Source organism: Lynx canadensis, chromosome A1 (genome assembly GCF_007474595.2).
Source record: "Lynx canadensis isolate LIC74 chromosome A1, mLynCan4.pri.v2, whole genome shotgun sequence".
NCBI lineage: Eukaryota > Metazoa > Chordata > Mammalia > Carnivora > Felidae > Lynx > Lynx canadensis.
Genome location: NC_044303.2, coordinates 115,811,012 through 115,881,332, shown reverse-complemented (window position 1 = coordinate 115,881,332; position 70,321 = coordinate 115,811,012). Strand labels below are relative to the sequence as shown.

Here is a 70,321-nt window from a genome sequence, read left to right as displayed (position 1 = left end):
CCAATAGAACTGTGGGGCATAAGACATAAAGGGCAGCCTCCTTGTTTGTGAGAATAAACGCGTGACTTCACGGGGAAGGAATAAGCCAAACTAAACCATGGAGAACGGTTAGGGTTTCAACAAAAAGCTGGGGAAGGAAGGGACTGCAAATGGAGAGAACAGCACATGCAAAGGTTTTGAGGTGGGACCCTGGGTAGCATGGTTGGGGAGCAGCAAAGGAGCTCTGTGCTAGATTGGTGGAGCACAGGATAAGGAGAAAGCGGATCAAGAGTCCATAAGAGTGGGATGCACCTACAGGGGAGGCTGTGGCAATTAATGGCTCAGGCTGTGAGTGTGAATCCTGACTTTGTCACTGACCAGCTACAGGACCTTGGAAAAGTCTCTTCCCCTCTCCAAGGCTCACATTCCTTATCTGCAAAATGAAAATAATAAAAGTATCCACCTCATAGCATTGTTCTGAGAATTCAGACAAGCGCTCTGCCCAGCCTAAAGTAACTAGTCAAGAACTAACAACTGTTATTCTTGGTACTGGGCAACGGGGAGCCACTGAGGGCTCCTAACAGAGAGAGGGACTCAAGTAAAGCTGGGTGGAGAAAGGACTGACTCAGCTGCTCACACCTTACCACAAATCAGCCCCAGGGCTCAAGAATACTGAAACCAGATCGCTGGGCCAGGGCCAGCTGTCCCACCGGATGTTTCTTTGACATCTCCTCTTTCATCTTTAAAGAATCTTATGAATTTCCCTATAAGCAGTCCATTCTTGTTTCTAATAAAGATAATGTATTCAATTACCGAACTCTCCTCCTAGTAAGACAGACATTCCAGGAAGCAGAGCCATGTACCCAGCCTGCCCCCACCCCCACCCCACCACCGACACAACCAGGCCCCAGGCTGGGCACACAGTGGACTCAGTCGGCAGCCAGGGCTCACAAGGGGAGTGCTTGGCTGGGAGTTTCCTGCCTTTATATTCATTGGTTCCTTCTCCTAAAATGCACTCTCCTCCTATCCCAGCCCCAGCCCCAGCCCCAACAGGGCTAGATATTGAGTTGCCTAACAACTGGTAGGCTATCTTCTTCCCCAAACTCAAGTATCAGCTTACCTAACTCTTCAGAGGTCTTCCCTGACCACTGGATCAGCTAGGTAAGTTGGTCATATCCACCCTGTTTTAAGGCTGGCCTAGCACTCTTCCCTTACACTTTCTTACGTATCTATTACCAGTCTGTCTGTCTTACCTAACCAGAACGTATGCTCCATGAAAGCAGGACTCTGTCCCATGCACTATAGTGTTCTCACCATAGAACAGTGCCTGGCACATAGTAGGTGCTAAGAAATACTTACAGAAATAGAGAAGGGAGGAGGAGAGAAAGAACTAATAAAAAGAACAAAATCTGGGTTCTTGTTCCCAAGACTAAGAGGCTCCTTTGGAGACTCAGTCACCCCCTCTATAGCATGGGCAGGACCTCCATCTAGCCCAGGGACCACGATGGCCACACTGTAGGACTCCAGCCCCTCCCCACAGTGTTGTCACAGGCCTGACTCTGGAGCTGCCCTTGCCTTCCCCACACCCCATCTCAGAGAAACAGAAATTAATTTCCTTTTGGCATAAACTGATTTTGATGAGCCCAGTCCCTGGCGATTCATCACAGACCTCTCGGGGAGCACTGCGGGGAACCGCGGGTGGTGGCATGACTTATGGGCCTCGCAGCCCCAGACACCCAGCTGCTTCTGATGGCTCCGGACACCTCCAGCCCCCCTAAATCAACTGCGAGGGAGCGACCTGGAGAGCTGCCCAGCTTGTCCTCCGGCTCGGCTGGTGCCCCTGGCAGGCGCCTTCCAGGTCAGGGGGCGCAGGCTGCAAGGAAGTGGGTGACTTCATCCAGGCTGACTCACCCCCTGCAAGCCACTGGGGATGGACTGCAAGAGGGAGAAAGGGAGGCAGCAGCAGTCCTGTGCAGCCTGGAGCTTCAGGGGGAGGAATCCCCACCCTCCCCCTACAGTCCCAGGGCTTCCCTAAACCAGATTGTGCCTCTACCCCACCCTGTAACCATTGTCCCAGAATCCACACTGATTTCCTGCAAGTAGCCCAGACCCTTGGCTCAGCACCTGACTGAAGATGTCTGGGGCTGAGGCCCAGTGCCCCTCTTACCAGCCGTACCAGGTAAAATGGACCAAGCTTGTAACCTCTGCGATTCAGTTTCCTCATCTATAAAATGGGCACAGTGACCCATACCCCATCTACTTCTAAGAGTATTAGGTGGATCTGACTGATGTGAAAGGGTCTTGGAGATAGGAAAGTACCACGTGGAAACAGGGATGGAAGGTGGATCAGCAGATCCCATACCACAGGGTCGGAACCAGACCTCTTATCCTGGCCTGCAGTGCCCTGAGTCAATGCTCTGCCCTCCCCAACAGCCCTTCACATGCCATTCTCTGCCATAGTTAGCTTCCTTAAGTTCATCAGAGAGGCTATTCTCTTCCCACCTTCAGGCCTCCCTGGTTCTAGGCTGTTCTCTCAGCCTAGAACTCTTCCCCTCCCCCAACCCTTTCTTGCCTGGCTAAACCCCATTAACTCTCCGTTCTCAGCTTAAATATTACTTCGTCTGGGAAATCCTTCCTAGCCCTGGTGTCTGTGTCCCCACGGTCTAGCTGTTCCCCTATATTATCACAACGTCTTACATCTGCCTTCCACATGTTGCTCTTGTTGTCCCCTACATCCTGTGGGCCCAGCCCACTGCCTGCTTCAGCACAGGTGCTTACTAAAATTGGCTTATTTGAACGGAGTTCCTGTGCCTACTCGTCTTCGTTGGCCGCAGCTGCCTGAAGGATGCTGTTAAGGAAGATTCTGAGAGGGGGCGCCTCGGTGGCTCAGTCTGTTGTGTGATTGACTCTTGATTTTGGCTCAGGTCATGATTTTGCAGTGATTTTGCAATGGTGAATTTGAGCCCTGCATTGGTCTCCATGCTGAGCATGGAGCCTGCTTGGGATTTTCTCTCTCTCTCTCTCTCTCTCTCTCTCTCTCTCCCCCCCCCCCCCCCCGCCTCCGCTTTCATACACACACTCTCTCAGAATAAATAAACTGTGCTGACAGCTCAGAGCCTAGAGCCTGCTTCGGATTCTGTGTCTCCCTCTCTCTCTACCCCTCCCCCACTGTGATCTCTCTCTCCCTCTCTCAAAAATATATAAATATTCTTAAAAATCAAAAATAAATCTTTAAAAATTAAAAAAAAAAAAAACTTCTCTCTCTCTTCCTCTGTTTCTCTCCCCATCCGTGCTCTCTTGCTCTCTGTCTCTCTCCCCCTAAAAAAAAAAAAAAAAAAAGATTCTAAGGCTACAAAAACACACATATACATCACCCATGCCACAAAGTGAGTGTTCAATACATGTCAACTATTGACATTGGTGTTGCTATTGGGAACTGGTTCTTGTGAACCCACAAGCTCTCCTTACCTGTCCCTACATTCAGTCACAGTTCCAGCAACCCAGCACTGGGGAAAGGAACCAGAACTTTTGTTCTGAAATGACCCAAAGATACTTGCCTGCCTGTTGGGGTGCCTGGGTGGCTCAGTCGATTGAAGGTCTGACTCTTGATTTCAGCTCAGGTCATGATCTCACGGTTCCTGAGTTCAAGCCCCACATCAGGCTCTCTGCTGTCAGCATGGACCCTGCTTCAGATCCTCTGTCCCCGTCTCCCTTAAAAATAAATATATGTTAAAAAATCATAATTAATAAATAAATAAATAAACTTAAAAAAGCATCCAAAGACACTTGCCTGCCTCTAGCATAAAGACTATCCTCATGGACTCAGGAGACCTGAGTTTGAGACCTGTGCAGCCCTTCCAACTTGTTCTGGAGACTGACTCCAGCACTCTGTATCATCATCTGTAAAGCAGGAATAATTCCCACAGGGCTGCTGTGAGGACCAAATTCAAAGGTGTGGAGTCAGGTGCTTGATTCACCTTGGTGAAGGATACATATTGTCATCATTATGAACACACCTCAGACCCCAGCCCAAGGCAAGGGTAGGGCTCAGAGTGTGGGGACCCCAACACCAGAACCATTACTAGCCATGGGAGAGTCTCACTCCCAGGCCTTCCATCTGGGGACCCTCATCTTCATGCAAGTTCAGGGCCTGCTGTGAATGCATAGAGTAGGGTCAAACCTCTACTCTCTCACTGGGTGACTTTGGGCAAGTTCACCTCACTGAACCCATTTCTTCACCTAGAAAATGGCAGTGATGATGGTAGCTGCCTCCTGGACTTTTTGGAAGGATTAAATGATTAGGTAAATAATTAGGTAAAGAATGCAGTAAGCATTTAGTTTGAGACCCTATCGATGCTCAGTAAATATTACCCATCACCATATCATCATCATCCCCCTGAATGCTATAGCTATGCAGGGAGTAAGATGCCCATGTCAATCCTGGTCCCTCCCTACTATAGTAACTCCAGAACCTTCATAGCAAACTGGACTGTCATCCCCACTGCATGGATGGACAAACTGAGACTCAGAAAAACTAGGACTCTTCAAACTGAAAAACCTCTGACAGCAGAGGCCGTGAGGCCCAAGTCTGGGGTCCTTGTAGGATTGAGGCGGTGCCTCCCTCATCAGACTGGGGGCTTTTTCTCCCTCTTTGGCCCAAGGGTCGGGTTTCTTTTTTAGCATCTCTAGCCAAGCTCAGAGGAGCAGGAGGGGTAAGGTCCAGCCCCTCCGCCTTCTTGCAGCACAAGGAAAGGTTCGGGCTACCAGGACAAAGGTCGGCACAGGGCCTGCCTAGTCCTAGCTGCCCCAGCTGATGCAGGAAGGCCTCGTGACTGCCCCCTGCCCCCACACTGGCTCCAGCTTCCCGCCTGACTGGGCCGAGTGTTTCAAAGCCAGCAGCCTCTGAAATGAGGCCGCAGGATCCGAGATGGCAGCTGATGGAGGGAGTCAGGCAGCCCCGGCCCCTGTGTGCATCTCCAAGCATTCCTGTCATTGTTGACTTGTCGGGCAGCACCAGCCACCAGGGTCCTGGAGAACAGCTTTGGGTCCCCATATCATAGCCAAAGGAGCATTAAAGCTACCAGCGTGCCAGTGAGGCAGGGCCACTGGCCGCTCATGCACACAGGCACTAGATGCCCACGTGCTGGTGGGAGATGGGAGCTACAGACAGTGACCACTAGGACACACACACACACACACACACACACACACACACACACTACAACACAGAATAAGAGCTAAGTGTGGGCTCTGGCATTCCAGATCTCGGATCAAATCCTGCTTACCCTACTTTCTAGACATGTGACCTTGGGTAGTGTTATGGGTTGAATTGTGTCCTCCCCGAAGTTCATATGCTGATGTCTCTAACCCCCAGGACCTCAGAATGTGACCTTATTTGGAGACAGAGTCCTTACAGAGATAATCAAGTTAAAATGAGGTCATTGGGGTGGGCTCGCATCCAGTACAACTGGTATCTTTACAAGAAGGGGAAAATTTGGCCACAGGCACTCATACAAGGAAGACGATATAAAGACATACAGAGAAGACGGCCATCTACGAGTCAAGGACAGAGGACTGGAACAGTTCCTTCCCTCATAGCTTTTAAAAGGAGGTGGCCATGGGGCGCCTGGGTGGCGCAGTCGGTTAAGCGTCCGACTTCAGCCAGGTCACGATCTCGCGTTCCGTGAGTTCGAGCCCCGCGTCAGGCTCTGGGCTGATGGCTCAGAGTCTGGAGCCTGTTTCCGATTCTGTGTCTCCCTCTCTCTCTGCCCCTCGCCCGTTCATGCTCTGTCTCTCTCTGTCCCAGAAATAAATAAACGTTGAAAAAATAAATAAATAAAAAAATAAAAGGAGGTGGCCAATATCTTGATCTGGACTTCTAATCTCCAGAACTGTGAGACAATAAATGTCTGTGGGTGAAGCCGCCCAGCCTGTGGTACTTTGGTAGGGCATCCTGGGACACTAATACAGGTACTGACCATTTCTCAGAGCCTCAGTTCCCACAGGCCTAAACAGGAATTATAATAGCACTCGCTTCCTACTTAGGCTTAGATGAGGTGATACCTGTGAAGACAGCACTTAGCCAAGGATTAGACACAAAGTACGTGCTCAATAAACAGTGGGTGCTTTTACTATCTGGTTATTACTGACTCATACATTCCTGTACACACTTATACATTTAATCATCTATTACAAATAACACTGTATTGTACAACTGCTGAGCACTACGCATGGTTGACCAAATCTCTGTTCTCTGGGGTAGTTGGCAATGAAGCTCTATCCTTGTGGGAAACAGGCAATCCATATACACACAAATGAGTTGATGAGAGAGTAAACGCCTAGGCATTTGCCCATGTGTGCTCATGTGTGTGTACATGGGTGTTAATGTGTGTACACAGGTACTGATGTGTGCATGGGTGCATGAGGATACCCATGTGTACACGCATGTTAATTTCTGTGCATCTGGATATCCAAGTGTATACTTGTGTGTGTTCATGCCTAGATGTATATATATATGCATTGCACGTATGATGTTTTAGCATGTGTGTATAAAAATGTGTATGTGGGGGCGCCTGGGTGGCGCAGTCGGTTAAGCGTCCGACTTCAGCCAGGTCACGATCTCGCCGTCCGTGAGTTCAAGCCCCGCGTCAGGCTCTGGGCTGATGGCTCAGAGCCTGGAGCCTGTTTCCGATTCTGTGTCTCCCTCTCTCTCTGCCCCTCCCCCGTTCATCCTCTGTCTCTCTCTGTCCCAAAAATAAATAAACGTTGGAAAAAAAAAAAATTAAAAAAAAAAAATGTGTATGTGGAGGCATCAAAACATGAGGACCAATGTGAATCTGGATGAGTATTGGCTGAGCAAGGGTAGACGTGTGGGCAAGTGTGTGTGACAACAGCAGGGCCCTCTAAGGAAGGAGCTCTAAGAGATCATCTCAGCCATCCACCAGGCTCAAGTAAACACACACCCCTTCCCAAAGTCAGACTTGAAAACGCTCTTGTGTCCAGGCGCCACCTTAGGACCCTCTCCAGAACACAGCCCTCGTTTTCAGAAAGTCCTTCCAGCATTCTGACCATAATCCCTGGGTGACACTTCAGAAACCAGTAGGCCCAAAGCCCCTGAATTTAGCAGACATCAGCCCTATGTTCCAGTAACATTTTGGTCCTACGTCCTCCTTGAGCTCCTAAGGGAGGTGGAATCCCACATCCCCATTCCCATCCTGTTCCTGCTCCCAAAATGCCCAAAATCAACACTCCTTGTCTCACCGCCATCCCTCGGGAGGCTACCTGGCCTTTTCCCCACCAGCAGAGAATCTGAGACTTGACAAAGGAGCATAGCCGCGGGCGCCTGGCTGGCTAAGTGGGAAGAGCATTCCATCTTGAGGTCTTGAGTTCAAGGCCCACACTTGAATGTAGAGGTTACATAAATAAATGCAAACAAAAAAACTTAAAAAAAAAAAAGTGTAGCTGGGCATGGGTCTAGGAGGGGTGAGGCTTCAGGCACTAACCAGGCCAGTGACCAATGAGCATCCCTAACTATTAGAGCTATGTGAGGGCAATACTTCTGTAGAGTAAAAAAGGATACCCTTCTTAGGGCTTCAGACGGATGACACCCACAGATGAGACCACCCCCTGGTCTCATGGGACTGACTCCTGCCCTACACGCACTCTTCCCTGCCCAGGACCTGATGGAGCCCCTGAAGGACCAGACTTGGGGAACCAGACAGAGATGGTTGGGCCTGACCCTCTGCTTCCAAAACTACCATCTGAACCACAGACCTGAGTTGCAGTCCTGGTTCTAATAGTGATGACAATGATAAGCAAAGTTCACATTAATCATGGAATTAACTAAGTACCTGGACCTGCACTCAGCACTTCCCACACAGTGTCCCATCGTTTTGGTGTGTTATAACTGCTAGTGTTATCCGGATTTTACAAAAGAGGAAATCAAGGCACAGTTTAGCTCATCTGCTCTCCAGCATGCAGTTGATTAGGGGCAGAGCCAAGAGAGGCCATACTCTTAACAACAAAGCCCCTACCTTACCAGGTGACCCTAGACACTCCCTTCTCCTCTCCCAATCTCCCAGGGTGTGCAGTGAGAATGCTAATTGCCATGACGTCAGATCTCTGTAGGACTCCTAGCTCTGATTCCTGGGTGAGGTCGTAAGGGGTCATGCCTCCAAGTGAAAGCCAAGGCCTCCCCTGGGGTCTTGTGAAGCAAGCAATGACAGGACCACCCCAGACCCACTGACTCAAGACTCTACATATTCCCCACATCTGCCCTCCCTCCCCACATCCACAAGTGGTCTGATGTGCACCAAGGTTTGAGAATCCCTGGGGGCCGGGGGGATCCCTTGGCTGCAAAGAAGGTAAAGGAAATTGGAAAGCACCCCTGCTTAGGCCCTGCTGGGGGAACTTCAGGTCACAAAGCTGGGGATGCTCTGAGGCCTGGCTACCGCTTGTTCCTCATCCAATGGACAAACCTCCTCCAATGGGGAGATTATGAATTTCAGAGGTGCTCCCCATCATGGGGATGTGAAGGAAGAAGTGAGTTCTGCCCCTACCCCATCATCTCTTCCGGCCATCCTTGGGCCAAACGGCCACAAGGGTCTGAACAGATGCCTCCCTCCCCCCAAGAAACTTGAGCAAAGCTGAGGGAGGGGAAGCCTGGGGATGCCAGAGAGGCAGGAAGGTAGGAACCCACACAGACAAAGGCTGACCCCAGCCAGGCCAACTGGCCAGCCGGCCCACCCAACCCCCTGCAGCAAGCAGCTTGGCAGGGCTGAGCGCCAGCTCCTCGAGCCAAACCCAGTTCTCACCGAGTGTGCTTAATGCAGCGGCGGTGACATTTCTGCCGTCAGAAGCAAAAACAGGAACCCGGCCATTTTGATGAAGGGCGCCCAGAGTGTAAGCGGGAGATGCAGGAGGGTGGAGGTCCCACTCCTGCACCCATTGCCCTAACCACCCACCCCCGTCTCTGCCCAATGCCCAACCCAGAGGGTCGCAAAACGGGTGGCAAGATAGGGGAAGTGCTACAGAAGAACTCCCATCCTCTTGGTTAGGTTGGGAAACTGAGGCCCTAGGGCTGACACTAGCCAGATCTGAAGAAGATAAAGGGGAACCGAGAAAAGCTCCCGAAGGATGACTGGAGGAATGTTCAGGCGTCAGTGTAAGGAGGCAGAGAGCTGAAGCCAACAGGCAGCAAGGTCCTGTCTCAAAAGACCCTACACACCTGCCCCCCAACCCTGGCACGCCCTCACGAGGGCGCTCGCGGCGCCTCCAATCTTCCAAGCAGCGAGAGGGTTAAGCTTCCTCTCCGTACTTGCCGCAGTAAGTGGAAAGGAAAGAAGTGTCAACTCTGTTCTCACCACAGCGGGGCTGTCGGATGGCACCTCCCCCCGCCCCGCGCACCCCGCCCGGCCTGCTCCCCCGCCCTCCCCTCGGAGCGCGCGCGCACACACCTCCCACCGCTTTGCCCAAATTATTTTCGATCCCGGGAGACTCCGGATGCCAGACGCGCTCCGCGGCGGCGGCGGCGGCCGCGCCTGATTCATTGCGCCAAAGCTGCAGATGCGACCTCCCGCCTGCGCCCTGTGCCCCGGCCCGCGCCGGGCTGCGTGCGCGCCGTGAGAGATGGGGGGGTGTGGCAATTTGTAGGCGCCCCCCTAAGAGGCGGGACCCGGCCCCCCGGGGCCAGGTCCCCAGTCCCCAGCTCCCCGGGCTGCGCTAATTAGCTTCCTCGGGGGGCGCCACGCGGTGTGAGGGGCGGCAATTTCCCGGCTGGGCTGCGGGGGAAGCTCTCCCACCGCCTGAGAAGGTGAAATGGGAAACTCGATTCAAAGAGAGCTTTCCTCCCCCCTCCCGCCAAGCGCCGTAGAAAACGGGTTTGAAATTCCTCCTCTTTTTTTTTTTTTTATTTATAGTGCACCGTCTCCATGGAAACCGCGGAGGAGGTCACGGTAGCTGGGCCCCCGCGCGTCACCCCGCGCCTCGCCGGCTGCAGGCGCCCGGATTGCGGCCTCCCAGGCGCCGCGGCCCGCGTGGACTCTACTCCGAGTTCCCCGCCCCCGCTCCACTCAGCCCGCGGCTCAGGCCATATGACTCTGCCGGGACCCAACGGAGAACGGCGCACCTGGGCACCAGCGCGCTAGGCTGTTGTGCCTCTGTCCCCGGGCTCTAGCACGCGGGAATGCGCCAAGAAACACGTGCCTAGCTCCAAGACGGGAACATGTGCGGCAAGAAGCCGCCGAGGGGCTCACCGCACTTGTGAATACCCTGGGGGATCGACCTATATAGGCGCACAACTCCAAAGCTCTTGCTAAAATGAGACCACCCGTGGTTAAGAACTCTGGAGTCAGCCAAGTCCCTCCTGGGTAACTTACTAGCTATGTGACTTCGGGCAAGTCACAACCTCTCAGCGTCTCAGCTTGCTCATCAGCAAAATGGAATTGTGAGCCTTGAGACAAAGTACGTTAAACGCTTAACACTATGTTTGGCAAGAGGTTCTGAAAAATGGTAGCTGTGGTTGGGGTTATTTTTTTCAGGCTGGGGAAGCCGAGGCCTAAAAGGCTTTGCTCAAGGGCGCGGTCTGCCTGGAGGCTGTAAGTTACACCTTGGGAGCGCCCCAGCACCTCAGCCTAGACCCAAAAGGCGGGAGGTGAGGGGACGCGTGCAGGCTGCTCAGGGCCTGGGCTCGCCTAGGGCGCGGCGGGCGGGGTAGGAGTCTCCAGAGCTAGCCACATCCGCACCCGGAACCCTGGAAACGGGGCTCCCCGCGGTGCCCTCCCCCCGCCGCAGCACCATTAGCAACAAGCCCGCCAGCCCTCCCTCCCAGGGCTAAGACCGCACCTGCCCCACCGGATGGCCTCCCTGGGGCCAGGCCGTGCCCCCCACCGCGCACACTTCCTCCCGGACCCCCAGCGCCCTGTCGAGCGCGCAGGGGGAGGGGATCAGGCCGCCCCCGCCCCGCCAGCTTCCCACAGCCTGGGCTGCCCGGAGCCGGGGAGGCAGGAAGTCTCAGAGCCGGGGCGTGGAGGCGGGGTAGGGGCAGGAAGTTGGGGGTGACTCTCCCAGAGACCCCAGACGGGGCCCCGGCGTGGGAGCCGGGTGGGCGGACGCGTAGGGATTAAGGGTGTCCCCCCCCCTCCTCTGTGGCCTTAGGTCACGTGACCCGGCCGGAGCGCCCCGCCGGGTGAGGGCGAGGGCCGCTACCTCTGGGACCCCCAGCGGCGCGCACGAGGAGGGAGGGGCCGCCTTTGTCTACTTTGCCGCAGAAGCAGCCCCCCACAACCCCTCCCCACCGCGCCCCGCCGGGCCCTGCACAGCCCGGGTTTTCCATCCGGCCCGGCTCGGCTCGGCAGCTGTCAGGGGACCGAGCTGACCTTCGCGAGCAGGGAGTTTCAATTAGCCGCAGATCAGATAAGCGGGCGGGCCCGTCTCTCCGGGCACCGCGGGGGCGCAGCCCCGCCCCCGCCACGCCGCGCCAAACGCGCTCCAGATGGGAACAAAGATGAAGACGCAGCTCCACCTGCCTCCCCGGGGAGGGTGTGGGGGGGAGAGAAGAGGCCCCACCGGGAGGAGCTTCCCACCGGAGGAAGGGGTTGCGCGCCCTCCCCTGCCCATCTAGGATCTCAGGCCCGGGCAGGGGTCTAGCCAAGAGGATCTTTTCGACACTGCTGGCCTCCGGCTTGGCGGAGAAGTGCCTGCCGCGCTGACCTCATCCCCCGGCGGGCATCGTGCCCTCCCTCCCCCGGAGGGAGCCTTTTGCCATCTCTGAGCTCATCCAGAGCGCTCCTGGGGAGGCTGAGCCAAGGAGGCAGAACCTAATAGAAAAAGGAAACTGAGGTAGAGAAGGGCCGAGACTTCTTGATCCAGATCACACATTCTTTCAGATGTTTTTGTTTTTAAGTACCTACTAAGTGCCAGGCACTGTTTAGACCATGAAGACACCAGAAAACAAATCGTCTTATCCCCAGACTCACAGAACGTACATTCTAATTCAAGGAGACAGGCCATAATCAAGTAAACAAATAGTTGAACAAGATCATTTCAAACAGTCTGAAGAGCCATGGAGATATTAAAATTGGTCATGTGAGACTGACCTCAGGAAGGGGACCATATTAACTATAGTAGTCAAAGAGGGTCTCTGAGGGGGTGAGAGCTGAACTGAGGCTTGAAAGATCAGGAGGAACCAGCCAGGCAAAGGACAGGGTGTGGAACATGTCCCTCTGGGCATGACCTCAGGTCCAAAGGGGAAACAAATGGAGCAGGATTTGGCAGATCAGGTGAGAGGTCAGGGTTTATGCAAAGTGCAGTGGGAGTCTTTGGTGTGTTCTAAGCTGGGAATGACATGGTCTGACTTAAATTTTTAAAAGATCCCTCTGGCTACAATATAGATCAGAAGAAGGCAAAAATACAAGCAGGGAGGAGGGGAAAAGCATGGGGGTGGAGGGGAGAAATGGGGTGGAGGATAGGTTACTGGATTAGTGATATATCCAGGCAGATGAAGGGAATGTGGGGGTGAAGAAGAGCAACAGAAGCTTGGTGAGAGAAAAGGGATTTGAACCCGGGTCAGCCATTGGGAGCAGGGAAGGAGCTACTTAGAGGTGGATTCTTGGAGCAAGAATGCCAGGGTTCAAATCCTGGTACTGATACTCACCAGCTGAGTGTCCTTGGGCAAGCATCTCTATCAATTTCCTCAAGAATTTAAAAAGGGGACTATAATCAGGACACCTGGGTGGCTCAGTCAGTTGCGCGTTGGACTCTTGAATTCTGCTCAGGTCATGATCTCACGGTTCGTAGGTTGGAGCCCCTCATCGTGCTGCATGCTGGCGGTGTGGAGCCTGCTTGGGATTCTCTGCCCCTCCCCTGCTCCTGTTCTCACGTGCTCTCTCTCTCTCTCTCTTTTGCTCTCTCTCAAAAAATAAAAATACATTTTAAAAGGGGGTGTCGATGGGGCACCTGGGTGGCTCAGTCGGTTAAGTGGTTAAGCGTCCAACATCGGCTCAGGTCACAATCTCACCGTTTGTGAGTTCAAGCCCCACATCGGACTCTCTGCTGTCAGCACGGAGCCTGCTTCGGATCCTCTGTCCCCGCCTCTCTCTGCTCCTTCCCTGCTCGCAGTCTCCCTCAAAAATAAAATAAACTTTAAAAAAAGGAGGGGTCAGTAATCAAGATTGTTACTGTAAGGGTTGAATACCGTATATAACCTGGTAAAATGTTAGGTGCTTGATAAATTTTGGCTCTTATTATGGGTGTTGTTACTACTCAATCACCTCTACCGCCGCCCTGAACTCCCCCTTCTCCCCAGACATGCACCTACCTCTTTGTACCAGAACCATCCCCTGGCCTTCCACCCAACCTCTGACCTTGTTTTCATTTGCTGAGGGCAGAAGCTCCTCCCCCCCATCCGCTCCCAACACCTTTGTTTGGAGGGAAGTTGAGGGGGTGGGGATCCATAGAAAGAGACTCACCCAGTGGTTGTTTACTACAGTGACTGCTGGGATCCCAGGACCCCAACCCGCAACCCGGGGATAACCCTCTGAACCCCTCAGTGGTCTCAGTCCTGGCCTGCCCTCCCTGCCTGCCAGAAGAGTTGAGACCATTCAATTATCATTCATTCAATCAGTTGAGTGACCCTCCAGACAAGGTTGTGGTGGGGACAGAGAGAAGCAAACCCAGGCCCTGCCCCCAAACAGATGCTTGCTTATTGCATTTTGTGCTGTCGGAGCTCATTGGGGCAGTAGCCGGTGGAGGGGTGGGAGGCTCCCTTAGCAAAGCAGTTCCTATAGGCACAATTCTCCTTTATGGAGACTTTACCCTGGGCCAGACACAATGCCCTCACCCCCCACCTGCAGTCCGTACGTGTCACTTAGGCCTTATGACCACCCAATGAGGTCTATGGTATCACTGTTCTCAATGTATAAGCAAACAAACAAACTTCAGAGTTAAAGTGCCTTGCCTAAGATCACACAGCAATTAAAGTAATGGAGCTGGGAACCAAATCCAGGTCTAGGTGAGGCCGGAACAGGAGAATTTAACCACTCTGCTATCTGGTCTCACATGCTATTAAATGCAGGCAGGATGTCTCTGAAAGGCCTTCAACCAAACTCCTATGGAGCCGGATCTTGTTCTCACTTTCCTAAACTTCCTCTATGCCTTGGTTTTCATCTGACTCCTCAGCAGCCCAATATACTATATACCCCGGTGCCGGGTATGCAGTAGGTGCTCAGGTAGGTACTGTTTTGAGTGTAGCATTCTCTTGACAAAGCAGTGATGATGTCTGCCCTCACTTCCATACCTCCCCTTGAGTTCTGGGCCCCCTGTAGCCCATTTCAGAGTCTGTCAGAGCTGTTGACTAGAAAAAGAAAAGTTCTAGTTTGCATAATATTTGCATCTGCTTTGCATGCTGTTCACATTACATTAAAAGGCACAGAGGCCAGGCCTGGTACCCTATTCCCCCTCTTGGTGTCCACGCCCCCTCCTCCTGCCACATCCCCTGACCCAGAACAGGGGGTAGAGGTTTGGGGGTACCCATTTAGGGTCCACCTAAACTTGTCTATTTCCAGTACTGTGGGGACAGAGATAGGAAGATTCCTCCTGCCTCCCCTCATCCCTACCTCGCCTCCATCCCTTCCTGGGGAAAGTGGTAGGTCAGGGCAGGGGAGCCAGTGGCCGACACTGGTGTGTATGCAGGAGCAGGGGCACACGAACACAAACACACATACATAGCGCAGCAGGAAACATCTGGGGTCTGGGTGCCTGACTCGTACTGACAGTGGTTGAGAAGAAGGGAAAGGAGGAGGCATCTCTGCAGGGCCCTGTTCCTGCCCACCCCCTCCCCCCCAGCAGGATCCCAGCCTCCCCTCACATAGGGCCAGTCTGCCTCCCCAACAGCTGACCTCACACCCAAACACTTTCCTTTTTTGTCTTTAATTTTATTATTATTTTTAAATGTTTATTTATTTTGAGAGAGAGAAAATGAGTCGGGGAGGGGCAGAGAGAGGGAGAGAGAGAATCCCAAGTTGGCTCCGTGCTGTCAGTGCAGAGCCCAACACAGAGCTTGAACCCACGAACCATGAGACAGTGATCTGAGGTGAAACCAAGAGTTGGGTGCTTAACTGAGCCACCCAGGCGCTCCTACACTTCTCTGATATGGCTACTTGGGCTGGAGAGAGGGAGACAAGGAGCAGGAAGAAACAGATGCCAGGAACAGAACAGTAACAAAGACTGGAAAGGAGGAAACTGTTGCTCTGATAATGGGGCAGGAGGGCAAAGTACACACAGCTTGGCCTCAACCTAGACCTTTAACCAGGTTAGGACCTCCTAAAAGATCCTGACATGGAAACAGGAGGAGGGAGCTGCTGTGATTGGCTCATGCAGCATGATCCACATGAGTTAACAGAGGCCAATAACCTGTCCTCATTGGACCCAGACATCACTGTAATGAATGTCTTGGGGTCTGATTGGCCATGAGGTGTCAGCAGTTGAAGACTGATTTGCAGAGACATCTTGTAGTCCATACATGTCCCTTCCCCCACTCCAGGCTGTGATTTCAGGCTTGGAAGCACCTAGAAGCTGAATAGGGAACCAGACAGCAGGGAACTTAGAGTAGTGGGCTTACCTGGGACCGTGGATAGATAGGAGGCAGCACGATGCTTACTGAGTGGCTTTGTGCAGCCATGTGATGGGTGCTGAGGATGACACAGGGTGCTGATAGCCCGGCAGACACCAGACCTACAGCAACCACTGCACAAACACTCCCCTGGAAGCCCTTCCTAAAGAATGCAGGATGGGCTGGGCTTCAAAGGATGAGTAGAGAAGGGTGCCTGGGGGTGCTCAGTCATTAAGCATCTGACTTCGGCTCAGGTCATGAGCCCACAGTTCATGAGTTCGAGTCCCACATTGGGTGAGCTCTGTGCCCCACCTTGGGTGAGCACAAGCCCTGCTTCTCTCTCTCTCTCTCTCTCTCTCTGTCTGACCGTCACTTGTGCCCTCTCTCTCTCTTTCTCTCTCAAGGACAGCAGGGGAAGAGAAGTGAAAGGGAGGCAAGGGCCAGATTGTGCCAGGCCTTGAGGAACCAGCACACTGCCAGGCTGGAAGGGACATAAGAAGTAGGAAGGGAGGAAGAGACTTTGAGAGTCCTGGCCTGCCACCCTAGCTCACAGCTCACACCTCACCCCTGCCCTGAGGCAGGGAAATGTCAGTACTGTGAGAAGGTCCCCCGTGTGCACCAACTTCATGTACCCACCTCACTGTACAGCATGTTGGGTTCTACTTGTGTCATAGACTGAATGTTTGTGTCCCCCCAAAATGTGTGTATTGAAATCCTAACCCCCAGTGTTATGGTATTAGGAGGTGGAGGCTTTGGGAGGTGTTTAGGTCACAAGGGTAGAGACGTCAGGAGTGGGATTAGTACTGTTATGAAAGGGACCCCAGAGAGCTCTCTAGTCCCTTTCACCATGGAAGGAATCATAAGAAGACAGCCATCCATCTATGCACTGGGAAGCAGTTTTCATTGGACATTGAACCTGCCAGCGCCTTGATCTTGGACTTCCCAGTCCCCAGAACTGTGAGGAATAAATATTTATTGTTTTAGCCACCCAGTCTATGCTAATTTTGTTAGAGGAGCCTGAATAGGCTAAGCCCCCAAACCCAAAAGAGGTGCCCTGGGCTGCCCTCAGCTGACCCCCAGCAGAACTTTCCACCCTGGTGTGGCGTCTCCTGGCCCTTGGCCTCTTCTCCTTGTGCCATGACCCCATCACTGGCCTATGCTAGCCGAGGGGCCAGGCTGGCAGAGGCCCTCACAATCATCCCCATAGCCCTTAAACCTCTAGGGTCACAGTTCTGGGACTAACTCCAATGAGTCACAGAATCTTTGTGAGCCTCAGTTTCCTCATATCAAACGGAAATAATACCAACCTTCTAAGATTCTTCTGAGAAGTAAGTTGAATGAAGTCCTTAATAAAATGCCTGAATTTCATTTACTTAATCACCATCTATTGAGTGCTTTCCAAGTGCCGGGCATTGTTTTAGGCACTGGGGTTTCAGTAGTAAATCACAGAGACAAGGTCTCCTGTTCTTAGGGGTTTCCATTCCAGAGAAGGAGAATGAATATAAACCACAAATATGTATATGAGAGAATTTCACATTATGACAAATTCTGTGAAAATATAACTAGGATAATGTAAAAGGGTGACGGTGTAAAAGGCGGTAGGGGACAGAGTTTTGGATGAGGTGGTCGGGAACCTTGTCTCTGAGGTGTCATTTGAGCCAAGACCTGAATAATGAGGCGGAGTCAATCATATTAAGAGGCTGAGGAAGGGTGTTCCAAGGAGCAGAAACAGCAAGTGCAAAGGCCCTGAGGCAGGAAGAACTTGCCCTGTGGGGAGGCTGGTGTGGCTGGAGACAGGGAGCTGGGAGGACAGAGGCTTAAGTATTGGGGGTCCTCAAGGACCTTAGAAGAAGTCTGGCTTTAATTCCAAGGGCCATAGAAAACCATTGGAGGTTTTTGGCAGGCATGCTGGGAAGTGATTTACACAGTAATTGCTCAATAAAGGCTAGCTGTTGTCATTATGAATAATAATAAGAAGCCCAGAGAGGAGTAGCAATATGCCCAAGGTCACAGAGTCCCCATCCCACAGCCCCTTCCTCCTTTGATTGGCCTTCCCCTCCCCTAAGGAGCCCTGTGGATCAGCCCCAAGCCTGGCGGGAAGGAGGTGAGGGCAGCCTCCCTTCCCTCATTCCCGCTCCTTCCCTCCGGCCATTTCCCGTGCTCCCGGCGCCTGCGCCCCAATTAGCCAGCAAGGCTGACGGCCTCGGCTCCGAATGACAGACACCTCCTGTCACCCCCTGACGGGCGAGGAGATTAACTCTGAGCGGCACTGGCTCCAAGGGACAACAGGGAGGGGAGAGGAAGGGGGAGGGGATGACCAGGCCTCACCCTACCCAGGGCCCCCAATGCGCTGGAAGGAAAAGGGACTGGGGGTGGGGGGTTGCTGTGCACAGAAAGGAGTGCCAGCAGGCTGGGGAGGATGGCCGCCACCCTCCTGACTGTCCGCTGCAGCTGGGGCCACTTCCCTAACTTCTACCCTCAGCTGCTCTGAGGGTAAGGGACCATGCCATGACTGTGGGTGTTTCACAGCTGAACCCTCAGTTCTGGGCACAGAGTGGGTGTGTAGTAAACATTTCTGAACTGACTGTGCTAAGTAATTTTTTTTTTTCATGCAGACTTATTCAATTCTCACAACATCCCCATTTTATAGAACAGAAAACTAAGGCTCAGAGGTGGAGGGACTGGTTCAAAGTTCACACAGATGGGCCAGAATTTGAACTGAGGCTGCCTGATTCCAAAGCCAAGGGTCTAACCACTGTACTGAATCACTCCTCTCCTAGGAGGAGACTCAGTTTATGCCATTTAGACTTTTTTGTTGTTTCTAAGATTTTTTTTTAAAGTAATCTCTACACCCAACATGGGGCTCGAACTCACAACCCCAAAATCAAGAGTCACACATTCCTCTGACTGAACCAGCCAGGCATCCCTCAGTTTATGCCATTTAGGAATTCATCATCTGGGACAATGAGACACAAGCCCTGGAAAAGGGAATTAGCATAGCAGTTCTGGGCATAGACACTGGGAGCCAGGCTAGAGGTCAGAAGTTCTCGGTAACACTCCCAGGAGGGTGGAGCCAGGAAAGATGGGTACAGAATGGAAGTGAGCTTTCCAGAGAAGAAGTGAGCTGGACCTCTAAACACAGGCATGACTAGTCAGGATAGGGCAAGAGGAGGGCAGTCTAGGCAAAGAAACGCATGGGCAAAGGTCTGAAGGCAGAAATGGGCAAAGCATGCACTCAGTGATAAGGACTTCAGGCTGCAAGTGACAGAAACCCAATATACGCTTGCTGAAGCAAAATTAGAACCTATTAGTTCATTCTGAGGCTCAGGTAGGAGTGTTTGGCTTCAAATACAAGGATCAGTTTCCCCTTGCTGGATTCATTCATAGATAGCTCTCAAGTGATGGTGGCCTCAAATTCTTACACTACCAGATCAGACCCCCTCCCCCTCAATAATTCCAACCCAAACCTTGGGATTCATCCCAATTGGCCAGGCCTAGGTCACGTGTCTATTCCTGAACTAATCACGGAAATAGAGGTAGGGGGAGGTGTTTGCTGATTAGCCAGGTACCCCAGTTCAAGGGTCGGTGGAGTCCCTCTAGAGCCCTAAGGGTGGTGGGGGAAGGGAAAAGTGGCCTTTATTGCGGGGAGGGCACTGGGGGCCTGTCAATACGAGGGGTCCCCACTTCCAGGGCTGGATTCTGGGCCTTAGATGACCCCTCAATGGACAGCCTGGGAACTTCTACTCTCCCCAGTTCCAAAAGTTCCTACCTGTGTAGATGACATCCACCAGCTGAGCTGTGGCCAGGTGAGAGGAGGTTCCAAGAAGGCTCCTGATCCAGGACAGGGGAGGCCTTGAAGGTTCCCAGTGCCCAAGTTTGCTCCGGGGCCTTCGATGTTTTCATGGGCCTGCCTGATCTCTCTAACCTATCCTTCACCCTTAGCCCAGCTATAAGTTTCCCCTAGAGTTGTTTTCATTATTAGGGTCTTTAATTGTCTTTTACAAAGTCACTAGCTCTGACTGCCAAAAGGGGCAGTCCTGCAACAGTCAAGACTATGGCCCTGTGCCAGAAAAGACCTCTACAGGGTGTGTTGCACCCTATAACCAGGGATTGGCATGGATGTCAGTTTAGGAAGCTAGAGAAGAGCAACATCTGGGCCAGCCCCCAGCTTAGGGTGAAAGCTGCAGTAGCTTGTCCTGGAGCTAAGGACTCTGGGGGTAATGAGCTTGCTTCACCAGGAGGGGAGTACTGTACTTTTAGCAGTCATGCTTAGGGTCTGGAGCATGGACTTGAAAGTCATACTGACAGAGATTTCAATTATGGATCAGCTGAGTGACCTTGGGCTTGCTCTCTCCAGCCTTAGTTTTTTTTACATCTGTGAAATGGAAATAATGCAAGGCCTGACCTCAACAGGTAGCAAAGTTCAAATGAGATATTGTTTCCAAGTGTTGGCACCACTCCTGGCACAGTGACTCTTCCGTAAAGGGCGGCTGTTACTACTAATATTCTTCTAGCTCTATCCAAGACTGGTCCTTAGTCTGGAGCTCCCAGCAATCTTTCTAGAGCTCAGTTTCTCCATTTGTACTTCTAGCCCTCTCACTCCTAGGATGGGTGACTTGGATGATCTCACGGAAGGGAAGACCCCTCCCACATCAGTCAACCCATAGGGGTGGGGGGGTTGGGGGGGGGTGGGAAGGCGGCAGGCAATGCCCAACCAACATTTTCACCAGGCTGGGCAGGCAGCGCCAGGCAGGCGGGAGCTGGTCAGGTTTTTAATTGAACGCGATGCAAATGAAATGTAAATACCATGCAAATAAGCTCTTGCCAGGAGGCGCTGGGCTGGGAGCAGAGGGAGCTGGGAGGGGACTGCTGAGCAGAGGCCCTCCCCTGTCCGCATTTCTCTCCCGTGGCTGCCCTTGCCTACGCCCACCCCCTGGTGCTGCCCACCCAGCCGGGCCATTACATTCTGGAAACAGCGGGCACTGTATCTCCCCAGAGCCCCCCTCCAGATCCACTTGGCTAACCCTGTGGCTCCTGGTGGTGGTGGTGGTGATAGGGTGTTTAGGGAGGGACCAGGGATCCTGTGGATCAGACTAGGCTGACACAGACACTCACAGTCACACGGAAAGACCCACACAGAGACATAGAAGGGACACACAGATATAGACATGCAGAAACCCACATTCCATCCCAAGCCACCTGCAATACTGAGACCCACACAGACATCCAGTCTCACATAAATATACACAACAACACATTCAGTCACAAATACACACAGTGGCACAAATAGACCCAGTCACAGGGCCACATGCATGCACACACATACACACACAGTCTGCCCTGTCATAAGGACTGCAGACTGATGTCCCTGTGCTGGTCTGAGGTCAGGGCTAAGGAGTGGGGGGGACAGGCACCCTGTGTGGTCACAGCCTGGTGGTCTGAGTGAGGCCAGATGGGCAGTAGGGGTTTGAAGGGATCCTTCCGGGTGGCCTGGGCCCTTTGCCCACCCCCCATCCCAAGACACATCACCATATCCCAGGGCTCACCGCTACTAGACAATCCCAGGTGTTGGTCCAACCCCCAAATCCTGGGGTACTGGACCCCATCTTCGGATTTGGAATTCCCCCTGTGGTTCCATAGTCTCTGACCCCCAACCCATCCCACTCCTTAGGGCAGCCAGCCATTTGAGAGAAGTTGGCCCAGGTGACAGGGCCTGATCTGCTGGGTCAGGAATCCAGGTCCCACCTGCCAAGGAGTAGGGGGTAAAGCACAGGCAAGTGAGGAAAAGTCTGAGCCGTCTGGACAAACCTCCATTCCACCCAGGATCCACATCTGGGGGTGGTTCCAGCCCCCCGCCCCTGAGGTGACTCACGCCCTGCATTTAACTCTCATTAGCGCCTCTGAGCCCAGCTGGGAGGGACAACAGCCAACTTTCCCCAGCAGACAGGGAGCTCTGGGTGGGCCCCTCCGCCCTCGCAGCCTCAGTTTCCCCCCCAGGGGCCTGGCCCAGCGACAGGGGCTGCGTGGGAGAGCAGTGGCTCATAGTCCCCTCAGTCTGCGCTAGGGCTGTCCGCCCCACAGAATGAGGGCCTGGGTGTGGCCTCTTCCAGGAACCCCCGTCCCAGCCCCCCACCGGATGCACAGCAGTCTCAGATAGTCCCCCACCCCAGCCAGAGCCCAAGGGTCAGGAAGGAGGGGAGGGGGCAGATGGCGTCCAATCGGAGGCTTCGGGAGTTGCGGACGGTCCCGCCGCGGATCTGCCAGGGCGCCCTCCAACAACGCTCCTTCTCTGCCAGGGCCCTGCACAGGGCGGGGGTGGGTGAGTGGGGGCCAGAGAAGCAGGGATGTGGCCAGGGACCGATGGCCGTCCGCGCCTCCTTCCTTTCCTGCTTCACAGGCCCAGCCCCGCTCTTATTTTGATTAAAACCGCCCTGTGAGTGGCTCTCAGTGCGCAGGGTGCGCTGTGGCCGCAGGCCCCTGGGAGGCCAAGCCCAAGACCCCCGGACCCCCAGCCCTCCCGGGAGAGGCCAGTTCCGCCCGCCTTCACCGCACTCCCTCCCCCTTCCCCTCTCTGTGGGAAGGAGGCAGCTGGGGCGGGGGTGGCCGCGGGAGCGTCTTGCCCGTGTGATCGTGCCGAGAGCCGGGAATTCGGGGCCATGTGGGAAAGACATTAGTGCCGGCCGCCCTGCCAGCCAGGAATGCGCCCCCCGCTCCGCAGCAGCCGCCTGCCTGGCTCAGAAACGGTGACTCACCCGCTCCGTGTTCCCACCCCCTCATCGTGCACCCTCCACAGCCCACCACAGGCCTGGCCGCCGGCTTTCCAGCCTCCCAGCCTTGCTCGGGCTGGTCCTGTTACCTGCCCTGCCCATCCTTCCCCCAGTCTCTTTCAATCTCTCATAATACTGAACCAGATCGCACCTGGCCGGGGTGGGGGTGGGGGGTTGTTTTCAGACCCCCTTCCCAGGCCTGTATATTCTCTGGACTCTTGCTCTGCTTAGAATACTCCTTTGGGATTCAGCCTCTCTCTCCTCTCTGGCTGACTGGCTGACTGGCTGACTGTCTTTCTCACTCCAGAATGACTTACCTGTGGGCACCACACCAAGCACTGGACCTGGAGCACAGGGCAGGTGCACAAAAAAAAAAAAAAAAAAAAAAAAAGCAGTCAATGTAACCTGTTAAGTTTGGGAAGCAGAGTTTGTGTGGGGAGTACTACTGTTCCTTGGGTTCCTCTGTGACCTTGGAATAATAAACAATGCCACTTACCTCATAGGATGTGTGATCCTAGATCCCTTATTCCCCTGACTGAGACTTGCTTTCCTCATCTAATACAGTGGAGATAACAATATCCTCCCCATGCACTAAAAGGGGCCGCCTGTGTAGAAGCTTTTGTCTGTAAAGCTTTTGTCTCAGCTCAGGGCCTGCTGCTGAGAGGGACTTAATCACAGTGATGGTGGTGATGATGATATTCTAGTAATCACAACTATTCAATGAACACCTACTATGTGCCAGGCCCAAGGCTGGGTACTTTCTAAACATCTCATACTGGTCCTACTTCAGCCCTGTGAGATAGGTTCTATTATTATCCTTCTTTTACAAATGAAGAACCACTGAGGTTTGTGGAGGGGAAGGTATGGACTCAGGGACCCACAATCTGCAGAACCTAGGCCCACACCCAGGGTTCTGGTCCCAGCATCCCCAGAATTCTCCAGAGCCTATGCAGGACCATCCCCTAGGTCTGCCTCTTCCAAAGACCAAACAGGGCTCCAGTAGGCAATCCCTTACAGCCCCAATCCCCATCAGATGCCTCCCACCAACCTCCCCCCTCTCTCAGGCCCACATCTCATAACTTTTTTTTTTTTTTTTAATTTTTTTTTTTTAACGTTTATTTATTTTTGGGACAGAGAGAGACAGAGCATGAACGGGGGAGGGGCAGAGAGAGAGGGAGACACAGAATCGGAAACAGGCTCCAGGCTCTGAGCCATCAGCCCAGAGCCCGACGCGGGGCTCGAACTCACGGACCGCGAGATCGTGACCTGGCTGAAGTCGGACGCTTAACCGACTGCGCCACCCAGGCGCCCCACTCATAACTTTTAATAAGAGGTAATAGTGTCAAGCAGTGGGCATCGGATTCATTTTTAACTATCTAATTTACATTTAATTTTCCCCACCAATGTGATGCAGTTTACTGATGTTTTACTTAAGAGCATCCATTTATGGGTGGAGAATATGTTCACAAAACTAATGGGTAATGCTTCTCTTTTGGAGGCCCCTAGTTCAGAGTGGGGGACCCAAGCTGGGGGCTTAAGCCCTGAGACCTAGCAACCAACATAGTTCTTGGCACTGGAATAACTGATAAACAAATGTCCCCAAACCCTTTCAGAGCATGCGTCTACCCTTCCAGCCTCCTGAAAGAATGATTATCGAGTGCTTTACTCCACCGGACAGTTTATAGAAATATTTCACTTAACCCTTGCAGCAACCCTTATGAACAGGTACTATTTTTTTTTTTTTGAACAGGTATTATTAAACACCTGTTCTACAGATAGACAAAGAGACCCAGAAAGATGAAGTGTCCTGCCCAGTGTCACACAGTAACTGAAGGGAAAAGCTGAGGTTGCAAACTTAGACTGTATGACTCAAAGCCGGTCTGCACTGCAGAATTGGGTGGCCTCTTTGAGAATCCATGCCCTGGTCCTGCAGAAACAAGGCCTAGATTTTGAGACCTTGGGTCTGTGGGCAGGTACGCCCTGTGGTTCTCAAGATGTCCATGGAGTTGGGTGACAAGGTAAGAGGAAAGGAGCAGGACTCAGTGACTCAGGTTTCACAGCAGCGGAATCCTAGGGTTCTCTGAGAGTGAGGTTTGGTTTCCCAGGCCTTTCAGTGCTCAATGACCGTGTCCTCCATGGTGGATTCCATGGGTGCCAGAAGGTTCCTGGAAATAGCAGGGGCACTCATGTTTCTTTCTCCCATTGGTCCGCAGAGGACACTGGGCCTCCTCTAAAGCAGAGGTGATGAGCAAAAATTCTGGTTTCCAGAAGAGAGAGTATGAAACCCAGAATGAAGTCTGAGCCTAGGGTTGGTAGAAAGAAGACATAGGCCCAGGGCAAATGGGCAGTGTAGATACTCACCTGAACTTCAACCACATTTGGGTGGGCAATGTGGATCTTTACCTCAAACCTCAGCCAGACCCTGGGTGGAGGGCAGTTTGAACTCCTCAGTCGCAATCATGCTCACAGAACTGGGAATTATTGTGAGATTAGAGGGAGCTGACCCCCACCCTACTGTGGGGGCACAGACCTATTTTTCACCAAATGCCTGTGGGTCCCAGAAGCTCAGCTGGCCACTGCAGGACAAGAGAGGACCACCCTGGAACTCAAAGGCCCAATTAGCACCCTTTGAGCTACCCCTACCTCCCCAGCCTCAGTGTGGTTATCTAGAAAAGGGAGATTATACCTCAAGGAGCTGCCAGGACTATTATGGTCATTAAATGAGATGGGGCAGACTCTCCTCCATTCCTGAGCCTCCCCTCTTCCTGGTAGCTCCTTCATTACACAGAAAGGGAAACCAAGGCCTGGAGAGGCTGGAGGACTACCCCAAAATCACACAGCAAATTGAGGTCAGAGGTGGAAGTGGAGCCCAGTTCTGGGTCTCACACAGGGACAGAACTTCAGTTAACTCCATGGACCATTATGAGTTAAGCTGTACCTTGGCACCTGGTCCAGGGTGTGTGTGTGTGTGTGTGTGTGTGTGTGTGTGTGTGTGTTGCTGGTGGGGGGGTGCAGCGGACAGGGTGTCAGGGGAGCTGCTGCTGCCGCCTCCCTGGTATTTTTAGCCTCGAGAATGAGCTGAGCTCAGGGCTCTGAACAACCATCGGCAATGAGGGAGATGGGAAGGCCCCCGCCCCCCCCTCCCTACCACCGCCAGTCTGGATCCAGGTTTGGCAGGGGGCAGCCTGGAAAGGGGCAGAGACCCTAGGGAGTAGGAGCAGTAAGGCCCTGAGACCCTGCACCCCAGCACCCCCCATCCAGGTCATCTTTCCAATGCCATCTTCCCATGGGATGCATCAGAACCCAGCCAACCTGGCAGGGATAGGCACCCCCATCTCACCCCCTGCTACCCTTGGCTTCCCCTGCTAGGAGCTCCAGGGCAGCTCTCTCCAGCGCCCGCCAGGTCAGAGCTGCGAGGTTCCCATGACAACGGATGACAGCAGCAGAGGCTGCTGGCCACAGGGTCAGGGGTGAGGGGGGTGTGGGTGGCAGAGCAGAAGGTGGGGGCTAGCACAAGGGTGGGGGAGGGGGCTAGAGTGAAGGACCCTGAAATTAAAGCTCCCTCCTGAGGCCTAACACCCCAGGAAAGGCCTAGAACTTTGATGCCAGAACGGACTCTATTGCACTGATTGGAGAAGTCAGGAACAGGAAGGGTTGGCTATGCATTTGGTCATGTGATCATGAAGCCAGCTAGAGGGCAGAGCTTGCATGGAAATCCTAGCCCCTTGCCTCCAAGCCTAAACTCTGCTGCCTCTAGGGTCTTGGGGGTAAGAGGTGGGGCCCAGACGTCCCTATATCTCCATCCCCAGGAAGTGAACAGGCTCTGAAGCCTTCCAACCAGCCTGGCTTGGATTCCCCACCCTGTAATGAGTGGTCAAGGCCCCCAGACCTACAGATCACTTCTTGTCAGGCTTAACCCCCTCCTCCCCCCGGCTCTCTAGCACAGGATATGTTTTAGTTTCCTCGGAAGAGGACCTGACAAGGATCACAGCCTCCTACTGACTCCCCACCCCAGCTGCAAGGGTGGAGAGATGGTTAGGAATGTGCCCCACACATCCAGGTTGACTAAAGAGATCACTTCAGACTTAAGTCCTTTCAAAGGCTGCCCAGGTTCCGGAACCATCACTGGCTTCCACTGTCCCCAAGACAAAATATAAACACTCATCCTGGAGCTCAGGGTCAACTTCCTCCGGTACGGTCTCCTCACTGCCGCTGAAGTTCCAGTCTCCAAGTCTCCTAGGTAAGCAGCATGGTTCTTTGAGGTTCAACTCCTCTCACAGTATTCTGAGAAGCCTTCTTGGTTTTTCCCATCCATGCAGATCTTGTATTCACCAAGGGGTACAAGGCTTAAGATTTCACAGGTTCTTTGTATGCAGGACTTCTCATCCCACGCCCCTAGCACCTCTGGGAAGGGGTTACTTGCTGATGTGCAAACTAAAGCCTGGAGAAGAGGCTTCTTAGAGAAAGTCATAGAGCCTGTGAGCATCAACTCAGTACCTGGCTGCAGACCCTTTTTTCTCTTGGGGTCCCCTCTTGGCAGCCCCCAGCCTGTGGCACTGCACTTGGGAACCTCAAGCTCAGACCGAATAGTTTCTTCCCTCTGCTCCTTATACACAGAGGGCCAACCCATGTCTTCTACCTCCAACTCATCCATTTATTCGGCATTACTGAGCACCTAATAGGTGCCAGCAAGACAAGCCCTTCCTCCCTGGAGCTCACCTTCTAGCTGGGAAGACCAACAAGTGAACAAGAAGAGTTCACGCGGTACAGTTCCAGCAGGGCTGTGATGGGGGCACGTGCGGCAGTGGGTGCACAGAAGAGGCTTCTCCAGCCAGACTTGCAGAGTCAAGGCAGATTCCAACCACAGCCCCGCCTCCCTTAGGTCCCACCTGCCTGGGGGACTTTACTCCCATGTCTAACCTCAGTCACACTAGCTGCAGCCCCTAGAAGATATTTAAGTGGGTGACTAGCCGAGAAAGGCCAATACCCAGGTCCCCGGCCCCAGTGCTTTATCAACCAGCAATTCTTACTCTGGTATCTGTCCAGGATGCTCTCCATCCACCATCTCCACAGACTCCCCCAGGATGGGTAGAGGGGCTGGACAGCAGGCCCATTAGGCTGGAGCTGGCATTCCCACTGCACTCCTCTTTGAGCCCCCCATCCCCCAGCTCTGCTCTCAGAACCCACAGGCCTGTGGGGCCAGCAGAACCAGCAGGAGGCAGGCAAGGGTTAAAGCCTCCCCCTCCCTAGGCTGCTGAGCCAAGCTGGGAACAGGAGAGAAAGAGGCCACAGGATTGCTGCTTGGTCCTCAGGGTTCCCGATGGCCACCAGGAAGGTAAGACAAAATAAGGGAACTCAGTTTCAGCAACCAAAATCCTTCCACCAGTTGGACTGGGGGCTGTGGGGGCTGCAGGAGGCAGGGCAAGCTCCTGATAGAGCCAAGTGCCCCTGCTGGGGTGGGGGGGTCAGAGCACTGGGCACCCTCGTGATGAAGCCGGCTGCAGGGCGATTAATCTCGTGAGGACTGTGCATCAGGCCCCCACTCCTCAGCCTCCCATGGTCAACCCCGCCTGCGCTGCCCCAGGAGTTAATCTCCGCTCCGGGGACTCCTCAGCCGCTGTCACGGCTGCATTAATTCTGAGGCAGAGGGAGGCAGAAGGAGGGAACACAGATGGGGGGGTGTGGATAGCCTCCTTGGGAAGGTTTCGTGGTCAGCAGCTGGTGAGGAGGGGTCCCAAAGGATGGGGTCTGGGGCTCCTTCAAGGCCCTTCCTTGGATGAGGAGTTGCGGGGGGGGGGGCGGTCATCCATATTATCCCCCTTGGACCATCAGAACCCTTGCACCCCCAGCCTCTAGCCCTCGGCCACCAGCTGAGCCCCAAATGCAGTTTGCAGTTTTGACAGCAGATGTCTCTGCTATTATGATTTATCAAAATGCTTAAGGTAAATAATGCACACATATTTATAGGAAAGGAACTGGGTAGTAGAAAGTGGGAGGGATTACTGAATGGGGTCAGGGGACTTTGGGGCAGAGGACTCAGAGTACCCTTGCCTCTGTCCTCAGCTCTCCCCACTCAGACCTGATGCTTGATCCCAGCCTGGCCCTGGGGAAAGTGGGCAGGGGTGACATCAAGCGTGCCCAGCAGCCTGCCCAAGCCCATTCTTCAGGAGGTCAGGGAGTGAATAGGCCTGTCTTGCTGGGCCCCCACCAGGCCTGGGAGGCAGCCACCTGAGGGAAGCGCTGAACCAGCCTCACACCTCAGCCATGTTTCCATGGCTTCGCTGCATCCTGGCTCCCGAGGGCTCTGTCGCCTTATCAACGGCGGGCACTTCTCTGGCCCTCACCCTCGCAGTCACTCCCCCTGGACCCCAGCAGCTGCCTATGGATCCTCCTGCAGCAGAGCTAAAACTCAGCCACATGCGGTGCCCCCTCCTGGACAGGCCTCAGAGCTGGGTGAGGGGCTGGGAGAGTGGTGGGAAGTCACCATGGAGGCAGAAGCCCAAGTGGATTCAGGCTGCACCCACTTTGGGCCCCCCAAATACCCAAACCCTGTCATTCCAGGGGAGGGGGCAGTGTTCCTGGGCTACCCTCTCATCCCCCACCCTCACTCCACACAGTATTCTTTGTTTCCAAACCTTTCTGGGCTTAAGAACATTTGGTTAAAGAACTTTTATTAGGTTTTCTGATTTGAAAAGCAATATACATCTATTGCAACAAAAAAGAGTGAAAAAACACAGAGTCAGAAAGTGCAGAAAAGTTTAAGGAAGTAATGCTTGACCCTAATCCCACATCTGGGCATGATCACAGGCAGCATGTGGGGTGGGGGGTGGGGGGGCTCCTTCCAGCCAAAGCCTGAAGCATAACCAGGTGTTTAAAGGACAACTTCTGAAACCAGAGGAACCCAGCTGTGTTGACCTTGTGTGTTTTTCCACTTCTACCTCTCTGAACCTCAACTTCCTCATCCATAAAATGGACTGACTGATAAATGCCCTCCTCTTGGATTATTGTGAGGATTCAATGAGCTAGTAAGTGCAATGGATTGGTCCAATGCCTGGCCACAAGTTTTATGCATAGTGAGACTGGGGATATCATTAGTACCTCTAACCAAGCATAGATCTGCAGAGTATGGATGTTCTATGGGGGCTAGGGAAAGGGGGCTCTTTCTAGTAAGTCTCTCCCACCTGTGAACAGCGCTCAAATTAGGGATGGAAATTTGCAAGAGGAAAAAATGCCCAGAAAGAGGAGATAATGTATTTATTCAGCCTACAGAAGGTTTTCTGGTGCTAACGCCACCCTCCCTGAACTGTAGACCACAGCCCGGAAGCCAGGTGATGTCACCTAGAGTGATCAGTACAGTGGTGGGGGTGGTACAGGGACACTACACTTGGCCTGCTGGGGTGAAAAAGGCCCTGGAGGACGTAGCACCTGAAGAGGAAGGCATCCATTAGAAGGGAGAATGCAACAGGAAACAAACCTGCATCAGAAGGCCAGCTACTAGCTGGCCCCCCAGAGCCCCCAAATTCAGCCGCCCCCTCCCAGCTCAGGCACTTTGCACCCAGGCCTGGAGCCCTGGAGGACCCCACTCTCCTCCCCCCGGGGCCCGCCCCATCTTCACGCCCTGCTGCCTGGAATCTGAAGCAGCCCTTGTTCTCTGGCAGGAGGGGAATTTAATGCCGCTGAGGGATGGCAGGTCGACAGGCGAAGAGAGATGAAAGTGTCCGCTTTGGCAGCCGGGTCGGTGGCCTCGGGGGGACCCTCTTGCAGCCCTTCCATCCTCCCCAGCCACTCTCTGCTCTGTGTGGCAAGAAGAGCCCTCAAGGGGCCCTCAGGGAAGATGTGGACCTCTGGGGATGGGACTCCCTGCAGGGCTGTGTGACCTTGGGGGGCAGCTGAGCCTCTCTGTGCCCATTACCTGCCGGCAGGGTGCCCGGGCCAAGGTCTGTATTATTAACATGCTGGTGGCTGCCTGTCCCTCCCCCACCTTAGCTGTTGTCAGCATTGCCTGTCAGCATAGGGCCACGGGTGGGCAGTGGGGGGCCCAGGCAGGCTGCACAATGACCTCCATCCATCCATCTCTGGCACCTGAGAGGGAGTGGGAGCTGGTGCTGCAATCAGGTCAGGCCTAAGCAGCCTTGACTGCAGCTGAGCCAAGTGGCCATCACTACGCCCTTTGTGACTGCACAGAGCTAAGTCGAATCTGAGAATAGAGGCTAAGGGCCCAAGTCAGAATCTATCCCCGGGGCCAACAGCCCCATGTCCCTGTTGGAAATACTGTGGGTCTTGGCACTGTGAAGTGAACTTGTTGCTTGGCAAAGCACCCTGCCAAGTGCCCTACCCCACCCCACAATCCCTGGCTATGTTGCCCTTCTTTCCTAGAAACAGAGAAGCAAGGGTGTTTGGACAAGGTCATGTAGCAAGGGCAAGCACGCACACACACACGCACACACACTGATATGTGGGGACCAAGAAGTGAAGAGGACCCATGTGTTCAGACTCCTAAGTCCCCTTTCCCTTCCATGGAGGCAACTGGTCCTCCCAAAGCATGCTGGTACAAGGGGCTAGAGGCCAGAAGCCCGAGTTCTAGTGAGACCCTTGCTACCATTGTTTCTGTGACTTGGGCAGATCATGCACTCTCACTGGGCTTCAGTTTCTCGTCAGTAAAATTGGTAGTAATCCTTATCCTGAGGATTTTCTGAAGCCAAAGAAGAAAACTTACTCAACAACTTGAAACCATTCTAGATTGAAGACAGCCTCCAACTAGCCTTGGACCAAAGGGCAATAACCATACAGAGAACCTAGCTCCTGGCCCACAATCACTTAGTACGTTACAAGAGCTGTGCTGCTTCCTTCTTCCTGCACAACATGACCGCAGCAAGCTCATAGCAGAGGGTCAAAGGTCCAGTCTGTAGTGCTGATAGGGCATGAGACAGGGGCCTCAGTGAGGGGGTGGGGGGGATGGTTATAAGGGCACCGAGGGACTAGATCAGGCCAAACCCTGCTGCCGTGGAGGGGAGGGGGGTGCCTGGCAGGCGATGGGCAGGCTGGGGTGAGGAGAGGCCTTTGGCGGCCGCAGAGAACAAAGAGGTTGGGGTTGCCAGGATATTTTGTGGAGCTGAAACTGGTGGTAGGGCCGGGAGAGGGGCTGTGGCAGCCGTGGGAACTGCGCCTGCTGCCCCCACACCAGCTCCCCCACTCAGACTGGGCCTCAGGGCCCGGCTGTGGGCAAGAGGGGCTGCCAGGGACACCACTCTGTCCTCAGAGTTGCACGCCGTCAAGGCGGAGACCCAGGAAATGTTGTACACAAAGCCACACATGGCATATAGTGTCAGCATCACCGAGGGGATCACAGGTGCACACTGACACACAACGTCACGAGCACACGCCCAGGGTCATGCAAGCGGTGTCACAGGGTCACAGCATGGTCACAACCTGGCATCATACACTCACATAGAATCCCTGGTGTCAGTCTCGGGCCACACCCATGATGGTTACACAATGTCCCAAGCCACATAGAATCACCCAGTGTCTGTCACAGGGTCATGCATGCCATACAATATCAGTGTTGCATATCCAATGTCACACACGGAATTACCCAATGTCACACATCGAGCCGTACAACCTGGTATCACATTGGGTCTGCTACAGGATTGTAGTGTCACAGGATTACACATGCAATGTCACAAAATACCCCAAAGTGTGGCTGCTGATGTCATACGTTCACCCATGGCCATATGAGATCTCATATAGCCTACCACATACTGTCACAGATCTATTTTCGTGTCACATGTATCCACATTATTGCACAAGGCCTCACATGGTTGTCAGGGCCTTGAAGTCTCTCTGTCTGTTTCTCTGTTTCACACACACACACACACACACACACACACACACACACTCACACACATGGTTACACGGAGGCTGGGTTTCTCTCTTTCCTCGGGTGTACCCCCAACCACCCCTGCCATCCAGGTAGAGGAAAGGAGAGCATGGGCTGAAGACTCCCAGGTCACCAGGAAGTCAGGCTCCCAACTGTAGCAGTGGGGAGTGGAGGGCACCCCTAGGGAAGGGAATTGGACATACAGCTCCACAGGGAGCCTCCCTCTAAGTACTTCCCTGTCAGCGGGAGAGCAGCAGGGGTGAGCCTGCAACAGAAGACACAGAGGTGCAAGATACAGGGAGAGACAAGTGGAGACTCAGAGACGTGGAAAGATGGTAAGACAGAGACAGAGAAGAGAGTCAGAGACCAATAGAGACCATCAAGATGGAGATTTGGAGACAGTGAGCCAGACAGAAATGGGCAGAGATGGACAATGCTGGAGCAGGGCTTGGCCAGGGCTGGAGCCCGCGGGAAGGGGCAGCAGCTACCCCATGGCAGGGAGAAGTGGGAGGCAGGAGGTGAGGTGGCTAGGGCTTTAGGGAGGACCCACACCCTGGGCAGAAGGTGGGGGACATCTTGGTGAGATTTAGGTGAATAGCTTTAAAATAGCAACACCAGCTGCCATTTGACCGAGTGCTTAAGATGAGCCAGGCTCTTCCCTAGAGTGATCTCATTTCAACCTCAGGCAACTTTATGGAGGAGAGATTATTACTGTCCCCGTTTCCCAGATGAGGTAACTGAGGTCTCATCATGCGTTTGCGTTCAGCCCACAGCCATCCCCACCCCTGCCTACGCCTCCTCCAGACAGAGGGGCTGGCCTAACATTTCCACAAGCAGAGCACAGAGGCCCAAGTTGGAAGAGGTGGAAGAGGTGAGGGGCTTCAAGCTTAGGGCTTCTCTGTGTTGAGGGGTAGGCCCAGGAGCCATGGCTGGGCTGTGGGTTGGCACACTAAAAGGTACAGCCTGGCTGAGTCACAGCACCCCCCTCGGGGCTGGCACTGGAGCCGTCCACCCCACACCTGTAGGCATGCCAATGAGGGCTGGCCGAGGCCATCTGCGGCCTGTGTACTGCCAGCAGCAGGGCGGGGGCAGGCGGGGGCGTCCTGCCTGGGTGCCCCCTGCTGGCCAGGCTTCCCACCCTGATGCCCCCAAGGAGGACCCTCCCCACCCACTCGAGGATCTGGAGGTGGTGCAGTTTGCCTCCTGCAGGGGATGAGGGTGCTCCTGGCTACAACACCTCCCCCTACTCCCCGCTGGACGCCCCCCTTCGGCAGAGCCGCCTGGAGAGATCACAGGCAGCCACATGAAAGGGAATTTTTCCCAGGCAGAGCTGGAGTTGAAAGCTGCCTCCTACCACCCCCGCCTGCCCCTGCTGTGCCAGGCCAGGCTGTTGAGCTCCTGGTGCTCTAAGGGAGCTTGTGACACTGGGAAGGGGTTGGGGGTCAGAGCCCCCACCCAATATGGGCTGCTTTTTCTCCTCCCAGGAACAATAGCAAGAGGCAGCTCATCTCGCCCAGCTCGCTGCCCACTCAGCTTCAGAAGTTGCCCCTTCCCTCGTCCTGAAAGCCCTCACCCACCTGAAGCGAGGCCCCGACATTGTCAGGAAGTCCTTCCTCAAGTCTAGCCTCCATCTCAGCCAGGCTCAAAGCAGCTGGGTGGGAAGAAGGCCTCCACGTCAGGTGGATGATAGGTCTCATCCTGCAGGCCGGCCTCTGTGATATGCAGGGGTGGGGGCCATGCAGCTGTCACTCCTTCCTGTTCAGGCTGCCTTGGCGTAGACCATGTGGCTATGTGGTGATTTCCCCAGACATCTGGCCTCTGAGGTCGCGGACAACCTTGCGCCAACACATTTTCTGGGGGTGGAGAAAGTCGTACAAGAACCAAAGCCAAGGATCCCCCCAGGCCCCAGTCCAGCAGCCAGCCCTCAGGCCTGAAGAGGGGTATGTGGGGGTAGGGAGGTTTCTGCATGCATTCTGGGCACAGCCAGGTCCCCACAAACCTGGGCTAAACCTGCTCCCTGGGGTGTCACCGCAGCGGTTGGGGGAGCAGTAGACCCCTGCAAGAAAGAAACCGAACAGGCAGCTTGGGCCCTTCCTCCAGTACTGCGGGCTGCTCTGCACTGATCAGGCCCCGACGACTTTAGGTAAATAGAGATGGTGGCCCCAAGTGAGTGAAGGTCCCCGGAGGTCCGGGTTCTGAGGCAGGGGGTACAACCGGACAAACGAGATGTTCCAGTACCAGTCACTTTAACAGCACTTTCACCACGTCAGCCAGGCCGGCTGCTCCTGCTTGACCCCCTTCAGGTACCACAGGGCCTCAGTACCCAAGAGATCCCCACTCTAAATGTCCCCAAGCCATCCTTCTTTCTTCTCAAGGTGGCTCCAGACAACCCCTGCCCAGCGACAGCCCCCAAGCCAGCCCCCCAAACCGGAGAGCAAGAAGCCATCGGTGCTTCGTGACACAAACATGCATTCGTTTTATTCACAAAACAGCCTGGTTTCCTAAAACAATACAAACAGCATGTTCATCAGCAGGAAGCTGGCCGTGGGCAAGGGGGCCCCCCCAGGCACCCACACCCACCAGCAGGGGGCCACGCAAAGAAGCCCTTTCTTCTGTTGCCATCAGCGAGGCCAGAAAAAAAGGACTTATTTTCTCTAAGGGAAGTAGCCAGGATCGGAAATATTGAGACACGGGCTCCCCAGATCTCAATGGATAAAGGAACAGAACTTTCATTTTTGCAAAATCATCATTGTCGGGGTAGGGGGGATCCCATTCTGGGTACCGCGAGTGCAGCATGGCTGGCCTGGGCCCAGGGGTGGGTGGGCTGCTCCCTCCCCCTCTGTGAGCTCCTCGCCGCAGCTCTGCACGTGTGGATGGATAGAGGGGCTTCTCGACGCGGCGCCATCCACATTCTCTTTATAAACGTGAGTGGATTCTCCAGGCAAACTATGCACTATTTCATGGTCGGAAAGAATCAAAGGAAGTTTAAATGAGGGTGGAGTTAAACTGTGCTAAATTACAGTAGTGCTTATTAGTAACTAGATTTCAAAAGGTTACAGAAAATTTACATTCTCTACACAAAAACTGCATCTCCTGCACAGACAACATCGACATCGACACAGGAAGGAAACTGATTGTCCATTCTTTGCCCAGGAAGTCTCGGTACTTTATAGATTCGTCTCTACCTCTTTTTTGTTGTTGTTCTTCCGAAAAAGCAGTTAAAATTTTTTTCCTTTTTCTTTTTATACTAGGGACGTGGAGATGTTAAAACGACAACAAAAAATATATATATAAAAACAGGAATGAAATCTGTGAGAGAATATTTTTGGTTCTAAAGACGGGTGCATCCGTTTGTCTTCGCCCGAATCCCTTGCCGGAGACCACACGAGCAGTGACATTGCACGGAGAGGGCAGCTTTGGGTTCCCGCCGCCGTCACTGAAACCACCGGAAGGCGGCTCCCGTCGGAAGCATCACCTTCTGGCGGGGGCGGGAGACAAAAACAAGGAGAGAGTTCAGTCAGGGTCCGGCGGGGCCTGATGCAAAGACGCTCCCCCGTGGACGGCCTCATGGCGGAGGGACGGGCATGGAGTAAAGGCAGCCACCCCGTGGAGTTCCTGCCATCCTGACCAGGCCAGAGAAGAAGCCTTGACCCGCTGGGCCGCTGGAGGGCCCGGAGCACCCTGAGGCCCCCTGAGCCACTGTGTCCAGGAACCCTCCTTCCAAACAGGAAGACCCATTCCCCTGGTCCAGAGGCTACAAGCGCCGAGTGGCTGTGGTGCATCTGGGGCTGTGTGCATGTTTCTGTCGAGGGAGCATGTAAGCATACGGACGTGTGTCTCAAGCGATGCCACGGTGTGTAGTGTGTCCGGAGGTGTGGTGGGGAGGAAGGGGATTTGCTGTGCACCTACAGTAAGACTGGGTACTGGGCAGGGCCGTGTGTGCGCTTGTGCGCGCATGTGTGTGTCTACACTAGATGAAAGGTGAGTGCCTCTGTGTGCATAGAGGTGTATTCTCTGGGCAGGAGAGCAGATATATGAGGTTTGGGGCTTGGGGGTGGGGAGTAGCCATGGCTGGGATGCCATTATTGTTTTTCAACCATTCTGAACATTTGCGTCCAGCCCACTCATAGAGGGGCGGGGCCGGGGCTGGGACAGCAGGCTGAAAAGATGCTTTTGTACCCAGGCCTGGCACCACAGCTAGGCTGCCACGGCTGGGGGCACAGGGACAAGCTCTGCCACGAGGGTGGAGAGAAAGAAAGCAGCTTGGGAACCCTTCTGCCTGCTCTAAGCCGATCATCCCATGGTGGACAGGCCTTGCCTACACCCCAAGATCACAGCAACCCCCTCACTCCAGGCCCGTAGGACCCGTGGCCATTACCTGTGTAGCCAGACTGACCGTGGGGCCCCAAGAAACCCAAATCTGTCAACTGGATGTCTAGATGCAGGGTTCTTCCAGGCCTTAGAGCAGGGCAGTGAACACTGGGGCCGCTCTATCCTTGGGTGGCCTTAGGGGAAAGGCCAGGCTCTGAAGGGGCAAGTGAAGGGCTTACCCCTCAAAGACACATGGTCCACAGGAGAGAACCCCTCAAGTGGGACAAGGAAGAGCCCCCAGCATCCTAGGTTATGGACTGGAAACGTTAGAATATGTCTGAAAGTCAGCAACTTTGGACCTACATGGGAACATCAGTAGCTGGCCCAAAACTCCAGGAGGGGGTTCAGGATCCCCGGGCCTGGCTGGGAAGTGCTAGGCCCCCTCCTGGAACTTTATGCTGGCCTTGCAAACTACAACCTAATGAGATCTCAGGATGTGGCTCTGACTTTTTTGGGCAGTGAACTGGTGTCTGGGAGCCTGCTCTAGAACCCGAGAGCCCAGGGACTGGCTGAGCAGCCCCCACTCGCCCAGGTAGGAAAAGCGGGTTTGGGGGGCTGGGGGGTGGGTTTGGACTGCCAGACAGACACAAGAGCCCACACACCTCCCTCTAAGGCGCCGTTACCTCCAGAGCAGCGGAAGGCTTCTTTTTGAGTTCCTCACATTTTCTGAATTTGCAAATCTGATGGCCAGTCTTTCGGTTCCTACAACTGCTGCACTGCTCGCAGTTGATGCGCCGTCGGCAGGGCGCGCACATGCCGCAGCGTTTCCGCTTCTTCTTGCCCGAGCTGATGGCCGAGGCCAGCTCTCCCTGCATGGGGTACTCGGCAAGGCCGGCCATGTGCAGCGCACTCTCGGCCAGGAACACGCCCGCCGGGGTCATGATGAAGAGGCCCGGGTTGATGGGGAAGGCGCCCAGGTAGGGGAAGTCGGACTGGCCATTGAGGGCTTCAGCACCCGCCACGGCCTCCATATCGGGCAGGCCGGCACCCGCCTCGCTCATCAGCGGAAGGTGCTCCTGCACCACGCGCTTCAGCATCTCCGTGGACTGCGCGAATTGCTGCAGCGTCAGCTGTCCCTCGGCTGCCAGCTCCGTGGCCCGCTCTGCCTTGCTCAGCAGGCTGGCCACAGCACCACTTTTGTGCTTTGAGGTAGGGTTGCTTTTGTCCACAGCCATGGCTGCCGCCAGGTCATGCCCATTGGCCAACAGGGAGGCGGCAGCCGCAGCGGCAGCAGCCTTTTCAGCAGACTCACTGCCCATCATGCTGCCACCACCGCCGCTGCCACCACTGCCCCCAAAGGAAGAGTAGTGGGAGAGAGGGCGGGAGCGGCGCAGACTCTTGTTGAGGGGTTCGCTGATGATGCCGCTCTTGTTCCGACGTTCTGGGGGTGGTGCATCATCCGCCACCGAGGCTGGGGTGGCAGTGGCCACCGCCGCGCTCTTGTCAGCCACTCCTGCCTTGGGGCCGCTGCTCCCGCTGCCATTGCTGTTGCTGCTGCTGCTGCCACCGCTGTCCTGGGGGCTACTGCCGAGGCTCGACATGGTGGGGCCGAGGCCCAGAGCCCGCTGCTGGGGGGGCCTGCCAACTGCGGGGGGTCCACAGACGAGCACCGGGCCCTGCTGCCCACAACAGAGATGGCTGGGGGGCCCTGCTGCTCAGGGCAGGCACATGGTCAGGTGTCCACGTGGAAGGATCTTCACTCTATCGGGACAAAAGAGTATAGGGTCAGGGCAGCAGTAAACACTTCCTTCCCCAACGTCACCACCACTACCAACAACTGTACCCCCATGTAGTAACAACCACAAGCCCCACTGGGCATTTATTTAAGTGCCAGACCCAACATGGTTAGGTATTTTTTATTTGTACTACTTCAGTTCAGACTCACAAGCACCCTTTGAAGTAGTGGCTAGGAATACTCCGTTTTACATAAGGTTTAGAACTGAGCAGGGATCTACAGTTAATGAGCATCATGGTGGAAGCCCAGCCTGAATCCGTACAGCCTAGATCTGCAGCCACTTCTTCCTGGACTGGGGTAGTAGGGAAGAGCTAGAGATGTTTATGAACCTCAGAGGGTTATACAGTCACCTTCTGCTTCCTCATCTTCCTGCTGTGACCCATCTACAAAGAGGGGTTGGGAACAGCCTCTGCAAAGCTTGAACGTATAGACCAGAAATCTGGGAAGCTGCTCCTAGGCCCTCATTTGGCAACTCCTAATACATACTGATTATCTATCTCAATGCTCTGACAAGTCCTGCAGGGAAAGTAAAGTGACTCTAACAGGGGTTACCAAATAGCGCACAGGATCCTTATTTCAAGGAGCATGTATCCTCTTGCTAGAGGGCAGGCAGCACTGTGCCAGAGGACAATCCTTCTCCTGTAAGAATGCGGGGACACACTGTGTACATATCGAACACACGATTCCTCCTCACTCTCAAGCCACAGTCATCATTACCTCAGACCCCACTCTTGTCTCTACTCAGGCCTCCCTGCTGTGCTCCAGCCTGGCTCCCAGATGGGTCTGGGATGAGGTCCCAGTGAGAGCTCAGAGCTGGGGTAGGCTGTGGGCAGGAAGGGCCTCTGGCTGGTGCAGGCTGGGACGAGTGGGTGTGACCCTCCAGGGAGCAGAGCCTGTTCTTGGGCCACATCCATGTTTCAGAGGTGCCCCTTTCTAGGACAGAGCCTGCTCTGCTTAGGCCCCAGGGCTAAGGCTTATGAGCGAGCAGCCAGGCTCCTTGAGTCTGGGAGGAACTGTCCAGAAGGAATGGAGCGGCCGTTTCCTCATCAGCCCTGGCTCTCTCGCATCCCTTCCCTGCCTGCCTGCCTGCCTGCCTGCCGTGGCCCAGCAACCCCTGGGAGAAGGGCGGGAGGAGAGGGCCCAGCCTGAGCAGCTGGCGGCTCAAGGGGGAGGCGCACATCTGGCTGGGCCTGTCCCGCCCTAGGATTGGGGCCGGCACACATACATCTTTGTCCCCAGGCAACCCCACCATCCCCCAGTCACAGGACTCAGCCGGTCCTGGTCCCGGGAGGTCATCTAGTCCAACCCTCTGCACTTACACAGGGGGAAATTGAGGCCCTGAGCAGGCAGGGCTGCTAAGGAGTGGCCACAAGGAGGAGTGCGTATAGGAAAGGGAAAAGCTCTGGCTCCTGAGTGAGTCGAAAATGGCAGGCGTCAGCAGACAGCCAGACGCTCCCTGCCTCTCCCCAGAGAGCACTGGCCCACGAACGCTCCTTCCTAGTGAAGGTAGATGGGTGGTAAGGAAGAGCTGGGCAAGCTGGCACATTCTACCAGGACAAACCCAGGAGGGCCTGGCAAGGTGTCTAGGCTGGGCTGGGGGTACCACAGAGATCAGAGTTGTAGTAAGAGGAAGGGGATGATGTATGCCCAAGGATAGCTGTGCTCTGTCCCACCTCCTGAGGGCTAAGCCCAGGCTGGCTCTTCAGGCCCTTGCTCAGAAATCAGTACCCCTCTGGGCATCAGTGACACCTGGCTAGGTGCTGGAGACCAGGGCCAGTGAGACCAGGGCTAGAGACTGTCACCCCAAATTAACTGCCCCTGCCCATCTGAGCTCAACTACCCTGCTCCGGAGCAAGCTCCAGCAGCGCCCCCAGACATGGTGAGGGGAGAAGACAGAAGAAGGTAGGAGCCCTTGGGTTGGAGAGGTGGGGAGGGGAGCAGTCTGCGCCCTAGCCCCCCTGTGTGTCCCCGCCTCTGCGGCCTGCTGGCTGGTGGCAGAAATCGATAGCTGCATTAACGCTGCTCTTGCTCTACTCCCTCCCTCCCTCCTCCCAGCTTCAGGATCTGGCTCTGTGTACAGGGCGGGCAGGTCAATTAGAAGTCAGCTCCCTCCAACACGGGCCTGCGTTCAGGGCTGGTGCTCTGGCTGAGTCTTTCTGCTTTTGTCTCCATCCTGAGTCTCGTGGTAGGGACAAAACCTCATGTTCTGTTCATCTCTGGCCCTTTCTTTGAATTTCTCTGATCTTTCATTTTTCTGTCCTTCCTCAGGGATTACCCTCTCCCAGCCCCCCCCCCCCCATGTCCTGGGACATGCTGAGCTATGGAGCAGACGACGTGATATGTCATCAAACAGGTGCTGCAGGCAGAACACTGATGTGTCAGCCACAGAAACTGAAGGTGGGGAGTACAGAAGGGGGACTGGCACACAGGTAATTCTGTCCCCAAACCCCGGAGTGGGTAGATACCAACATCTAGTTAGTCCCCAAGGCCTGGTCCCTAAGCTTGCTCCAAATCTGCCCCTATACCTGGCTCATCTTCTCCTTTAGACCCTGGGAAAAGCTGATGCCCTGGTCCCAGTGGACCAATGACCACAGGGCTTGTTTGCCCTACTCACGGAAGGGGAGGACTTAAGACCTTCTCCCAGGCCCTAGTCCTTTACTGCAAGGCACACGGCAACCCCCTCCCAGGCTACGAAGGGCCTGGCAGTGCCCAGGCAGCAGGGGAGGAGCTGGGGCTGCGTTGAAGCGGAGCGGGAATGAGCGGGAGGGAAAGCTGGCGGGCAGGCGGGCGGCGGCGGGCGCATCCATCATCGGCCCTGCCAGGAACGCATCCAGCCCCCAAAAAGAAATACTGCGCCTGAGGAGGGACAACAAAGGGCTCCGTTTCATCAGCAATGCGGAGCCAGCGCCCCGCCGCCCCGCCAGCCGCGGTCAGCCCACAAAGGACCCCTTTGTCCATGCAGGAGCCGGGCCGGCCGGGAGCTGGGACCAGGGGCTGACGGGTGGGGACAGAGCCCAGAGGGAGGGGGATGAGGGGGGTGTGGGGGGGTAACCCGTCATGGAGAGCTGGGGGGCAGGGGGGACATGGGGGCAGAAGAACAGAGACAGGTGCTACGGGAGGATCACGAGACAGAGAACTTGAGGGGTGGGTCAGAGAAAGGGGAACTTGGAGAGGACAGGGCAAAGGGTCAAGGTTAGAAAACAGAGCTTCAAGGGAAGCAGAAAATGGACGGACCTGGGCTCAGAGAGATTCAAGGCTCTTAGCCCAGCTTTGAAGACTTGAGGGTCTGACAGACATAGAAACAGCCCTGAGGGAGAGAATCCTACACTCGGGGACCTGAGGACCAAGAGAAAGCAGTTGGATATGCCCACAGCTCTGAAAGGGAGGCAGGGGGTGGGTGGTCCCCAGCCCACTCTGGCCCAGGCCCAGGGAAGCAGAGATAGATAGGAAGGAGGGCTGAGGGTCAATGGGTTCTTGGCCTCAGGGCCTGGCCTTGTGGCCCAACCTCCTATGGGCTCTGGCTTACTGGCAAAACTGGGAAGAGAGGAAGTCAAAGCTGGGGCCACTCTCCTGCCACTGGGACCGCCCCCTGCCTCTACTCTCAGGCCCTAGCCAGCACCAGAAGACAGAGACCCAACCCACTTCAACTAGCTCCCAGTAACAAGTGACACCCAGGGTCTCTTAACTAACTCTATCAGGTAGCATTTATTGAGCACCTACTGTGTACCAGTCCCTGCACTCTTATGCTTTACATGTCTGCTCTCCTTCCCTGACTCCTCCCAGAAGCCAGCGGCCAGCAAAACAGAAATAATTAATTTGAGAGATGAAGAAATTGAGGCTCAAAGAGGTTCAAGCTGTCAGGCCAAGGTCAAGCAGCTGGTACCCAGGACCGTTAGAATTTGAACCCGGAATCTAAGTGTTAGTCACCCTGCTCTGGGATTACCTTTGCTCTCTACCTGTGCAACTGACAAAGTAGCCCAGGGCAAGGTGACCCAGCAATCCCAAGGCCGCCCCCACCCTCCAGGGTTGTTACCATGCCTGTCACCTCTACGTGGTTGTGGGGATGAGTTGTCACAGACCCCAGTGTTGTGTCTTCACCTGGGGGGCTTGGAGATGCCCAGGCAGGAACCTGGAATCCTGGGCTACTGACCTCATAATGCCAGCTGGCAATGAAGTCACCAGAGGTGATGATAATGCCCTCCCTCCACCCTGAGCTCCAGGTGAGCCAGGATTCATCCCCAGCAGGGCTCTGTCCTGAGGCCTTTGGGCCAGACCGCAATGGGGGAAGGGGCACTGGGGGGGAGGCATGATGCTGTCTGCACAGAGACATGCACACATCCCACTACCATTTACCCAAAAGCGGCCCCATGCCCTGTGGTACTGGGGAAACAGTGCAGGATACAGACCCAGCACGGCCCTGGAGGAGTACACAGGAGCTTGGCCAGTGGTCACATGAACCAATATGAAATGAGAGCAGGAAGGCAACCAAGTGGAGCACTGGAGGCCTTTCTGGAGGAAGGGACTGCTAGCCTGTGAGCTAAAGACAAGGGGAGGTTACCAAAGGGGACATGAGCCGGAAAACAGTTCTTAAGAAAAGGGGAAGAAGGGTCCCTGGCTCGTCGGTAGAGCATGCGGTACAGCATGTGACTCTTGATCTCAGGGTCGTGAGTTTGATCCCCCTGTTGGGGGGTAGAGTTTGCTTCAAAAAAAAAAAAAAAAGAAATAAGGAAGAGGGTGCGAGGTATGGTCGGGAGGTTGGCCGAGTCCCAACTGGGCAGGGCGCTGAGGCCAAGGGTAGGATTTTTTTTTAACAGCTTCACTGAGGTATAGTTTCTTTCTTTCTTTTCTTTTCTTTTCTTTTTTTTTTTTTTTAAGTGTATTTATTTTGAGAGAGAGAGACCGAAAGACAGAGAGAAAGAGAGGGAGAGAATCCCAAGAAGGCTCCGATCTGTTAGCATGGAGCCTGACTTGGGACTCGAACCATCGAACTGTGAGATCATGACCTGAGCTGAAATCAAGATTTGGATGCTCAACCGACTGAGCCACCCAGGTGCCCCGCATAGTTTATAAACAATAAAATTCACCCATTTATTAGTGTACAATTCAATGATTTTTAATAAATTTACAGAGTTGCGCCACCACCACCACTGCCAAGGGCAAAGTCTGAGGGCAAGGCGCCAATCCTCTCTTGCTCCTTTGCTGGCTAGAATAGACTCCCAGCCATCCTACCTGCTGACAGAAGGCTTCTTGGAGGAGGTTGCATTCCAGAGGGGCCTTCAGGACCCGGAGGCACTGGCCCAGTAGGGCCCACCATTCCGCCATCGTCTGGGCAGGCCAGCTTTGCAGACCTGCACACTCTGGCTCTTCACATTCTTCCCCACACTTCCATGTGCACTCCTGACATCCCTTCTACACCCTCTTCATGTCCCCTCCACCAACTTTGGAGCTGGTCTTCTTGGCCTCCAGGGGAGGTAAGATGGACAGACAGACTGATGGTGGGCAAAGCAGTGGTGGTGAAGAGAACAGACCACAGGCTATGGTGGTTGAACTTAGATGAGCTGAGCAAGCCGGGGGGGGGGGGGGGGAGGGCGGGATTGGGGGTGGCGTCTCTGATTTCCATGATTCAGCCTAGGGAGTTTCCAGAGGGGAAAAAAAGCCCCACTCAGGCCCAAGGAGATGCACATGGAGACAGTGGTCTTGGAGGCTGGGAGAAATGCAGCCCTCGCTAGGGAGCACAGGGCACACATCCAGCTATAGGTGAACACACATTTGAACACACACTAACCACTGCTAACACCCAGCAGATGGCCTGGGGTAGGACATGTCCTCAGTACTACTAGAATTTCCTCAGGACTAATAACCCCCCAAGACCAACTACCAAAGACAGCAGGGGGCTACAGTTCTGTTTCCCTGACTCCATACCCCTGACCCTCTTAGACCCCTTCACCTAGGGCAGGCACAAACCCCATTACGTGAAGAATGAAACATGCTAAAGAAGACCCCAGGAGTACACGGTACTCTACTCTCCTTTACAGAGCTCTCAAAAAACAGCTGGAGGAGGGGGTCAGCCCATTTCATGGACAAGAACACTGAGGCCCCAGGCAGGCAGTGTGCCCTGACCTGCAGCTCTAGGGAGTGATCTGGGACACTTCAGATAAAGACAAAGCCTTCCTTACCAGGTACTTCTGTCAGGCCAGGTTCCCTCCCTAGAAGAGCGGAAGGATCAGAAGAGTCCTTCCTCTCTGTGTGACCTTGGCATAAGGCCTCTGAGTCTGTTTCTCTGTCTATCACATGGAACCAGGAGGGTAATAGTTAATATGTTAAGGAACGAGGACTTCCCGTGTGCCAGACACTGTATTCCTTGTCTCACTGAATCTTCCTACACACCTTCTGAAGGAAGATGATTATTGCCCCATTTAGAGCGGGCAGTTCGGTAAACAGTTGTGATGTAGAGAAAGCAATGCCCTCTCCATTTGGGACCCTCTGGATCTAGACTAACGTTTCCCAAAGTAATGACCAAGCTGACACCGACCTGGGATCAGAGCCCACCCACTCACTCACTCAGGATCTCCCTCCCGCTGGGTAAGCCGAGGAAGGCTAGCTCAACATAAGTGGGCCAAGGAATTAGAGGAGGGGGATCTATCTTTCCAGGGCTTGTGTGTGGGGATCAAGGGTGTTAACAGGACCATGTAGGGGACGAGAGTCCTAAAGTCTAGGTTTCTGGCTCCATCCTGTCTCTTCCTGTTGACTTGACCAAACCTCTCGCCTACACTGAGCCTCAGTCTCCCATCTGTAAAATGGAGAATGATCTTACTCCTCACTCCAAACTGTAAAAAGTCACTATCCCTGAGGGGCCCACGAGGAAAAAGGTAGAGAGACACAGAGAAAAGACTCTAGATAGTGACCCCCTCCCATCCTCTAAATCCCAGAGAACTTGAATCTGCCTGTGATGTGATTTGCAGATAGGGAAACTAAAGACTGGAGAGAAGGGTTTTGAATAGGTCATAGGGTTGAGAAAAAGCCCCACATATAAGACCTATTTGGGAGAGCAGCATCTAGCTCCTTCCCAATCCTATGTCCCCAGAAGACGTAATAGCAGACCCTAATAACGCACACTCACTCTACCAGGTACTGTGCTAAGCATTTTACACACATTTTCTCACTGAATTCTTTCTGTAACTCTTTAACTAGTATTGTCACCCATTTACAGGGTGAGACTCAGGGAAGTAAAGTCACCTGCCTAAGGTCACAAGGTCAATAAGTGGCAAAGCCAGGATTTGGAAACCAGGTCTGTGTGACCCCAAAGCCTGGCTCTCCAACACTGGCCAAGGGCTCTGAGGGACATGGAAGGAGGGATTATGGCTGGAGGATGAGGTCCAGTTCAGCCCAGCCTAGGGGAACCCCCTAGGTTTCCCATGGGTTCTGGGGGATGGCTCTCAGGCTCTGGGCAAACATGTGAAGGCACTGTTGCAGAGAACTCTGCAGCTGTACCCTAAGGCCCAGGAAAAGACAGGGGAAGGGGCTGCGGGTGGGCCGGACGGGCCAGGCTAGGCCAGAGCTCCGGGCATTCCGGCGGCCTCCGCAGGAAGCAGAATGGGACGGAAACCGGCTCCTGCCTCCTCCCCCAGAATCCTGTGGGCAGCCCAGCCGGGCCGCACAGAGGCCCTCTTTGTGCCTGCCCCAACCCGCCACCCGCGGCTGGCCCAGGGTTTTGAGTTTCCTGGGGGGTGGGGGCCCTGTCACTGCTAAACCTCCAGCTACCTCCCCCTCTCAAGGGTGGTCACAGCAGTCCACAGCTGGCGGAGGAAGTGAGTGGATGGCCAGGACTACCCCAGAGACTCTGGGGGGCCTGGAGTCTGCCCACATCTCATTCCCCCAACACTTACACACCCTAACTGGGAGCTGGTGGTGGCCAGGGACCCAGAAACAGAACCTGAGAGGCCATCCCACCCGAGGCCGCCCTCTCTGCCAGAAGCCACCAAGTTCACCATGTGAACCCGGGACCCACCCCCGTCACACTCCATCTTGGTGTTCTTGGGCCCAGGTTGGTCTACATAAAGAGGCTGACCAGGCTGGTAGGACAGTCCATCTGTCAACCACCATTTCCCACTCTCCAGGGGCTCCCTGGACACACAGAGCACATCAAGGGGGAGGCCTCAAGCTCACTCCAGCATTTCAGGGACAAATGGCTCCTGGGTGGTATAAATGTGCTCAAGGAACACTGGGCCCCAGGGAGTGAGCTCTGGCTGGAGTGCGTATCGTGAAGAGCAGCACTATGGACCAGGATATCTGCATGTATCCACCTGGGAGGTGTGTCAGATACTGCGCGTGCTGTGTGCATGAGTGTGTGTGTCTGGGAACTCCGGGTGTGCCCAGGTGTGAGTGCACAGACTCAAGATGTCACTCTGTGGGTGTGAACACTGATGTATACATGAGGCTTATAAACCAGAGCAGGTGAATGTCTGTGACCGTGTTACCTCCTTGTGTGTACAAGTAGAGTGTGTGTTATCTACATCGGTGGATGTGAGCATACGCCTCAGTGTGCATGTGTGTACAGTATAGTGGTTTACGTGGCGGGTAGATGTTTGTGGGTTCTTCTGGCCCATGAGTGTCAACACACTGCCGCCGTGTGTATACCAGTGTGTTTGTGTGCATGTGCACACACGGAATTGTATCAGGGCCTCTAGGGGTTCTGAGATGTGAATGTGGGGCCTGACTGGAATGGGGATGGTGCAGACAGGAACTGGTGCCAGGTGCTGGGGCCCCTATGGAAACAGGAAGCTACGCACAGGTGTGCTTGAGCTTTGGTGGGGGTTGGGTTCCACCCACGTTCAGTTTGTCCCCCTGAGAAACCAACCCAGGGTTCCACTAGCCGAAAGCCTGTCCCAGTCACGAGGGAGGCACCTTCCTTGCCTGTTGTTCAAGACTTAACAGCTCTGACCAGCGTCTTACCCAGCCTGCCTGGCCTGAGCGTGGAAAAAACTGGAAAACAAAAGCCCCCAGACCGCAGGCCCTCCCTGCAGAGGCGTGGGGGAGGCAGGCATGAGGCAGGAGGCTGAGGAGGAAGGAGGGAGGTGTCGCCGCAGCCCCGGAACACAAAAATAATGAGGCGAGAGGGGCCATGGGGCCGAGCCGGCTGGTTCCGGAGTCGCTATCTGACCTTGACAGATGCCACAGCTGGGCGCCTGGAGAGGAGCCGCCGCCACGGTGCTGCAGAACAGCCCCCACCCCCGCCACCTCCCCCAGGCCAGGTCGATGGATGTCCAGGCAGGCCCAGCCACAACAGGCAGCCACTGCACCCGGTGGGAGAAGGAAGGCCTCAGAGTGCATCCCAGTTAGGGGGTGGGGGTGGAAGGTATGAAGGCAAGGGAGTGGGGGCAGGGCACTGTAGGCCACGGGAGGCAGCTATGTGGTCTCCTGAGGGCACCCTGGCCCTCAGGTGTGGCTATGTGTGTGAGAAACACAGAGCATGCTATTGTGCTTGTGTAGCTGTGAGTCTGAGTGGAAGGGAAGCAGAGTGTGACTGTGTGTGTGACAGAGACAAAGATCATACTTGTGTGTGTCCTTGGGGTCACACAAGGCTGGAGAGTGGGGCTAATGTCTCTGAAATGGGTGTGGCCAAATCACTCAGGGGTGGGCACTGATCCCTCCTCTGTCCCTGTCCAGAGCCACAGCTATCCTGGAGCCATGGTACAAGCCATGCTGGGGCTAAAGGAGGGAAGGAGGACAAAGAGAGCCACAGGCCCCACCACCACCAAGTTCTGTCACATGCACATGGAGCAGAGTTACCCCTGCGGCCCTCTCTGCCTAACCTCTTTCTCACTGTGGTGGGGACTTTAAGCATCGGTGATGGACACCCGGCTGGGCACCACCACTCTGGGGACACCAGTGAGGGGCTGGGGTGTGAGCTGCAAGAGGGGATGCTGGGCTGGAGGCGGATTAACAATTCCGAGCACTGGCTGCATAATTAAAAAATCATTACAGGCGGGCGGGCAGAGCTGAGTGTGAGCTCACGCTCAGAGCAGGCGGGGACACTGCCATGGCGCTCCCCCTCCCACTGCCTCCCCGAGGAAAAATCCCACCTGCTAATATAATTATGGAAAAACACAAGCACAGAAATTTGGTTTCAGCAAACAACGTGCCTGAGTGCCCAGGGCCTGCCTGGCCCTCAGCACAGCGAGCAGGCTGGTCACCCGTGCCCAGAGCTCATGGCAGTGAGGCAGGCCCTGCTGGGTCCATACTCCAGACCCTGACCTCCACCCTCCCAGAGCTCACAAGAGAGGGAAGTAGGGGATATAAAGCCCAGTTCCTCAAATCTCGAATCAGGAGGAGATTGGTCAGTCCTGATAATTTACAAACAGGGAAACTAAGGCTAAGGAATCTGCATTAGGTCACTGTGTTCCTGACAAAGCTGAGGGGAAGAGGTGGGTTCCGCTGCAACACTTCAGGAGCTCAATACCCCGCCCTACCCCTTGCCCTGCATCTCCCAGCTTCCCTCTCATCAGCCACCCCCCCACACACACAACCCCCCCTCCAGCTCCGGCTCCTTCCACTCTTGCTGTGCTGAGCAGAGCGGCTCTGCCTGAAACTGAACGGCACTGTCCAACCATGTGCCCCAGCACCGACGGAAGCCTACCCTCGCCTGTACCCCACTGTGGGGGCATGGGGAGCCCCAGCCTCCCAGTTCAGGGACAGGGCGTCCTGGGCTCGTCTGGGTTAAGCCAGGCGAGCCGAGCTGGCTCCCGCCCCGAGAAACGCGGCCAGCTCTGGGGCACAGGCCCCAGAACGGCAGGAACAGCCGCCATCACCTCGGGCCTGGAGCGGGCGGCGCGGGGAGGGGAGCCGGGCCTAATTAGTCGGCCTGGGACCCGGCCGGGCGCCGGGGCGGCAGACGCAGCAGCCAGAGCCGCGCAGGCACGTCCGCGGCCGGCCGGGAGGCGGTGGGGAGCCGGGAGGACGCGGCGCCCTGAGACGCTGTGGGACAGGCGGCCTGGGAAGGACCGGGCCAAGGAGATTCCGCACCGAGCAGGCCTGCCTCCCCTCATTCCTCGGTGCCACCAGGCGCAGCAATTAGAGGCTTTCAAAGTTTGTCCTTAATTGGTTTCATTTTTGCCTCATAAATGATTCATGGCCCCAGAGGTCTGCGAGGCGGGGGGAGTGGCAGGGGAAATTTGGGGAGGCTTTTGCCTGGAGCCAGGCCCCCTACCTGAGGCTGGGGAGGGTATGACAGGGGCTGGGGAAGCCTTGGGCAGGTGGGATCCTCCAGAAAAAATAAAAACCTGGGCCCTCTCCTTGGGGCACTAATTAGAAACTGTAACTCCTTCTCTGCAGACGAGAGCTCTGTGTCCAGGCCCAAAGCCACCGCAGCCACTGGGGCCCCGAGAGCGTGAATAATAATGTAATGATAACACAATAACAGTGTCAACAATAATAATAACCATGGCGGAACACTTAAGGAGGCATGGAGCTAAGAACACATGCATTATTTCTTGTAACCACTCCCCCATCCCCAAGCTCTACCAGGCAGAAGTACCAAGATCCCCATTTCACAGATGAAGAAACTGAGGCTTGGAGAGATTAAGATCTGCCCTCTGACACTCTGATGCCAGTATTCCTCACTCCCCACTCTCGGGAGCACAGGGCTTAAGCCTGGATACTGGGAACACTGCCCACCAAGTGGATCAGGAGCTGCAGGCCCCAGGGAAGTCAGGGAAGGTACTGAGGCCCACACAAGGTCCCCAGGAGGGCACCAGCAGCCCCACACCCACCTGGGCCAGGTTAGCTCTGCCCCTCAAAAGGCTGTGTTCACCTTGGCTGAGCAACGTCCTCACAGAGCCTTAACTTGTCTGCCTACAAAATAGGAAAACAGCCCTATCCTATTTAGAGCTAACTCTGTGCTAGGCATGGGATACAGAGAGATGCCATGGACCCCACCCTCAAGGAGCTCCCAGTCTAGGGTGCTATATATGGCACCTATGGACAGATACACTCACAGGAGTGTTTAACAGTCTGTGCAGAGAGCCCTGAACACTCAGCCAATGGTCTAACGAGCTGGAAGGCAGTACCATAGAGCTTCGTGGAAGGAAGGTGGGTTGAAGAAGCTTCTTCTCCCTTCTGACCCTATACTCAGCTTACACAGGATGCTCAGGGAATAGGTATGGCCTGCTTAAACCCAAGCCTCCAAGTCAGACCTTGAAGAAATTCAGTACAGACCACATCAGAGTGCTGTGGGATGCAAAGTGCCCAGCTTAGCCTGTCCATGATGGTCACTTTTATTCTGAACAACTATCAGGTGAGGCCTACACAATTAACTGCAGGTCCCATTTGGGTCGTGGGAACGTCCTGAGGGAACGTGCTAAACAAATCTGGGAGTGATGCTGTACGGAATGACTCCCCCTAGAGGGCCCCAGGGCTCTGGGCTGCAAGCTGTTGGCCCCTGGGTGCCCCACAAGTATCACCTCCTCTTGTGTCCTCCAGTTCCTCGGTCCAACCACATGCACCAGATTCTCTTCCAAAACCCTGTGGGCTTTCTCAGGCCCTGGCACCAGCACAGTCCCACTGGCTCCCTGTTCTCCCACCCGGCCTGGTGCCAAGGCCAGACACCTCAAGTGCTTCTATCACCTTGTGCCTCACCACAGCACTCTGAGTGGCCTATGTGATCATCCCATTTAACAGATGAGGAAAGTATCTCAGAAAAGCTGAGGAACCTGCCCAAGCCACACAGCTTGGAAGAATGCAGGTCCAAACCTCTTGAAAGCCCAAGTTCCTCACCTTGCTGACCTCCTGCAAGTCAGTATCCCTGACCTGTCCTAACGGTCCATTTGGCTCTCATTCTCCTATTTTATAGATGGCTACCTCTTGCCCCAGCCCTTACCCTTCCATAGTCTGGACAAAGACTTTACTGAGCCCACACTCCTCTAAACACTAGAACTTGGTCAGGGGCTCTTGCCAGGAGGTACTAGAAATGGGGTCTCTATGTACCAAAGGGAGCCCTGGGGCATGAGGCTCCTGCCTCAGCCAGCTAGGTCATCTTGAGGATTAGGTAGGGTGGTGGAGGAAGCCCCTACATGCACACACAGGGCAACATACATGTCTGATAGTGGGGTCGGGGCAGGAGACACAACAGGACCAGGGGAGCCAGGGTTGGGGGCTGGCCACGTTCTCTGGCCCTCTCCTTAGGGAACAGAGCCAACTTTAAGGCCCCTGTCACTTGGAACTTGGAAGGGGGCTGCCCGTGGAAGTATTCCTCCCCTGGGAAGAAGCCTAAGCTTTATTCACCCCCTAAGCCATCCTGCTGGAGGACAGAGCTTAAAAGATGGGCAAGTCACATCCTCTTTGGGCCTCAGTTACTCCATCTGCACAATGGATCTATAATGTCCCTTGAACCCTTTAGAAAAGCCTTTGGGTATAGGTTTAGAGGTTTTGAGAAAAGAGATTTAGAAGAAGTGGACAAAACATTCAGCTGTCTATGCTGGCTATGGACACTTGAGACACTGGGATTGGTATAGAGAAGCTTGACAATGGCTTGTTGAACATGCTAACAAGTGGCGGAGTTCTCAGGATGCCCAAGTTCATCTAGCACGTCCAGTCAACACACACTTTCCAGGTGCCAACACTGGGTGAGGATACTAGTCTGCCTCTTCCTCCTCACTGTGCTTCTGCCTGCACCAGGACTGCCCAATCAGGTCACTGGGGTCCCTCTCCCCAGCCTGCCCAGGAAGCTGCACGTCTCAGGCGGGTCAGCACTGACGTCAGTAGGACTGGCTGGGCGTGGAGCCTGCCACCTCCGGAACCACCAATTAATTAACTTTTTCAAATTAATTTCCCAAGCAAAATTCCATAATTACATCTATCTGCATCAGCCTGAACTGGGCAGGCAAGAGGACCCCGCAACGAGATCGAACGTGGTGTGAAGGATGACCGTACCAGCCCCAGGATGAGGGCAGGGAGGTGCTGGGGGTTGAGTTTCACCCAGCGAAGCAACTGCCTGATGTCCTTATGGATGCTGTCTGGAAGGGGAGGAAGCTAGAAAGCCAGAGCTCCCTGGTCAGGACGGGGGGGCGCTCAGGGAGACTCACACCTGCCCAGCTCATCCTGCTCCCCCATCCCCCACCCCATGCCCCCAAACCACAGTGGGTCTTGGCAGGGCCCAGTAGCAGCACAGGCACTGCGAGGTTGAGGAGGCCGCGGCTGCAGCGTTCTAATTTCCCAAAGGGGCTGAGATTAATTAGCTCACACACAGGCGCAGAGAGGAAGAGGAGAGTGGGAGCAGGGGCGGGTAGCATCAGGCGAAGACCTGGCTGGCGCCCCTCCCTGCCCGCCCGGCAGGCAGGCAGGCAGGGAGGCGGGCGGGCGGGCAGGCGGGTGGCCTTGACAGCCTGGGTGCTCTGAAGGTCAGTGGCCAAGCCGGCTGAGCCAGCAGACTGGCACTGTCTCCTTCCCAGAATCCCTGAGACCAAGGTTGGGCGGGGGACAGCAACCAGGAGGACAGCTCGGGGTATTCGTCAGGGTTCCACTGTCACTACCGTCGACAGAGTCTGTGCCAGGTGCTCTGTCCACACTTTGTTTTATCCTCACAGTAGTAACCCAGAAGTAAGCACCAAGGTTCACCCATTTCACAGATGAAGACACTGAGGCTCAGACTTGAGGCGCCTGGGTGGCTCAGTCGGTTAAGTGCCTGACTTCGGCTCAGGTCATGATCTCACGGTCCGTGAGTTCAAGCCCCACGTCGGGCTCTGTGCTGACAGCTCAGAGCCTGGAGCCTGCTTCAGATTCTGTGTCTCCCTCTCTCTCTGACCCTCCCCCGTTCAGGCTCTATCTCTCTCTGTCTCAAAAATAAATAAACATTAAAAAAAAATTTTTTTAATAAAAAATAAAAAAAATAAAATCCAGGCTTGCCCAATTCTAGAGCCTGCCTTGTTCCTCCTGGATCCGGTGGCCAGTGTGAGGGCTACAGGAACACTGGGCCTGGGGGACCCGGGAACACCAGCTGAAGGCATGTGGGTGTGTGTCTGACTGACTTACCCCTCCCCCAGAGAACGTGTTCAGCAGACTGTCTGTCATTTCACAGATGTAGAAACTGAGACCAGAAAGGGGAAGTGACTTGCCACATAGCCCAGGACCCTAAACCCAGAGAATCTGCTCCTCCATCTGAAGCCAATACCAACTTCCAGAACAAAAACCTGACTCAGTGACCTCTACTGAGTCCTGACCTAGGGCCACACTGTACCTGGTGCTCTCGATGGCTAACTGGCACACTGACTGGGGGGTGGGGGGTCACTGCTCTGGCTGCCCCTGTGTACAGAATTAGATATCTCTAACTCAAGGGCACTTTCTCGACTACTCCATGCAGGGCTCCCTAGAAGGGAAAGGAGCCCCCAGGAAGGTGGGAGGTTGGGGGATGCAGGAGGTATGTGACCCTGACCAGGACTCCAGGCGGCTCCCACAAGCACAGCAATTGAGTTTCCCAGAACTTGTGTGCAAGGATATCCCCGAAACCGTAAGGGGCACCAATCTGCTCCCCGGTGCATCCCCTGGTCTTCTACCCCAGTCCCAGTGAATCACAACCCTTGCAGAAGCCAGAGTCAACAGGGCTCACCCTTCCCAGGCCTAAGGAGTCAGCAGTCCCAATGCCCTTGTGTCCAAACCTGGGGAGTGCCCTGAGATAGCAGAGGGCCCTAGGACAGTCATGGAGCTGGGCATAGGTGGGGAAGAGGATGGCCCAACCAGAAACATTACTTGTCATGTGATTATGGGGATGGGTAGGACCCCCCCCTGCCCTGAAGCACAGTTTCAGACCACGAAAGTGTCCAAGTGGGCTTTGGGATCGGGCTTCTTCTCCCAATCTACAGCTCACATTCTAGGTGGCCTCAGAGAAGTTGCTTGACCTTGCTCAGCCCATTCCACGGTCTGTAAAGCGCACAGGATGACAGCCCCACCCTCGTCAGGGTCCTAGAGAGGACAGAAGTTCTCAGTGCAGGGCCAGCATACAGAAGGTGCTCAACAAATGACAGCTGTATTATTTTTACTGCCATCATCAGCCAGTACAAGAGTGTCAAGAACAGCTCAAGCCAGGAGTGCTGGGTAACCTAGGTTGTGGCCCCAGTTCTGTCACTGTTTGCCTTTGAATCTGAGCCAATCCCTTGTGCTTCAGTTCTCCAGCCCCATGGAGATCATTTCTCCCCTGCCCTCTTACCTGAAGGAACAAAGAGAGATGAACATTGGTAGAGGTCTGAAGTCTATAGGGAGGGCAGCACTCAGCTGTCCAGGCCTGCATTGCCTTTTCTGGCCACAGGAAGAACGCATCTATACTTCCTGCCAACCTTTCCTCCTCCCTCCCTGGGCCCCCAGCCCGGCCTGCTCTATGTCAGCACTTCTGTCTCCAGTGGTCCCAACAGTGCATTCACATAGGTGTCTGCCAAGCCCCTCACCACCCTGCAAAGAACCTATCTGCCACCTGTAAGTCCCTGCTGAGTCTAACTTGTGGCCTTGTTGTGTACTGGTGGGTTGGGGAACTGAGAATGCATAGACTCATATCTATTCAACCCATAGAAGTCGATCTATGGTTGACTCTGCTTCCTCCCATGTTGTAAAGCCCCCAGGGATGTCCAGACACCCAAGGACCCCACATTCCTCTCCCTGGGTCCAACCCATTCCCATGCCTCCCCCTCCCTGTGGCCCCAAGGTCAGTCTCTACACTCCCACACCTTAGCGTTCCCTGAGAACAGCCCTAAAGAAGGCTGAATCCAAGATAGTCTAATTAAGGAGTCCTTGTGGTGGGGTACCACTCCCAGGAAAATGCCAGCTTTGGTGGAGCAGTCAGTTCGGGAGGAGGTCTGGATTCACCTGGAGATCCAGGTGAGACATAGTGAGAACCACACCCCACTATCTATTTCAGGTCTCATAGCTTTAAGACACAGAGATAAGGTTCATACTCATTTTATAGGTGGCAAAAGTGAGGTCAGAGTGGCCCATGATTGCAAAGCAGGCAGTGACCAAGCCAAGTTTGGAGCCCAGGCCTGTCCCACTCGAGTCCATGGCTCAGAGGACATCCAATCCTCCTGACTGACCATTGCTGTTTGTTTACTTCAGAATGCCTGGGCCCCTCCTTCCCTCCCTGACCACTGTCTAGGCCTTTATGAGGGAGATCTGTGTGGTCAGGAGATGGGAGCTAGCCTGGGCCCAAGACCTTACGGCCACCTTCCTCTTGACCCCTTCTGGGCTCTCTCAACCTTGTAGAGCCAGAAGGATCTGTAGTCTGGGTGCTGGGTGATTGTGTCTAAAGCCCTTCATGACCATGAAGTCAGACCCATCAGACTCAATTCTCTAATCTGAAAACAGGTGTTTTTCAGTATATGAAAAACAGACATGCCCCCAGTTCTGCCCAGTCCAGGGAAGGCAAACCCTAGACCCAAAGCACAGCAGAAACTTACAGGCTCCTTGAGGGCATCCCTCCAATCCAGCAGCCCAGCCGCTCCTGGTATTCAGGTCAACTCTGTACCCATTTTGTAGGCCAGTAGACTAAGAACCAGGAAATTTGTCTGAATGCTAAATCTCAGGGTACCAGTTGCAAGGTGGGGGAGATGATGAGATCTGGGAGCCAAAAGAACTGAGGAAAGCGGGTGCCAGAGTGAACAGGCAGGCTCCTGGGGCACAGCTCACTAGAACAAGGGGGTCTCTTCCCCCAATTTCTGGTACCCCCAAACTCCCAAGGACCTGCCCCCTGAGTGGGGCAGCAGCTGGCCACTCGGCACTCCCAGGAAAACATATCTTCCACAGCTTTTCTTTTCCAGGTCTTTCCTCTTCCTGGCTACCTCTGTATCTCTCCCCCATTTGTACCCAACCTGCTCTACCGGGGTCAGACTTCATCCTGGAGGTCAGGGTGGGTTTAACATTTCCAAGCCTGACACTTGGGCCTCTTCCCCTAGAGAAAGCCAAGCCAGCCTGGGGGATGGGAGAAAACACCTCCCTTCTCACACCTACCTTACAGAACTCAGGTGACTCTACATTGGCCAATGGTCATTTGGGTAAGTGGTGCCCCAACTGTATCATGTGTGTTTGCATGTGTGTGTATACACATGTGTGGGCACACATGCCAGGTTCTGTTGTGTCAGTGCTCCTGGCCCGATTCTATGGGACCATGTGGTTGTGGGCTGTGTCCTGAAGTTGGAGCAGACATACAACTTCACTGCAGCGGTGTCTGGGGTCCTCCCAGGGGTACAGCACGCCCACGTGTGACTACATATGTGCCAGCATGTGTACATGCCAGAAGCCAGGGCTGTGACTGTAAGCATCCACAGATTAGGTGACCAGGACCGCACTGTGTGCATTGGTTGTATGTGCTGGGTCCTGTGGAACTACGTGTGCTGAGTGAATGTGTCTGTCCCAAGCGTGTGCCCCTGGGTGTGCCGTGTGAGGAGTGCGTGAGTGCGCTCTGCCTGCAAGGCCGCAGGGCCTCGTGGGGCTGCTAGGGATGGGGTGACTCACGTCTCCTGAGCTCATCCTGCCGCCTGCCCGCCCGCCCAGCTCACCCTGCTCTGCTAGGCTCATGGCCGCCAGCACAAGAGTGGAGGGGGGGGGGTGGGAGGCAAGGTGGGGGGAGGCAAGGTGGGGGGAGGCGCAGGCAGACACGGCAGGGAGGCTGGCTTGATAAATAACCTGCCTCTTCCCCAGGCCTCAGAGAATGGGAGGCTGCACCACAGGGAGAAGGGGGGAGTAGGGGGAGGCCGCTCTGGCCCCCTAGGCTCCGGCTGCCCTGGCCCCCACAGCCCAGGCTGCGGCTCCGGTTCCTGTTTCATCGAAACCTGAGCTGGGAAAAGCCTATCGGGTCATCTTGCCTGTCCCGCCGGCCGCCAGGCCCAGGCAAGCTGCCCCTCAGGGGACAAGCCCGCAGCCTGGCCGCCCAGCCAGTGGGTGGGTGGGTGGGGGGAGGATATTTCTGTCCAGACTAAATGCAGCTCCAGGCCTCTGTCTGTCCCCCCACTGACAGCTGCTCCCAGGGGCCCCCTGGCTCTGCAGGACTAAATATAGTCCCCCCACCCCAGCAAACCCCCAATGTTCACCTCTTCCCCATTGGCCCCACCCACATGAGGGTAGAGAGAAGGCTGGGGAGCCCACCGTGTGATCTTGGGCCAGTGTAGCCCCCTCTCTGAGTTCTCAGATATGAAACATCAAGTATTACTCAACTCTAGGCCCTAACATGCCTAATAGGCACTACTGGAGAGCAGACCCCAAAGGGGACTAAATTGGGGTCTCTGTCCAGGGAAAGAAGGGCCAAGTTCCCCTCATCCAAGTGACTCCAACCTGCTTTCGCAAAAGAATGTCTGGGGGAAGCCCCTCCCCAGCACCCCAAGTACCTGTAAGCTTATAAACATGGCCCCTTCCACCCAGCCTGTTCCTTGCCCAGACTGGGCAATACCAGGCTCCTCCAATCTGCCCCAGCCGGACCCTGGCCAGGAAACAAGTTGGGCCAGGCTTGGGGGCAGGGGGGTTGGTGGCGGGGGTACATGGGAGCATAACAGCTGCTATTTCCTGGAGGCCAGAGTCGGGCACAACCCGGATTCCTGCCTGGCTCCACACTTCACCAGACAGCTTCTCCCAGGCTCCAACACTCAACATGGCACCCCCTTCCCCAGTGTCAGCACCATATCAGACCCTAGCAAGGGTCATAGTCTCACTGCACTGGTACAGGCAGGAAGACAGTGCCTGACATACCTTCTGGTTTGGGGCTGGGGAAAACAGTGGTCTCTGCAGGGTTCAACAGGCGGGGGAGGCACCCCCACCTTCCCTCCCTGCCTGCCTGCCCACCCGGCTGCTTCCCCCAGCCCCACACGCACCAAATTCCCCACATGCCTGTCTGTCTCTGACAGCTCGCACAAATACTTGGCTGCACGGGCACCCGCTGTTCTGAGCCCACTGCGCCTCCTCCCCTGCCTTCCCCAGGGGGCTCTGCAGACACAGCCAGGGATGGGAGGTGGCCAGAGCCAAGAAGCTTGGTGGGCAGTGTGTGTGTGTGTGTGTGTGTGTGTGTGTGTGTGTGTGTGTGTGTTGGGGGGGGGGCGGGTGAGGCAAAGGCAGGGGGGACCAGTCTCAATTCCAAAGCACTTCCCCCAGGCCCCAAGCCTGGGGTACACAGGGACCTGGGAGGCCACTGTGAGCCAGCTCTGGCTGGGCGGCAGCTGCTGACGCCCCCACTGCCCCCCGGAACCTCCCAGGAGGACCTTCCGGAGGCCTCCCACTTGCCTCAGCCGATGAAACAGCATCTGCCACCCCCGCGGCGGCAGCTCAGGACAGGGCGGAGGGCACCACGAGGCCCCTGGGGAAGGCTTTGAAATCTGGACTATGGCCCGGCCCCTCCTGGCAGCCCTGGCCCTCCCACCACAGGCCCAGTTTCAGAGCATGGTGGGGGGTGCGTTCCAGCCCTCCCGCAGTGCGAGGGGCACACCCGCCCAGCTGCCAGGCCAGGGACATCTCCACTCAGACTGGCTGGGGGGCTTTGTTTGCCCCCATCTACTCGCCTTCCTGCTTGCCTTGCCTCCCTCCCAGGAGACCGGTGGAGGAAACGCTTCCTGAGAATGGCTGGGATTTTCCGCTGGACATTGCCTTGCTGGCAGGCTCCTTATCTCCCCCCTACCTCATTCCTTCTCCTAGAGCCACCCCTTCAGCCAAATCATACTCCCGCCCCATGTCTGCAGCCAAAGAGACCCCCGCCCTGCCCCACCACTCTGCTACTTGCCTCAGCATTCCCAGTATGCACCTTATCCAGCACATACCCAGGTAGAGTTGACAGTGAATAAGACCTCATTGAATAACATCCTCCATTTTGCAGATGGGTATACTGAGGTCAAGAGAGAGCCCAGTGACCTAAGCCTCCCATCCAGTGCTCTTCCTTTTACCACCCACCACACTTTCTGCCCCAGGAACCAATTCAGCACCAATTCAGACTATAGGAGGCATTAGGGTGACTGACTCCAAGCAGAACTTCTCAATGCTCCGGGTCCGAACGCCCAGCTGGCTGTTCCAAGCTGGTCTCCCAGCACTCTCGAGGCATCATGGTGATCTTGAAAAGAGCCCCAAATTCATTGCCTTTGTGACGCTAGACTCTGGGGTAGAGCCTCCTCTCCCCATTGCACAGATGGGGCTGCTGAGGCCCCCAGGGGAGGGGGGAGCTGCAGGCGGCCATGAATCAGAGGGGGAGCTGGGAAGCCGCCCGGCCCTGCCGGCTGTCGCTGGAAGCAACAGCCGGCATTTCCTCCTCACACTGGTGCCTCGGGAAGCGTGGGCAGCAGGCGGGTGGGCAGCGGGTGGGTGGGCACCGCCACAAGGACCCCTCCTGTGCCTACAGGCCAGCCGCACCCCCTTGCTGCCTGACTGGGCCCACACAGCCCACTCCCCATGCCAGCCCAGATCTCCAAAGAGGGGTAGATCAGAGACAGACCTGGGTTTCTGTCTCAGGTACATACTCATGTCACTTGAGGGCACCACAGGGAAGCCCCTCCTCTCAGATCCTCACTGTCCCCTAGCGTCAAACAAGATTGAAACATGACCATTCACGCTTCCTTTGCAGTAAAACTCATGGTTCTGTGATTCTAGAATCCCAACACGACAAGAATCCTGAAAAGAATCCCTCCGCTCCAAGCATTCTGATTCTAAATTCCTGTGACTAAAAATTCTAGGCCACCAAGATCTTCCACTCCCAGGAAGAAAGGGGGCCAAGCCCACTCTCAACTGGAGTTATGGACCCAGCTAACCAAGACCCCATCTAGCTTTGGAGAAGGTGGGTCATGCAGAAGGGGTGGGTCTCTCCCATCAGGATCAACAGGAACTGGAAAGGCGGTGGGGATGGGGGGGGGGCGGCTATGGGCCAGGAGATAGAGCCAATCTAGTCCTGGAAGACAGGCCACCCCCTCATGGCACACACAGCCACTGACACTGCAGATGTCAGGAAGCCCAGCTCTGACAAGAGTGGGTAGCTAGAGGTTTGTGAACCTGCACCTCCACCCTGCAGCTCAGAGGGAGGACAAGGCGTCAGGTCAGGGCTAGTCTCCCTGCTTCTCAGGTTCCAAGCCAAGCTCCACGCTTAATCTTCCTGTCTTCACCACCCACTGCTTCCTCCCTTCCACCACAGTCCCCTCACCTCTCAGGCTCCCTAGGCCAGTCCCAGACCAGGCCAGCTGAAAGCCAGTGAGGACAAAGCCTCCCAAGCCCATTTGACAGATGGAAAAACCGAGATCTTGGCAGAAGACATGACCTGCACCAAGGGCTAGGCCCCAGCAGCCTACTGGTCTCTGGCCACATTTCTCAGCCCCTCCCCCCATTCCACTTCTCAGAATCCTCTACTGGGACAGTTGATCTCCACATAGCAGTCCAATCGCCAGCACAACCACATCTCCCACCCAGTGTCCCTTGAGAGCACTCATTCCCACTGAATCATCTGATCATTCATTAATTCATTTGTCCAACTGGCCAATCGCCCCCCGCCACACACACACCACGTCAGGCCCCCTGGCCAGGGTATGAGGGCCCCAAGAAGGAGTGCAAGGCTTCTAGTCAACAAACACAGGGAGTGCCTGCTGTATGCCAGGCAGTGTGGACAGTGCAGTAAACATGCAGACCAACCGTGTCTATTCTCATGGTGTTCACAGCCAGTCAAGAGCTGTGCCAGGACCCAACCCCAAGTGGCAAGTCCTGGGGCAAGTAACAAACTGTCCAGCCTCAGTTTCCTCAACTGTATACTGGGATGCTAACAGCATCCAACCACTGGGCTACTGTGAGGACTAAAGAAAGCCATTAACACAGTGCCTGCCCCAGTAAGGGTTTAGGATGTTAGCCATTGCCATTACCATTGTGGAAACTTTATTTATTATTATTATTATTATTATTATTATTGTTATTATTATAGTAATAATGGGGGGATAGCAATTGATTACAGCAGAAGCTAAAGCTCTTCCATTACTTAGCTGGTGCCAGACACTGGGGGTACAAGGAATCACTGCCATATCCCATTGCATGGCTGGCAAGGCGCGGGCTCACAAAACCCCATGAGCATCTGATGAATGAGGGAATCAATGACAGGAGGCATGGCCCTGCCTCCAAGGAAGGTATAATCTAGCATGTGTTCATATGTGTTGCACATGTATGTCCAAGCACTCAGGTGTGCACACAGATGTCTATGTGAGAAACCCGGGAGGTCTAGCAGAGGGCACATTACGTGGGAGGGGAAGAGCAGTGCACAGAACACAGCTGCTCAAAGCTGCCCCAGGCCCCAACCCACCCTACCCCTGCCAGCATTGCTGAGCAGCAGAGCTGAGGGCACTGTGGCAAGATCAGGGACCAGGCCTGGTGGGGAGAGCCCCAGAAAGATGCTTTGCATAGTTCTGGCCACCAGATTACAGGCCTAAGCTAGGCCCCTGGGTGGGGGTGTGGGGCTACCAGGTGCTGCGCCCCATAGGAATCAGGCCCTAGCACCCGCACTTTGCGTCTGTACTGGCATGGCACACGAGTGTTCCTGCTGGCAGGCCAGGCGAGTCCAAGGAGGTCAGAAGAGGTCACAGGGAAGGGAGGGAGCGGTGGGACCAAGGGCTACGTGGGGTCTGCTGGACAGGGGAGGGTGGGTACAGGGCTCCCCCAGGGCCACCGGGCAGGCCTGGCTCTGCCCTGCTGGGGCCGGCAGCTGGAGGGGAGTAAATATAGCGCGGGGCGTCCCAGCCACATTCCTGGGAGGCCAGCACGGCCCGCCTGCCCGCCGCTCTAGGCAGAGCGCAGCAGCCAGGGCCCAGAACTGCCACTGCCCTCTTCCCAAACAAACAGAAAAATAAATAAAACCAGCTCTCACGCCCAGCACAGCTAGGGGGAGGGGGCAGGAAGGGGTGGACAGGGGAGCAGGCAGACGGACCAGTTGCCACGGTTTCTGTTCCGCTGAGGAGGAGGCCAACAAAAGAGGAAAATGGAGGAAAAGGGCAGGGAGATGGTCAGAGATGTCAGAGAAGGGGAGACGATGTGTATGAGGTGGAAGGTGTGACAAGTAGAGGTGTGGGGAGACAAGTCAGGAGGGGTACAGAAGGTGTTGGGGCTAGTTGGGGGAACGGGAAGGCAGCCTCTTGGGGTCAGTAATTCAGCAACTCAGCGACAGGGATGCCCCAAGGGGGGAAGCAGACAGACAAAGGGGGCTAGGGCAGGGGGCTTGCTCCACAGGCCATGAAATATTAAAGAACCTAGGCCAGTGAGTGACAGAGGTCATAGAAATAAGAAGACTAGCCAGGGAGATCCTGGGACCCTGCAGCAGAGGGCTCCTGACCCCCTATCCACACCCCATCCCTCTCCACCACCTCCGGCAGAGCCAGTCTCCCCAACTCTCCTGCTGTGGCTCCTTTCTGTCTTTCTATCCAAAGGGACCAGGCTGAGGGTGGGAGGGGCCGTGGGGATGAGTGATGGCAGGGGACCTTAGCGGTTCCCTCTTCCCTGTGGCTGATCTGTGTGCAGTCGGCCTTCCAGAGCTGCCAGCTACCCGAGCAAGAAGGCCAGGAGGCCTGTCAGCACAGCCGCTGCCACGGGTGCCTCCTGGGGAAGGAGAGGGTAGACATCCAGCTTCCCCTTTACAGAAAAAAATCAGCCAAGCCACCACTTTCCACAGAGACCAGCGGGGAGGGAAGTCCATGCCTCACAGCTCAGCTGAGCCAGCGAGTAAACGAGTGAGCAAGCCAGCAGGTCATCCCCTAGCCCTCCCACCCCACCCGGGCCTCATGACCTTGGCCAGTCCCCCTGTCCCTGCGCCTGAGCCTTCACCAGTCCCACACCACCCTAGGCTTGGTGTGCTGAAAGAAAAAGGAAGGTAACCAATATGGTGAAAACCTGCTGGGGCAGGCAGCTGGGGCCAAGCATCTGCATGCAGATAGCCCTCCTGTGTGTTCTAGGAGGTCAGGCCTATTACCAGTCCCATTTTACAGATGGGGAAGAGAAACCCAGAGAGGCAAAGTGATGTGCTCAACGTCATACACCTGGTAATGAGCAGAATGGAAACGGAAATGCTATGTGTGAGCCACCAACTCTTTTCTTCCTTTTCACTAGGGGTATGAAGCCCTTGTCACCAGGAAAGCCAACTTTTATTGCATGCTGTGGGTTAGCTACTGGTGCTGGGCACTGACCAACTATCCTTGTGTCCATCTGAAAATGGCCTTGTGAGGCAGGCACTCTTATTATCCCATTTCAGGGATAAGGAAACTGAGGATCACAGAGAACACAACTCCCCAAAGGTCATATACCCAGCTAGACAGTGGCGTGGCCAAGATTTGGAACGAGGTGTGACTCCAGAGCCAGTGCTCAAACACACTTGTCTGGGTGAGGTCAGAGTCTCCCTTGAGACCAGGGAGGAAGTTAAGAGGACCCAGTAGAGAAGAGCTCAGTGGTCCTACTGACCTCCAGAACAGACACCAATGAAAGGTCAAAAACAAGGTCACGACTACTGTGCCAGAGGGTGACCAGCAACTGCTCTGGAAACAGAACACGAGCAGAGCCTGTGGGGACACGGGGTGAGGGCAGTGTGTAGGGGCCTGGCCCAGAGTGATGTCTGGTCTACCTAGAGCCCATGTACCAGTAACACAAGCCCCTCCCCCAGCATGGGAATACTGAGGCTAGTCCAAAGAAGGCCAACAGAGCTGTCCTGTCGGCCCCCAAGGTTCCAACCTGCACCCCAGGGCCAGTGTGCCAGCAACTAATCACACCCTCTAAGAGCCCCTGGTGCGGGCAGGAGCAGGGCAGGATCCCCTCCCTCTCTCCCAGGCCCTGCGAGCCCAGAGGGAGGCCAGCATCAGAGGCAGGAAATGAAGAAGAATTTGCGATCTAATTGAGCTGGCGGGGGATTAGGCGGCAGAATGCAATTACAGGGACTGGAGCAGGGCCAGGGGCACTGACACCCCAAGATGTGGCCTGGCCCAGGTGACTGGGCCCAGCCAGTCTCTGGCAAAAGACACCCTACTGTGGAGGGAAGGTCGGGTAGGCAAGGATCAGGCCAGACGGCTCTTAAGGATATAGAGGACTGCAGGGTTCCAGCTCCATGTTTCTCCCAGAAGCAAAAAGTTTTCCTGGGAATTCTCCCCCAGGGAATAGCCCTGTGGCCTCTCACATGGGGAGCAGGCAGCTAGAACACACGTAGAACACATACTTTCACAGACTCTGCTCATGCATGTACACACATGTATTCATGCTTCCAGGAAAGCACCACATATCCATGTTCACTTGCATGGGGACAGACTCCCAACCTGCAGACACACAGCTCTGGCCCTTTGCTGCCACCGGCTCCACCAAAGGGGGGAAAAACAAAACAGAACAAAAAAAAAAAAAAAATACACCCATGACCTTAAAATCCTTTTATTCCCATAATCACAGGCTGCCATCGCCGTGGATACGCGCTGTCACCCCGGCCCCAGCCTGTCTCCCTCCACAGCTTCCAAAACTCCCAGCAGGCAGGCAGACGGGGAGGCTGCCCAGTTACTGCCAGGGAGGGCAGAGGAGGGGAAGGACGGGGTGGGAGAGGTTCAATGCTACACAGACACACACACACACACACACACACACACACACACACACAGCCTCAACCAGAGAGGAAGAGGGAGGGAGAGACTCAGAAAGACAGACTGGCAGACAGATACAGAAAAAGAAAGGAACACAGACACCAGCCACCAAAGACAGACACAGACCACTGCCCGCACAGCTCAGATATGCCCACTCCCAGATTCACATACCACTTTCCCAATTCAGATTCACTACTGAGGGAGTCAGACACCCCCAGATTTACAATACGCAAAACACAGATATACACAAATCACAAGTACACACTCCAAAATTCTAAGCACACACAACTCAGAATATGCACATTCCCAGATTCACAAGGACAAATCCAACTTTCAGATATGTACTCAGATTCACAAACACACATGTACAGATGCAATGCAGACATACACAACTCCTAGATCCACAGATACACATGCCCTGATGCACAAATATACACATGCTCACACTCCCACCCCCCCAAGGCAGGCAGACGGACACACGTTCAACACACAGATTTACAGATACCACATGCCCTGAGTCATAAGCACACACACCACCCAGCTTCCCACATCCCAGACCAACAGACTAGACCCACACAGCCTCATCTAGCAGCTGACACTGCCTTGGGCTTTAGGGGGCAGGTGGAATGGCTGGGAGATTCCTGGGTCTTTGAGGGGGTCAGTCCTTTTTCATTGCCTGTAGCCTGGGAGGTGGGCTCAGTGTTGGGGGGAATGAAGGGGGAAGTAAGAGAAAGAAAAAAAAAAACTTGAGTGGGATATTCTTGTTGGGCAGTAGCGCGTGAGTAACTGGGGAGGCTTTTTGTGGTCTGGTGAGTTCCAGCTATGAGTGAGAGTTTAACTATTAATACACTTAATCAAGGACACTTCACACACACGCGCGCGCACACACACACACACACACACACACACACACACAGAGAGAGAGAGAGAGAGAGAGAGAGAGAGAGAGGGGCTAGGACAGCACCAGGTGGTAGGGATAAGGGAGGGAGAGCACCAGAAAAAAAGGGTGGGAAGCCCCAATCCAGGCCCCAGCGGGTGGGGAAAGAGGGAGGGGCTTCTACCCTGGGCCTGCCTCCCAAGCAGGGGCAGAGTTAGAAAGGTGGGGCTTGACACATAGTAGGTGCTCAAAAAATGTATGTTGGGGCAATGAATGAATAAGTTATTTACATATAGAGAATAGACAATAATAACAGTAATAACAGTAAATGAGCCCTGCCCCATCCCTGGCCAATAAGGCCATGCTCCAGAGCACCAGGACTGGGGAGTTAGTTCTGCCTTAATCGTCACCCCACCAGACAGGGGGCTCCAGGAAAGCAGGCCTGGGTCTGGCTCATCAGTATACCCCCTCATTCCTCCGACCTATCTAGAATCCTTAAAAAGTCAGCTGACCTCAGCTCAGCCCACACCCCTCCCCCCAGAGAGACCCCCATTTCCATTCCACTCTCCCATAAATAGCTAGGTGGGGCTCTAAAGAAGGTGGGGTATTTAATTCTCCGAGGCTTGGTTCTTTATGCAGATACAACCCTGCTTGCCACACTCCTATAAGCCTCAGTTTCATACTTGTCAAATGGGTAGAAGACAGGCAAAAAGCTAGAAAGAGGAATCAAGAGTTGGGGCTTACAGTGGGAACCCATGGAACAGAGGCCTGTGCTGGCCTGGGCCCTGGATGCAGAATCCTCCCCTCCTTCTCCCTTCCCCCACCCGGCCCAGCCCAGGCGGGTGGACATTCCAGGCCTCACGTGATAAAGACGAGGCCGCTGGCCCACGGGTAAGTCAACAGGCTCTGTCGGGGGAGAGATAGGAGGCCCAGGCCAGGGTCACCTGCTGAGCCGGGAAAACAGCCGGGCCCAAATACACACATAAATAAGGCGCCAACCGACAGCCAGCCAGCCAAGGGTCTGTCTTCTGCAGAGGAACCTCTGCCCCCACCTTGGAAAGGGAGGTGGCTTTGGAGAGGGAGCCACAAGGCCGGCTTAGGGGCTTCCCTGGGAGAGCCCCAGCTCATGCCAAGATGAGGTGGGGGTGCTTCTACCAAGCTCCCCAGGGCTGACTGAGAACTCAGACGCCAACCTTCCTCAGCTGTTCCCACCCCTTCCCAGGACAAAAATCACCCCCTCTCCCTCCTCCCCAGGAGAGAACGATTTCCGTTCTGGGAGGGGGGTGACAGCTGCAGAGCGGGCCATTACCCCCCCCCAGCTCCTGCTTGAGTCTCATCCAGGGAAACTGCTAAATCAACACTAGACAGTAGTAGGTAGCACCGACCTCAGTCTCCCCTCATCGCTCTCAAAAAAGGAGTTGGGAGGAGACCTCGGGTACCAGTTCCTGGGGTTCCTGCAGCAGTTGGGACCCAGGATACGGGGTCTTTCGGGAGGGGGCTCACACGAAGCTTAGGCCAGTGCGACCGGTAAAAACATCTAATTGAAATGCTCTCAGTTGCACGGAAGGACACCCCCGCCCCCGCGGGCCGGGGCAGCTGAGGTGGCGCCGGGCGTTCAAATAGCGCTCCAAACAAGTCCGCAGCGACCGCGCACGCAGCCCCCGCCAGGCGGCCCCAGCGGAAAACTTGAAAGGGACTCTGTTTGCCAGCCGCCCGGGGCGGCTCCGGCGGGGGCGAGGGCCGAACGAACACACAAGCCCCCCTCCCCAGCGCTTCCTGAGCAAACGCGGGGGGGCTGGGCCCACCACAAAACCGAGGGCTCCGAACAGCGCCCGCCGCTCAGGGAAAGGCGGAGGTCAAGAAGCTGGCTCGCCGGATCCCGGTTCAGCTCTCCCCCAACACGAAGATGCGACTCGCAGACCACCCAGGATCCTGGGGGCAAAGTAGGGCGCGGCTGCCTTCAGACCCTTGTCTCGGGAGAAAAAGGGAGGTGTGGGTCTTGACGGATGAGTCCCTACAGAACCCCCCAAATCTGCTGCTGCCTCCTTGCAGCCCATGGCACCAGCCCAACTCCGCGCACCCCTTCCGAGCGGGAAAGAAAAGAAAAAAAAAAAAAAAAAGCTATCTTGCTCCCTTATTGGGCGCTTCAGCTCTTCTGACAGGTCCCGGAGGCAGCCCCCCAATTTAAAAACTGGGGTCACTCACTTTCTGTCGATTCTACAAATAAACAAAGCCAGGCGCACCCCGCGCTCCCCGCCGGAAAGCAGCCCATTCCGGGAGAGGACAACTTCCCCCAGCAAGAAAATTAACACATTCTTCTCGCGGCGGTTCAGCCCCTCGCTCTAGGGAAGCAAAGGGGAGGGGGGCTTGGGGCCGAACTTCATGGGTAAATTTGGGGCCAAAGCAGCGAGGCAGGCGCCTGGGACACCCGCCTCCCACACTCCGCAGCTACAGGAACACCCCCAGTCTCCCTCCCTGGCTTTGCACGCTGCTTGGCCACGCGGAGCTCGGGAGACAGGCTGAAAGACTCCCCAAGGCTGGAGAGGACGGGAAAGAGAGGCCTCGGAGAGCGGAGGTTGTGGTGGGGGTTGATACTTAGACGGTAAAAAAGAAGGGGGGAAAAAAAAAAAGGTCAAACTTGATCAGCCCGCCAGGCACCCGGCGGGCAGCGGGGGCGAGGAACCATAGGGGAAATATAGAAGTGGCCGCCGCCCCCTCCAAGTGGAGGGGTGAGACTCAGCCACGCGTGGTCCAGGGCAGCAGTTACTGTAGCCCCCAAAACACAGGGCTGCGAGGGGTCTGAAGGGGGGAGTGCGCGCCGCATATCTCCAATCAGCCGCCCCCGCAGGCGGAGCGCCCGCCCAACACCAAGAGGTGAGGACCCGGGCTCCCGCCGCCCCAGCGCCCTCAAGCTCGAGTACTTGGGGAGGGGACGGTACCCCGCAGGGAGAGCCTCGGTCCCAACCCACGGCGCCCAAACCGCAGTCCCCGACCCTAAAACCCCTCTTTTTGTCTGTACTCAGTGATCTGCGACCGAGCCGACTGCGGCTTGGGGAGGCTTGAGTATAGCAGCGGCCACCGAGCGATCACCGGCGCTAGGGCTCCCAGGCTACAGGGCTCCGCGGCTCAGCCTGCGGGCGCCCCCCGCCCCTCCCAAACACGGACCCCTCCTTTCCCGTCCCTGGCTCTCCGCACCTGAACTTCGGGGGAGCTCGCGCCGCCAAACTTTCCGCCGACTTGCAGCGAACTCCGGCCCCGGCCGCGCACCGGGCCCCGAGGGAGGAGAGGGAGGTAGGCGGGGAAGGGGAGGGGGCCGGCCTCCGGGGGGGTCGGGGGAGGGCCGTGGCCCGACACCTACCGGCTCTCAGAGTCGTCCAAGCCGCCACGGCCGCCGCCGCCGCGAGGCCGAGGGGGAGGGGTGGGGCGGGGAGCTGCGCTCCGCTCTGGGCACCACCGCCGCGGTGCGCTCCGCTCCAGCCGCGCCGCCCGCCGTGCCCGGGTCCGGAGCCGGAGTCACGCCGCCGCGGCTGGCCCGAGGCGGGGAGGGGGGGGAGCCTGCAGCACCTGCCCCTCCTCCCCCTCCCCGCGGCCCAAATTAAAAAACAACAAAAAGCAACTAATCACCCCCGAGCGAAGCGCGGCGCGGCGGGCGGAGGGCGCAGCGTGAGGCGTCCGGACTCAGCAGGCGGCGCGCATGGCTGGGCGCAGGCTGGGCAGGGCTGGGACGCGGGGCCCGGCTTCGGGGGGCAAGGTTCGGCCGCTCTTCTCGCTCGGCTCGGGCGCCTGCTGTTGCCGCCGCCGCCGCCTCTGCTGCCGCCAGTGCCGCCGCCTCTACATCCCCGCTCAGGCTCCGCCGCCTCTGCCGCCGCCGCCGCCGCGCGCCCGCCCGGGCAGGAGCTCTGAACGCTGCCCGGGGGCTGCCGGCAAAACCCGGACCGGACTCGACGCTCCCTCCTCTCCCCCCCCCCCCACCCCGCCCGCCCGCCTCCACCTCAGCTCCCCTCCCTCCTCCCTCCGCCTCCCTCCCAGCGCAGCTCTGGCCACTTGGACGCCGCAGGCTCTGAGGCCGGAGCCGCAGCCACTGCGCCTCGAGCTCCCCACGCTCTGACGAGGTCGGCCCAGGCTCAGCTCCCCAGCGCGCCCCGTCTTCATCTCTTTTTTCCGCAACTTTACAAAAAATAAGAGGACCTTCCCTATTTTGTGACGACCTGGTCTCGACGACCTACCTCGCGGGGAAGTCCGCGGTCCCTCTGCCCCCTTGCCTAAGCACGCCGGAAGCTACCTGGACCAGTAGGGAGGGCTTGGCCTCGCCCCTCAGCTCTGGTGCGCGTAGGGCCTGGAACTCCTAGCCTAGGGCACTTGGAGCTAGACGCCGGTTCAAAGACCCCACCCTTCCCCCAGCACTTTCCGGGACTCAGTAGGCTCTAGTTCCCGGGAAGACTAGGAGAGAAGATTCTTGTCCCCATTTTACAGATGAGGAAAGCGATCTAAGAAAGGACATTTTCTCTCCTACTCCAGCGCCAGTCCAAGCCCTGACTCCT

The 70,321-nt window shown here is 55.5% G+C and overlaps 1 protein-coding gene across 3 annotated transcripts; it reads right to left on the bottom strand.

Moving 5' to 3' along the window:
- Positions 1 to 34,682: 34,682 nt before the first annotated feature.
- Positions 34,683 to 69,622, bottom strand: CXXC5 (CXXC finger protein 5). 3 transcript variants are annotated; one of them, XM_030319473.1, is made up of 3 exons: positions 69,139 to 69,622; positions 37,225 to 38,302; positions 34,683 to 35,708 (listed from the first exon to the last, which is right to left on the bottom strand). In XM_030319473.1, exons 2-3 carry the CDS (start codon positions 38,140 to 38,142, stop codon positions 35,664 to 35,666), a joined length of 963 nt encoding a protein of 320 aa, XP_030175333.1. In that variant the 5' UTR covers positions 38,143 to 38,302; positions 69,139 to 69,622; the 3' UTR covers positions 34,683 to 35,663. The 3 variants fall into 3 exon arrangements, with proteins under 3 accessions (XP_030175333.1, XP_030175323.1, XP_030175341.1); XM_030319463.1 differs by lacking the exon at positions 69,139 to 69,622 and adding an exon at positions 68,976 to 69,038; XM_030319481.1 differs by lacking the exon at positions 69,139 to 69,622 and adding an exon at positions 68,976 to 69,038 and having other exon boundaries at positions 35,639 to 35,708; positions 37,204 to 38,302.
- Positions 69,623 to 70,321: the final 699 nt, after the last annotated feature.

What these genes read in the sequence shown, in the direction of transcription:
- CXXC5 (XM_030319473.1), bottom strand. Translation starts at nt 38,142, where the DNA reads ATGTCGAGCCTCGGCAGTAGCCCCCAGGACAGCGGTGGCAGCAGCAGC. An exon ending in AGCCTTCCGCTGCTCTGGAG is followed by an intron (nt 35,709 to 37,224) that starts GTAACGGCGCCT and finishes CGCCCCCGCCAG; the next exon opens with AAGGTGATGCTTCCGACGGG.